We start from the raw sequence: 72089 nt of genomic DNA on the forward strand, positions 1-72089 counted from the left end.
ACAACCCAACTATGCTCACACAAGACTTTTCTATAATATATCTCAAACAAACTGGGTTCCACTGATCCCCAAGCCTTGGCTCACACGACATAAGCTGAACCCAGTTATATCAACCCTGACTAGAGGAAAATCCTAAAACCTATCAATTCACAATATGCTCCAAGAACCTCACCTCAAAAACTCTGGTAGCCATTATGTTCTTGATCACTAGTGCTGGCATTGCACACAAGGCCTTGAAAGGCCATACTTCCAACAAGTCTCTCTGGTAGGAAGAAATAATGTATTTGTTTGGGAATTAAACGTCTCAAAGAGAGCTACCATGTGTTTAAAGTTCATATGAGATGATGTCATAGTCAGAACTCCTACCAAAGAAGTAGTGGAGAGGAAAGCCATAAGTTTTGGCCATTGCCTCGTAGAGGAGAACCTATCCTTGAACTAGGGAGTGATGCAAGGCCTTCGCGGGGTGTCCCCAGCCCTTGACCTTTGTCTTATGTGATAACGGAGACTATCTGGAAAGGGCCTCACTCTGGAGAAGGGAGGAGGGACCACTCTTTGACGTTTTCTTCAGAAGATTCATTACTTTTCTTTGGGGCCATAAAAAATCAGTAAAGAGTAAATAGGAAGCAGAAGGAATAAAACCCTAGAAGTAAGATAAATTTGAAAATTTGAGACAATAAGAAAGGAAAGAATGCAATAGAGAAAATTTTTGCCAAAACCCTTCTTTATCTGTGCATGATAATTCTCGAATGAACAAGGACACTTAAAATGATCAGAATTGAGAAAATTATGTAGAAAGGAGTTATCACTTGAAAGACGTGTTGTGTTGTCTATACCAAAGATGTAAATAACACGTCTTGTGTCCCCTACGCCAAAATTCAGAAACAACACATCTCGTGTCGTTTGTACCAACAGGCCTAGCAAATTGGGTTTCAGCACCCAGAAGATCCTAGAGGTTGCAGTACAACACAGATGTGCACTATTTTTTCTTGATAAGACTGGTTTTCAAATAATTTGTCACAATTTTTCAAATAATTTCTCACAAGCTTCAATTTCAATCCACCAAAACCCTAGAATTTTCTAAAGTGTTTTAAAAAATGACTTCTCTACTAGAAAAGAAATTTCAAAACTATCATAAAATGTTCTTGGGTAGCATGAGCCTAAACTTCTCACCACTTTCAATCAAAAATCATTTTAGAAGATAGTTTAGAAATGTTTAGCCCCGTAGTGTAAAAGGTCAGTTGTATCTCCAAAGCGTCTAGCATCGTATGACATAAAAAGTTGGTGTATCTTCAAAATGTTTAGCCCCATCTGACATAAAAGGCCCGGTGTACTCCAAAATGTCTGTATGACATAAAAGATCAGGCGTATTTTCAAAAAATATCTAGCCCCATATGATGTAAAAGGTTGGGTATTTCTAGAGAATGTCTATCCTCGTTCAACATAAAATAGTCGGCGGTTTTCAAAAACATTCGCCAACCGAAGATGTTAAATTGTCAAGTTGATTACGTCTATCACTACATGATGTTAAATTGCTTAGAGGGCTCCATGTTGGCATGAGCTACAATTGCTGATGAAACTCTCTTTTTAAACATATCTTCCTTTTTTCAAAATTTTCACCTACATGTCTTGTGCTTGCAAAAAATTAATTTCCTTTTTTAAAATTGTACAACCAAGCTCATAGTTCTATTTAAAAAATATATCTTTATTTTCAAAATTTCTAAAATGTTTCCTAAAACGAAGGAGTTGGATGCCCATAAATGATGCTGTCATGTTATTGCCTCTTTATTCTCTTCAAAATCAACTAAAATCTTTTATAGGTAAAATTTCTCAGTAGGAAAAGCCTCCTTAAACCCTAAAAAGCCTTGAAAGAAAGTCAAGAAAATGTGGCCAACATCATAAATTTGAAATGCAAGTTAAGAACACCTAAAGTTAAGTGGCATTGCCAGAAAATCCAGGTCAAAGTGTGGACTAGTGCAAAATAATTTCCCAAACCGACTTAGGCCAAAAAACCATAGGATGAAATCCTAGGTGGGTGAGCAGGAAAGCCCAATGCCTAGGCAGGAAAGCTGGTGTGCCCTTTGACTACATGATATTAGGAAGAAATAAAAAAAAAAGGAAAAAGAAGTGTCAGTAGCATCTACTTCTTTGTAGTTCACTTGTCCTCGAAGAGCAGGGAGCGCCAAAGAGGGGCAACTATAGACACCCATATTAGAATTTGGCAAATTTTTTTTCCTTTGCTTGACCTTAGGACCATACTATCCCAAGACACCCATATTAGAATTTGGCAAATTTTCTTTCCTTTGCTTGACCTTAGGACCATACTATCCCAAGACACCTTAGAAAACAAACACCATGGTCCATAGTCCCCAGTTCATGGTCCCTTATCCTATAAAATCATCATTTGAATTTGAATAATCAAAATTTGGGATAATGGTAGTGTTTAACATTGAAAATGAGAAAAGAATTATCAACAAATGAGTGGAGTATCACCAAAATAGAAATCTCAAGATTTTGGTCGTCTTTAACCCAGACGACACAAGACCCTGTCGTCAGGGTAGATTTCACCAAAACAACATGTCTCGTGTCATCTAAACCACCTGGTGCCAAAACTTGACATCAAGGTGACATAGAGCTTGGATAACGTGATTCATGTCATATAGCCTAGATGACCCAGACGACTTGTCTCGTGTCATCTAATACTTTGACAGATAGAATTTCGAAATTTGAGTTGAACAGATTGGATAAGGATTCCAACCACATTGCAACCACTCAGAGGGTCTATAAAAGGACCAGAGTCCGACCACTTGGGGGATTACACACTTAGGTTACATATTTAGGTTACACTCTAAATGAGTGTGATAAGACCATAAGCCTCTAAGACAAAGAAACCATATATGCCCTTTAGCAAACCCCATACCTGAACCTCTAAACCTTATAACTAGGAAGAGCCTGAACCCTAAACTTAGAAATCTAGGTTTTCAATAATCCCTTGAGAACCCGATTTCAACCAATGATCAACATTGGTCAATTTTAAAGAGGAGGAAGAGGATAGGCAGCGTAAAGAACAACCGTGGTCCTGATACGAGCGAAGCTTCAAGTTTCATGAATCTTGGGCCAACTGGGCTGGGCAGGTGAGTCTTTCCTTTTCTTTTGATTTAGTTATTCTTAGTTAGATTTTGGTTTTAGTAGCATTTATTTGGCATTTTAGTGCGAAGATGATGCTGGATCTGCTGACAATCTAAGGAAAGGCTTGCTTGCCTAAGTGGATAAGCCCTAGGTTGCAATTTGATAGATCTCCACAACATTTAAAATTAAATGGTTTGTAGTGTCAAATGGGGGGATCTTCACTTGAAAAACACTCAAATTTGCATTATAAATAGTTTTATAATCGTGTTAATGTTTTTAAAGAAATTTCATACGAGTTGAGTGGGTATCACAACATAATGCCACCACAAAATCATGCATTTCATTATTCTAAGCAAAAATTTATTTAACATTAATAAAAACACTTGCCACCAATCTTTTGACAACTGTCCAAACGTAGTTGGTGATCTCGCTTTTGATAATAAACGATATTTCATGGATGCGTTGAACTTTAATGAAGAAAAGAATCAATAGGTGAAGTTGGAGTTCGACCATTGTTTTTATTTTGTTAAATTTTTCAATTTTTTATTTTAATTTGTTTACAATATTTTATTGTATTATAAAATAAATTTTCTTAAAATAATATAATATATAATTCAATTAAAAAATTATTGCATTGTAATTTCAAATTGTGTAAAGTTATTATCTATTTTTATATAATTAAGTTAAATATATTTATAACTTATAAATATATTTAAATTATTGTATAAAGTTATTGTCTATTTTTTATATAATTAAGTGAAATATATTTAAATTAGTAAATAAATTTTATGTTCATGTCAATTTCACACAAATTGAGTGGGTCGCACAACATAGTACCACAACAAAAAAGACGTATTACACTACTCTAAGCAGTATTTTACTTAGTAGAAATACAAAAAGTTTGAAGGAAAGGGTTTAGGCAAAGGGACAAAATCGGTATTGATACTTTCTCAAAATTGGTTTGATTCCAGGAAATTACCATACCTAATTAGTGATTCTTTATTCAAATTTGAGGATTTAAAACATTACGTGACTTGCTGCCAATCTTTGCAATGCATTCAAATGGAATTGGTGATCATGTTTTCGATAATAAATGAGATTTCGTGGATGAGCTTAAACTTTGATGAAGAAAAATATGGATTCCAATGAGAATCAATATGTGTAGTTCGAGGTTTATATTTTTTACTAAATTTTTCATATCTTAATTAATTTAATTCATTCTTAAAGTTTTCATTTTACTGTAAACTACAATTCCTTTAAAAAGTAAAATTTATATTTTAATTTAAAATTATTTTATTGTAATCGTAATTGTAAGTGTATAAAGGTATTAATTTATCTATTTTTTTATTTTGAAATGTATCTAAATTGCTTCTTATCAATTATAAATTATAACTTATTAAAATATAAATAGCTTATAAATATATATTTATAACTAATAATTTATCAAATATTTAAATATTTTTTGTAATTTATAAATTATAACGTATTACTAGAACAAACTCTAAAACTTGATGAAGGAATCAATTTGACTTAAAAAAAAAAAAATTAATTGCAAATAAATCTACAATGTAGTCTTGTAAGACCACAATAAAAAAAACTTCACTTTTTTCCATTTTTATACAATTAAAGCTTAAAACTCCCAAGAGTGTAATGCACATGCGAATTTAAACTCTATAATGGAACAATTCTACATTCATGTAAACTTCCTTAAAATAAATTTAACACACGTTGTGTGGGTAGCACAAACATTACCACTACACAAATGGCACATTACATAACTCTGCCTTGGCTATCCCCAAGCCGGTCATGTCAGTTCCAAGATCGGAAAAATGAGGAGGGTCGTGTTATGTAGGGCAGTCAGCATAAAACTTTGTCAAAAATCTTTCTCATGAATCTTGAGCCTATGAGCAAAATGGTAGAATTGAATTCATGTAGTCGGTTTCAAATAGTTAGGATAAGGTTTAGATGATGATGATGATGAACTGCTGTAAGATTAATTAAAGCAAAAATGCAATATAGCCTAATAAGACCACAATAAAGAACTTTCATTTTCCAACTTCTAGACAATCCATAACATGCCCCTTTAAACTCTCTAAGAAACAATATATCTAATTTAAATAAATTCTACCTTCCAGTTAATTTCTTTAAAGTAAATTTCGCACAAGTTGAGTGTGTAGCACTGTATAATGCCGTGAAAAATGACACATTTCAGTATTCTAAGGAGTAATTTACTTAAGATTAATAGAAACACAAAAGTATGAAGGTGAGCATTTAGGGAGGCGGACATAATCGCTACCCACTGTTTCTAACTACTAACAACCCAGTTAGATCGGAACCGGCCAGTGGCCGGTTCCGGTTTTGGTGATCGACCAATACTTTAAAAAATAATAATAATAGATGTATATAAATTCCCAAAAATGAGGAATTTGGTTTGAAATGTATTTTTTAATATTCTTTAGATCATAATACAAATTGAAAATTGTTTGGTTATTACTACTCACTTTAATTCAATAATCGATTTTGTTAAAATCTATTTTTTTTTAATTAATTTTCAACTTCATTTGAATGTGTTTTGTTTTAATCATTATTTATATGCTTTCATATTCTAGTAGAATATCTTTTTAATTTTTTCAACACTTTTTTTGACCACCCGAGACTTGCCCGATTGGAACGGTTGAATCGGCTGGTTTACCGGTTCGGTCAGTTAAAATGCTTCCGAGCCCAAATCCGGTTAACCATTCCGATTCGATTTTGCGAACACTGTTGGTTTCGATACTTTTTTAGAACTGGTTTGATTTCGGCAAATTACAAATCTTTTACAATAGTTTACTTAATATTAATATAAAAGCCTACATTTCAATAAATATCAGTTGCAAGTAAATTAGCCACACACTATTATGGTGACTAATTCATTGATGTAAGATTGTCACTATAATAATTCAAAGGTTCTTAGACTAATTCCATGCATTGAAATGGATTTTTAATAATACGTCCGGTCCACAAAACTCTATTAATTTACTCTTAAGAAGAACATTGAGCATGGTTAACTATAGAAATAGAGTGACATTGCAATTTGAAAAATGGATATCGATATAGAAAGAGAAGTTACAGAGAAAAAAAACATGGTTAGAGATAAATGACTTAAATAAATGATATGATCAAGATATTATCCAGGAAAAAAAGGCACGGTCAGGGAGTTACCAAATATAGATTAAATTCAAATCACATGTGGAGCACGAACACTCTGCTAGTCGTGAATAAAAGTTTAATACTGGTGTTTAGGGATGTTATAGGCAACAAGGGCAACACATGCTCCCATTTCTCTATGCAGTAGGTCAATTTAGAGACTAAGCATTAGTTTCAAAATTATTTCAATTTTGAAAAGGTTGCTGATTTAGGCTTGAGGCATTTGGTTAAAAGTAATGATGGTTAATTCAGTTTCTATGTCAAGGGAAACATGACACTTTTGGGCTTAAAGCATAGAACCTGTCACCCATAACAAATGAAAAGTTATAAGAGGCAAAAAGCATGTGACATTCCCCTCTAATTAGGGGTCATCCACCAAAACAACGCCATGCCTACACCAAAATATTTCGTGGTCTCCGTGGGAGCATAGTATTGATTTACTCCATTTGATAAAACCTAATCTCTCGTTATTAAAGCACTTAATCTCTTAGATCCAGAGACTAACCCAAAAAGAGAGAGAAAAAACTTGTAAATGGGACTTTGTTTGTGCCAACACTGAGCAGAAATCTTCCAATTTTTTGGAGCATGACGCCATGTTGAAAACTCAATATCTAAACTTTTTTATTTTATTTATTTATTTATTTATGAAAATAATGATACAATGATTCTTATATGTCGCAAATATTCTCCCAAATAGGTAAGTTTGCCTAGGGGAATTATTTACTTAATACAACGTGTGCTCTCTTTCTGAAATACTTATCATTTACACACAATAGCATGAATGCTTACCATTCTTTTTTCAAAAAATTTGAATGATTATTTGGGAAATTGAGGCTATTTAGTGTGCTTTTATAATACGAACAACGCGCGACCATATATATAGGAAAGAGAAAACGCTCACCAGAACCTCCATCTCTTTACTTTTTCATACCAGGCATATCGCCACTTTCCGATGTCATTCTACTTTATGAGAGGTGCGTGCTGTTCTTCTTTTATCAAAGCATGGCTTTGAGCTCTCATTTTTTTTCAGTAAAAGGAAAATATTCCATATATGGCATCAGTCATGGAAAAAAAACATCCAACATTCATTTTCTATGCAAAAAATAAATTGTCTTTTTTAAGGCAAAAATAAATTGTCTCATAATATACAATCCCCTCTTTACTCGACGCGTTATTGCCTACTATTTATGGTCACTCTTAGTTGTTCGATTCAATGAACTGACGATGTTGGTTGACTATAATACCTAATTAGTATACTCATACAATATAGTACCCATTGTGTTTTAAAAAAAGACATATTGCCTATTGAAAAGGGACCCTACAAGCCTATAGTGAATATGGTGCAAGTATAGAAAATAGCAATGGGCACTTATAACTCATATTTTATTGGGTGCAGTTTGTATAGAGCTGAGGCTCTAAACAGTTAAAGTAAAGCACACCTTCAAATAGTGTCAAGAAATATGGTTTCAATACTAGAAATCTTTGTGATAGCCTTAAATATATTTTGATCTTTAATTATAAAATTTAAAGCTTCAAAAAGTGTCTAGATCAAGCAGATATCTGAAAACTTGAAAATCTTGAAAATTGACGATCCAAAAATGCATCCCAAGATGCACTATTTTCAAAACTTGAAATCTAATTTTCTTTTTTGTTCTCATGTCCATGCATCTTGATGTCGAGATGATCAATTTGAGGATATTTGAGCATTAAAACAACCTCTTCTAGTGAAATTTTTGAGGTGGACAAACAATTCATTTCCATTATCTCAAGTTCGAATGGTGCCTATCAGGTCTGGTTAATCCTAATATGATATTTTCCCATAAAACCTATGGTGCATGCTGTATGTATGGTACACCGCCCATAAACAATGGCATCTAACGGCCTCATTGGAGATGAATATCGTTTGGTCATGGTCCTCCATTTTGCCCCTGTTGAACGTAGGGTTGGCTTATCTCTTGGGTCTCATCACGCAGAATGGACAATGGAGATCTCCCACTGGGCACTATATACAAGCGATGCATAAAGATGTGTAATCCAATCTGAATGGACGGCTGAGATGGCTTCAATCACAATGTCACACCTAAACACTAGTTTGTTTTCTTTTTAATTTTTTTTAGGAATGATATTGGCACCAAATTAGGGTCGTCAAATCCTCTCTTAAGCTTGCACCAAAGAAAAAAAAAAAAGTCATGATAAAATAAAATGACCAAAATACCTTTGAATGTTTTATAGATATTTTGGTCATTTTATTTTATTTTAAATATTTTTTAGATTTCTCTAATTGAGATGATGACATACACCAAATTTCATATTCATATGGTTTATAGAAAATTTTAAAATTAAAATGCTCTGAGACGTCATATCTCGATCAAATGGTTCGTGGCTCACTCATAACATTATAATTGTAGCTATCACAACCATCCATTTGGATTGGACGGCTAGTATATTAGAGACGTAAGTAAAATATATACGAGTGGTGATGTATAGCAAGCTTTACCACGTCATATTCACAAAATGTGTATGGCACACTGAGCTTAGATTAGGCGAGATGGGTTGATGGGTGGGTCCTTCCACCCAAACTCACTTTGTCCCTTCCTCACGCATCTCTATCTTTAATGGAAACTGAGATTAATGCAATTCACCATTGATGCAATCCACATGTATCGAAATTAGAGGCTCCTTCTCCATTTATCTGTGCAAAATGAGGAGAAGTATCATTATCCAATCAACAAACAATGAGCAACACTGTTTTTTTTTTTTTGGGAAGAAGATATGAATACACACACCTTCGAATATATAACATCCATATATAATTTTTTTAATAGCTATTATGCTTAATTATCCTGTATTTTTCCATTAAAGAATTATATATATCTTGTCCAGAAATTAAGCAAAGTTAGCCATGAATATACAGCGACTTAAAAACTGTCCATCCAACTTGTAAGCCCCTGAGGTCAATCGGGATAGGAAGGCGAATGATTTTACTTCGATGAACTAAGAATCACCCAATTTATCTATGTTTTTTATTTTATTTTTTAAACTTCTTTGTTACCTGACCACCCCAAATTAGGCCATCTAGAACAAAATTGGCAATTCTACTTGAGTTTATGGGGAACCAAGTCAAACCTTGTTTTTCTTATTTTTTTCTAAAACACTAGTTACACTTAAAGATTGAGTCGGATCCAATTTAAGAAAAATCAGGCAGTTCAAATTCTAATCGCTCAGTTAGACCCGGTTAGATCGGAAGTGGCCAGTAGCCGGTTTCGGTTTCTGTTGGTTTTAGGAAACCGAGCGGGTATTTTTGAAAAAATTCAAAAAACTTATATAAAATCCCAAAAAATAAGGTATTTTATTTTTAATGCATTTTTTAATGTTTTTCATCATTTTAGCAAACATTGGAAATTGTTTTGGCCATTAATACTTAGTTTTACGTTTTTTCATCGTTTTTGGAAATTTTAAAAATACCCTTGGCCACAAATCAAATATTTAAAATCTATTTTTTCATTAATTTTCAATTTCATTTGGATGTGCTTTATTTAATCATACTTTAAATACATTTTTCATATTTTGTTGCATTTTTTTGACATGTTTTTAACATTTTTTTAACCGTCTGGGACTTGCTCGATTAGTCCAGTTGAATTGGTTTCGGCCCATGTTCAGTTAACCATTCCGGTTCGATTTTTCCTACACTAGTCGGATCCTAGTTTTGTTTAGGTTACGAAGCACCTATCTTGAGCTTTGATATGTCATTGGAACCTTGAAATCCCCTCTATATGTACATTACTTCTTTTTTTTACTAAAAATTACTTGGATCTACGCATCGGGACGTGTTTACTTCCAAGAGAAGTACTTGATACTTGAGACCAGCGTTTTAAAAAACGCCGAGTCGAACCGGACTCGCCCGGTTCGACTCGAAAATAGTAAAAAGGGACCGGATTGCCCAAAAAATCGGAAATCGTCCGGTTCTAGAGAGAACCGGACGATTCTGTACAGTGAATCGCCGATTCACTGTACCGAATCGGCGAGTCCGAACAGTGAATCGGCGATTCCGTCGGGTTTTTTTTTTTTTTTTTTTTTTTTTTTTTTTTTTTTTTTTTTTTTGTAATCCATGATAGATTTTTTTGTAATACTTGATCGATTTTTTTGTAATCCATGATCGAATTGTTTTTGTTTTTTTGTAATCCATGATCGAATTTTTTGGTTTTTTGTAACCCATAATAGAATTTTTTGTAATCCATGATCGAAATGTTTGTTTTCTTTTCTTGTAATCCATGATCGATTTTTTTGTTTTTTTTTTTTTTTTTTGTAACCCATGATAGAATTTTTTGTAATCCATGATCGAATGTTTTGTAATACATGATCGAATGTTTTGTAATACATGATCGAAATGTTTGTTTTTTTTTTGTAATCCATGATCGAAATGTTTGTCTTTTTTTTTGTAATCCATGATTGAATTTTTTGTTTTTTGCTTTTTTTGTAACCCATGATAGAGTTTTTTGTAATTCATGATTGAATTTTTTGTAATCCATGATCGAACTATTTTTTTCTTTTTTTGTAATCCACGATTGAATTTTTTGTTTTTTTTTTTTGGCTTCTTTTGTTTGTTTTTTTTTGTAATCCATGATCGAATTTTATGTAATCCATGATCGAATTTTATGTAATCCATGATCGAATTTTATGTAATCCATGATTGAATTTTTTGAAAATTTGTGATTTTTTTTGTTTAATCCATGATCGAATTTTTTTTTGTAATCCATGATAGAATTTTTTTAAAATTTGTGATTTTTTTTTTAATTCATGATCGATTTTTTTGAAAATTTGTTTTTTTTTTTTTTAATCCATATTATTCAAAGAGAAAACGAGAGAGATGATGATTCTGAGGCCACCCTATCCCAGCCATATTATTCACATATCGAGTCCCAACAGCAACAGTGTAGGGATGAGCACGAAATACTGTAAATTAAATGCTGAATGGCGGTTCATGCAGGGAAAGAACATATCAATATTCGCATATTCATTCAAAAACATGAAAATTCTTAATGGAGTACCCTCATTTTTTATTGAATTCCTAAAAAACAATATTTATAATGAATTTTAATAATTTTTTCGAATTTTTTTTAAGCTTTATTCTGACCGATTCACCCGATTCCCGATCCGGATCGCCGATTCGCCGATCCGGATCGGGTTTTTGGAAACCCGATCCGGGTCACCGATCCGTTTTTTAAACCATTGCTTGAGACACAAACTCGACCCAATCACAAACTCCAATACCTGCACTCGTACCAACTAAGTTAGAAGCATAAAATAAAGGACACCGTTTTTATAGGGCCTAGGTTTTATGAAAACAAAATAAGGCTCACCTCCAATCCCTATATCGAAAGAAAATTAGGCATCGAAAATCAAGATGATGGCTCTAAAATCAATTTTCAACACCGATTAAGAATTTTGAAGTTCAAAAAATGGTACAGATCTTATGGATCCTTGAATACTTATTTTTAGAGCAAAATAGATGATCTAAATAGTATATTATAATGTACACTATTTTTAAGTCTTGAAATCCTAATTTTCTTTTTGACGGCTATATATCAAGGTTGAGATGATTGATTTGAAGGTTTTCCACGGCCGGAATTGCAATTTTCAATTGAGTTTTGGGATGAGATTTTGCTCAGTTGAATCAAAATATTTTTCTAAAATAAATGAAATACAAATGGTCCCTTGCTCTCTTCGTTCTTCATCCTTTGCCCATGAAAGTAATTGAAGATGCTCTTAGATGACGAGAATTCCACCTCTTTCTGAAAATATCAAGACAATGCTTAATTGTATGGTGACCAATAAACTCCGACATAATAATTCCATATCTGCCATTGACATTTTCATGGCACTCCCATGCCCTTCATTCTCCATCTCAGAGAGAGAGAGAGAGAGAGAGAGAGAGAGAGAGAGAGAGAGAGAGAGAGAGAGAGAGAGAGAGAGAGAGAGAGAGAGAGAGAGAGAGAGAGAGGGGATGGCACTCTCATGCCCTTCATTCTCCATCTGAGTGAGAGAGAGAGGGGGAGAGAGAGAGTGTTTAATAATTAGAGGAGTTTAAGCTTTAAATCATTTTGATTATCATATAATTTCAAATGTAATTTCAAGATTGTGAGAACTAAATCCTCTTGTGCTTTATGAAATAATGGCAAATCATTGTTCATCAATAGACATCTGTATAAAATTACTCTTATTTATTGATCATATTAGTAACACTTAATTATTAATGTCACCAAGCTTTCTTGCGAAAATGACTTTCTCAATGGCCATTTCAAAATCTTATTAGCGAAAGCATTTTCCTTACATAAACAAAGTCCAAAAACAACATTTGGACTTTCATAAACAAAATGTAATCTTAATTGTCATTTCAAATCTTCTAAAGCAAAAATTATAGATATCTTCCAATTTATATTTTTTAGATATGGGCTCTTAATACTATACTATAAACCCCAATAGTATTTTTTTTCTTTCGACCTCCGCCAAGTACAAAAGTTGCTTTTTTTTAGACCAAAATAACATTTGTTTAGGCACGTTTCCCTCTCTCTTTAAGACTATTTGGCACAAAATGTGTTGGATTGACACAACTTGTATAGAGCCAGTTCGACACTTTTTTTGTCTTGAAACATCTTGATATTCAACTTGTGCCGGTGTGGCACAACTTGTACAAAGCCAGTCTGGCCTATATTGTGCCAGATCGGCTCTATATTCAAGTTATGTCAGTTTAGACAAATTTTTGTTCCAAAGAAAAACAGTGTTGCACATGTTATACCATATGTTGCAAAGAAAAATAATGTTGGCATTAATAGTGGGTGCTGTTTGTATAGAGCCGCGGCTTTAAACAATCAAAGTAGAGTACACCTTCAAATAGTACTGAGACATATGGTTTTAATATTGAAAATCTTTGTGATAGCATTAAAATATATTTTCACCTCTAATTATAAACTTTAAAGTTTCAAAAATAGTGTGGATCGAGCAGATTTATGAAAATTTGAAAATCTTAAAAATTGACTTTTCAAAAATACATTACAAAATGCACTATTTTCAAAACTTAAAATCCATTTTTTTCTTATGTCCATGCATCTTGATGTCGAGATGATCAATTTGAGGATATTTGAGTATCAAAACAACCTCTTCTAGTGAAATTTTTGAAGTGAGCTCTAATTTGATGGTTTAGAAGCTCGACTCTATATAAATTGTTTTCTCAAATGTGTGGTATCAAAAGTTTTGAGAGAATAAATGCCTCTAAAGTACAAATTGGAGTATCTATAATTTTCTCTTTTTTTTTAAATCGCTGCCTATGAATTTCCATTTTCCAACCTATGATGCTACAACAGTCACTTCCATGTTGGAGGAGTATTTTCCATAGTTTGAGCAAATTGATGGCCATTTTTCATATTCATAGAAAACCTTGGGTCTGTTTTCGTCAATTCTTCATTTCAGAAGGCCATAAACAACTCAGATTGGACCCGAAAAAAAAGGTGCAAATGATATAGAGTTTATAATTAATTATCATAGTCAGGAATCTCAAAACAAATAATAAAAAACAGCCTAATAATAATTTAACAACAAATTGAGGTTGATAAATTTGAGATCTGAGATGCTTGGTTTATAAGTCTTATTGTTGAAGAGTATGCCATCATTTTATTGCGTCTTTTTCATTTATTGGAAAATGTATTCTCTCCGCTGAAAAAACACATATCAAATTACGCAGCTTATAAGACTTGGGATCTTGTTTCAGTTGATATCAATACACCAAACCATTATCAATTTTCTTCTTGTTTTCTCCCATTTTTTTTTGTTCGGTTTCTCTCTATCTGGTTGTTCAAATGTTGGAAAGATCATCATCATCAAATTCTTCCCCTATTCTCAGATTTTTATCTGGTAAGCTCCATACCTGAAACTATCGGTTTTTGGTTTTCAGTAACTATGGCCATTGGGGCGTGTTTCTGATTGAAGCTGCATGCTTTGATTTTGTGTCCACTTAGTTTTTGTTGGTTTTTTGTCAGCTTATGTTTATGGGTTTTGGGTTTTGGGATAGGATTTCATTGCATTTTTAAGTTTGTTTTTTGCATATAGAAGTGTGGTTTTTGGCTTGCATGTGTTGGTTTTAAAGTATTGGGTTAATTATTTCCGGTTATTTATATCTATTAATTCAAGATTGTAGCTTGTTCTGAGCTGGAATGATGTTTCTTATTCCGCTCTTTTGGTAGCTACAATAGCTATTTTTCTCTTTCATTACACTTGATTGCAGATGATCTTACATGGGATTGCGGATTGGGGTGTTTTTCCTTTCATTTTTTATTTATTCTTCTAGCATGAGAGATGCGATCTTATTTTGTCTGTCTCTTGATAACAAGTTGATTGGGATTAGTAATTCAAAAGAATGGGTTTTGTCATGCCTGTTTCCAATTTCTACCAAAGTTTCTACTTTTTTCTTTTCAATATTGATTTACAGTAGAATATCCGTTTTTCAAGTATAGAAAATATTCTCTGTTACAAACTTTCTTTGCTTTATATGGTCCTGGTGACTAATGCTCACTCTTAAGTCTGATATCAATATTGAGTTTTCTTTTGATGGCTTTGGCATCTCTTGTTTGGTCTGTCGCATTTGTTTATTTTTTGATGATGTATCTCGAACAACATATTGGTCCTAAGAATTTTCACACTGGACATGATTGTTTTTTTATTCCTTTTTCCTGATATAATAAAACTTAGGTGGTTCTTAAATAAAAAAATTTAATCGGGCAGGAACTACATAGGTTGCATTTTCTTTTACTGCAGTGTTATCTTGGAGATAAGAGGGGGGGATAATGAAGATGAGGAACAAACACAGGAAACCAACTGCTTTACGTTGCGATGCAGGGAGCCGGTGCTCGCTATCTTTCTTTGTGTGGAGCTTGGTTGGCTGCATTCTCATGATCCATTTATTCTCTCTTTTGAAGCCCAAATCATATGAGAGAGAGCCCCAAGTTCGACTTAATCACCTTCCAGTAAATAGGGAGCTCGAAGAGGTCGAAGAGGAGAATATTGTGTTCCATTCAAGAAGTAGGAGGAACCCAAGATCAAGTAAACGGAAAACAAAGAAACCATCATTGATTGATGAGTTTCTTGATGAGTCTTCTCAAATCAGGCAGTTGTTCTTCCCTGATTGGAGAAATGCTATGGACCCTATGAAGATGGCTGAAAACGATAGTATGTATTTCTATCCGGGAAGAATTTGGTTGGACACAGATGGGAATCCCATTCAGGCCCATGGAGGGGGAATATTATATGACAAGAAATCAGCGACCTTTTTTTGGTATGGGGAAAATAAAGATGGGCCAACCTTTCAGGCTCACAAAAAGGGAGCCGCACGGGTGAGTTTCAATGCTTAAATGGCAATTTATCTTTTTAGAGTTTGTAATTCTTTGATGGATATTTAGCAGACAGGGGATGGTTCATGCATTTTCTTGAAACAGGGGTTGCATGTTTGCTAATAGGAGAAGCTTCTACCATTGTTTCTCTATTTTGAGTGTAGCTAATGCATTGAATTGCTATGTGGAAATGGATCCAATGTTGTAATTGATGGTGTCATCTGATAAATCCTTTCAATGCAACCTCACTTTTGCCTCAGACATCCAAAGATACCTTTGTACTGGTCAGTCTGAGCAGTTGTTTCTCAAGCTTTTGTGGCTTCAGTAAAGTGTTTGAGATTTTATTCACTGTTTGTCAGTTACTTATGCTGCTGAAAATACATCATTTCTGCATAGAACTCGCTGTTGGACGCTTAACTTATTTGCTTGTTCCAGGGACTCCCATTTTATGCTAGGGTTACATATTTTACCTTAGACCATGTTTGAAATCACTAAGTCAACTAACCTGGTGCAGGTGTTTCCTTGCCATCTAACTTCCTCTCTTGATAATCTAGGCATGAGGTTGGGTAGGGTTTTTTTTTTCCCTTTTATTTATTAGGGTTAAATGATTAAAAATAGAATTTTTTGGTTTAGTTGATAAATTCCATTTTCTTAAAAGGTCCGTTTCTTTATCTTAGGATTATCTTTTAGTTAGGAAGGTTTTGTTTTTATCATTTTTGGGTTTAGATAGGGAAGTTTGAATGAGAAAGGACTTGCTTCCTTTTTGATAGGTAAAATAAAGACGTGTAGCTTTTGGATATGGTTAGTTTTAAGAGGTTGGTTTGAGATAAGCCTTCACATTTTAATTGGTAGGGTGTTAATTGGTAGGTTCGTTTTATTAGGAAAAGATGTATCATTGGGGGTGACGTGGTTATCCAAGGAAATAAGGGTAGTTGTGTTTATCTTTAGTTTTTAGGATATATATTTTGTTTCCTATTTTAAAGGGAGTGCTATCTTTTTGTGTTGGGTTGAAATTAGGGAAAACAATGAGTGATGTAGGTGGAAAGGATGAAGTAGGGAGTTGTAAAAAGAATCTAGAGATAGATTTATTTTGGTTAGTTATCCTTTTCAGTTTTTAGCATGGAGATTATTAAGGGTTTATCTTTTGAGAATCACGGGAGGAGGTGATTTACATGTATAAAAGGAGGCACGCACCATGGAATGGAGGAGATTGAATTTTATAAAATAAAGAAAGAGTTTCCTGTAGAGAGAGAGGCCCTTTGTGGGTATTATTTCTTCTCTTGTGTTTATGGGCTTGTGTTGGAATACTCGTATCCACGCGTTTTGTTCTTTCTTCTTGTGATTCCTTTCTGGATTTTTACTTCTCTCTCTAAACACGGTTATTTTTGCCGGGTGGTATTCGTCGGTAACTTTTATACCGCGTCAGGTGCTATCAGAGCCTAGATTCTTGTGCGATCGCGTGCTCTTGACAAGGCATCATGGTTCGTGGACGTCCTCGACAACAAGGTGTAGGGAATGAGCTGATCCAGCGAGAACGGGACCTCTGTGAGATAGAGTTTGAAAATTTGCAAAGGCAAGTAGAAGAACTGACCCAACGCTTGGCGCAAAATCTAGCACCAACACACTATGATGATGGTAGTGAGTCGGAAGCTGTTTTTAAGAACCCGTTCCATATGCACGCTCCGCTTCGGGAGCCCCATGTTCGGGATAACAGATCTTGGGATGTTGGTGTTAAAGTTGATCTACCAGAGTTTGCAGGAGGATTGCAAGCGGAAGGGTTTATTGATTGGATTGTTTCTATCGAGCGCATCTTCGAATGCAATGATGTGCCCAATGATAGGAAGGTGAAGCTCGTGGTTATTAAGCTTAGGGTTGTGCATTAGCATGGTGGGCGCAATTGAAAAAGACTCGGGAAAGACAAGGAAAATCGAAAGTCTCTGATTGGGAAAAGATGAAGAAAAAGATTAGGGAGTAGTTCTTGCCTTTTAACTATACCTAGACGATGTTTCAGTGATTTCATACCCTTCGTCAAGGGGGGCAGTCCGTTGATGATTATATTGAGGAGTTCTATCAATTAGTTGCACAGAACAATTTATCTGAGACTGAAGAGCAACAGGTTGCCCAACATATTGCGGGATTGCGCCAATCAATTCAGGACGCCCTAAGTTTATACTTTCTATGGACTTTATCGGAAGCCTATCAACGAGCTTTAACAGTAGAGAAGCAACAATCCAGGAGCAGGGCTAGTGCAGCCACGAGAGGAGATTCGGGTCTCCGAACATGCCGATTTCAAGATCGCCTGAAGAGGCACCATCTGGGGCTGCAGAGATGTCGTTGCAGCAACTATTAGTCACCGAAATACTGCTGGTCCAGGTGCTAAAGTTCAAGGCAGCAGCTCAACTCTCCACCGTTTCAAGTGTGGGGAGGCGGGTCACAAGGCTGGAGACTGTAGGAAGCCAAATAGCCATCCTAATAAAAGCAAGCAACTCATGATTGTAGATGAGAACCTAGACGATGCTGATGGGTATGATGGTGATCCAGTTTATGATGAAGAGCCAGATGAGGATGATCTTGTCTATGGAGACGTTGGAGAGTCCTTAGTTATTTGAAAAAGCCTACTAACGCCCAAGCAAGAAACCCAGGAGGATCGGTTAAGGACTATTATTTTTCACACTACCTGCACCATTGGAGGCAAGGTGTGCAAGCTTATTATTGATAGTGGGAGTTGTGAGAATGTAATCTCATAAGATGCATTCACAAAGCTCAAGCTAGGCATAGAGAAACATCCCCAGCCATGCAAGCTCACTTGGTTGAAGAAGGATAATGAGGTACGAGTAGAAAGTACATGCTATGTTTCTTTTTCTATTGGAAAGAAATATTGTGATGATGTATGGTGTGATGTGGTTGCCATGGATGTTTGTCGTCTATTATGGGGTAGACCATGGCAATATGACCATAGAGCTATACATGATGGGAGGAAGAACACATATACTATTTGGAAAGATAGTAATAAAACTGTGTTAGCTCCCATGAAAAAAGAAATTACACCTAAGCCTAAACCAGGGGAGGGTGTAAATTTACTCTCAATGGTTAACTCTATGGAGGAGGTTTAGGAGATTGGGTTAATGTTTACTGTAGTGGCTCATGAGGAGGATTTAGATTTTGTTATTCCAGAGGTGGTCGAGCCTATTGAATTATTTGATGAAGAAAAAAAAGGAAGCACTCAAAGGAGAATCCATGAGTGAGGTTAAATCAGTCATTGAACATTCTCAGCTAGAAGATGTTAGGGCTGAGGATAAACAATTCTTATGGATATACGATGACCCATTCCTCGAGGGTTTATCAGTTTTAATGCATGATCGCTACTGTTAAGCTCCATTCTGCTCCTGGTGGAGGTTCTGGACCCTAAAAGTATTCCACTTTGTGTGTGGATAGAAGTGGATAACCTGTTCTATCTGATTTCTCTGGCCTGGTCTTAGACCTATCCCCTGTCGTTTAACCTGGTAGAAAGCCATCCGCTCTCGTTGCCGGGGATCTCTTCACCCCTTTCTTGGTGCGTTGTCTCCAGGAAATCAGGCAAAGCCAAGCGGTGCCACCGTCAGAGAGACAATCGGCCAAGTCTTCCTGCCAGTCACCAGTCTTCCCAGTAGATACCACGTGGCACCCTTCCAACACAATCAGGAGATGATGGGGACAGTGGAGTTAGAGAGTCGGTGCCGATCGCATGCTTGGGGCCCACCCTCTCAGAACCTATCTCAGAAGGCGGTGGGGTTGGACACAATTGTCACTTACCATCGGGTCCCCCGGCCTCCTCGACCCATCGACCCGGTAAGGAGCTAGTAGAGGACTTAGTTCACCAACCTTCTCCTCGGCTGTCGGGCTCTTTAAAGGACCCGTCTTCCTCGGTTGGGGCTGCGGATCGGGTCTCGGTAGCTGACCCGATTCACGTGGTGAAGACCCCAATGGACGAAGGTACACATGTCGCCCTGAAGCCTGTCTCTGAGTCCACGCGGTAGATGCCTCCATCCCCATGTGTCCCAGGCTCTCATGAGGAGACAACTGCCACCTTTTCATCGCCTTCCATTGCTTTGGAAGCAGCCCTTGTCCTCTCGTATGATGATAAGCACTCTGCCCAAGATTCTCTCCCGCCTCTCCCTTTGCCACATGGCCCCCCGCCGCAACCGCCCCCTGACGGTCCACGTAACGCCGTCCTTCCCTCTATCTTTTCCCGCCATGAAAATCCACCTAGGCCTTCTAGCGAACCTACCCCCTCTTAGAGCTCACCATCCCCCTCGAGCCAGGAGCCGCAAGCTTCCATCTTGTCCACTCCTCCCTGCAGGTCCTCTCTGTGCCCTCCGGAGGATGCCTATACCAAAGGCGAGAGAGCCAGACCCACTTGCCCTCTTCCCCCTAGGTCCCCCTCTATTCTATCCCTGACTTTCCTACCCCTTCCCTTCTATTCCCACTGTGACCCTTCTCTGTTTGCTTCTTCTTTGCCAATGGAAGTGGATCCTTCACTTCTTCCTTTCGGCATCATCACAGTACACTCCCTCATTCCTTCTCCCCTTGACCCTTCTCACCTCTCTGAGCTTCTTGGCCCCTTTCTTCCTCAACCCTCTCTCAGGATAACGACGGTACTCTTCCCATATGAGCTCTCTCCTTCTTCGCCTTTCAACCTTGGTCCCCAACCTTTCCCATATCACTATTTATCATTGTACACACCTCCTCCATCTCTGCCTTGTAACCCTTGCCCATATCCCGTTTCCAATTGGGCTCCTGCCCCTGACACCTTCTGGACCCCTACACAGCCTGAAGCCTCCCCCAGGAACTCTCTTGGTTCACCACCTACTTCTGCTCATCCCCAGGTTAACCCAATTTCTGAGTTTCCCGCTGCACCGTTGCCTGTTCTTAGCCTAGGTGAACCGATGTCCTTGCCGTCTGTCCTGCATCCCCCTGTTTCCCCTGGCCAGTCCTCCTACTCCACTGAATCTTCTGTGACGGTTCCTGACTCACTTTCCCTTGCACCCTCTTCTTCTCATTCGGCAGAAGGCGATCCAGAGAGAACTGGTGGGAAAGATAACACTCGAGAAGCTGACAGGATCAAGGAGATCTACAAGGTAATGAACACCATGGACCCGAAGGCTCGGCACATCGGTTCTTGCAGGCGAACGCCCAAAGCAGGCTCATGGTGAATCTCAAAGGACATCGCGAACTGCTTAACCTCTTTTCATCTATTAATTATGACAAAATCGCAACTGATGTCAAGCCTTCTCCCACCACTACCCAAACCTCCCCCACTCTTAGGCGGTCGCCCAGGACTGCCTCCACCCCTGCTTCTCCCCATAACTTATGAAAATACTCTCTTGGAATATTAGAGGGTTGGGACAAAAGTCCAAAAGGGACTCAGTGAGAGACTTTTCTGTAAAACTCTCCCCGTCGATCCTTGCCTTGACAGAGACAAAACAACCGGACGCCTCTCTGCAATCCATCCGTAGCGTGTGGGGCAGAAGGCCATGTCAATGGGAATCATTACCGGCGACAGGGGCTTCTGGCGGTATTTGAGTTATTTGGAACCCAACTGAGTTTAATCTCTTCTCGTCTCACATAGGTGAATTCTTGGTCACAGTCCTTCCTTCCAGGACAACAGATGGTGCGCTGCTTAAATTCTCCGCCATTTACGGCCCAAACTCAGATTCCGTTTGCCCCCATCTTTGGTCAGAATTGGATACTGTAGCAGCCGTACCACATCCTGCATGGTGCCTGGGCGGGGATTTCAATAACACCCGATGGTCTCATGAGAGAACTTCCACACCAATTTTTCCCAAGGAATGTTGGATTTCTCTGACTTCATCTCTCAACATGAACTTGTAGACATTCCAATTCAAGGGAATGCCTTTACCTGGTCCAACCACTCTGCTCAGCCCTCCCTGGCTAAACTAGATCGATTCCTTCTGTCCTTGGATTGGGAAGTTGCTTTTCTTGATTCACATGCTCTTACCCTGCCTAAACCTACCTCGGATCATTGCCCCATTCTTCTTGATACACAAGCGATTTGTAGGGGGCCAAAACCCTTTCAATTGGAATTGGCTTGGTTGGAAGAGCAGTCCCTTGTGACTTTCATCCCCAATTGGTGGAATTATTTCTCTTCCCAAGTCTCGGGTAGAGAGGGATAAAAGCTACAAACCAAAATCCAGCTGCTCAAAAAGTCCTTGAAAACTTGGAGCCATTCTCGGCCAGGGAATTATTCTCAGGTAAAAATTTCTTGGCTCCACTGTATTCAAGACCCCTGATAAAATTTCTTGGCTCCACTGATAAAATTGAGGAAGTTAGACCCCTGTTAGACTCTGAAGTACAGCTTTGAACCCAATCCAAGCTGGAATACCTTTCTACACTCAAGAAAGAAGAGCTTTTTTGGTACCAGAGATCTCGGGTCAAATGGTTAAAAGCAGGGGACCAGGACACTGCCTTCATCGTATAGCCAATTGTAGAAGGAGAGAGAATCTGATATCCATAATAAAGGTGGATAACAGTTTTCTTACCCAGCCAGATGAAATCGAAACTTCCATCCTAAATTACTTCAAGTCCTTCTATGCTGCCTCTGTGGGACTCAGGCCAAGGATGACTACTTTGGATTTCCTTACTGTTCTTGATCATTGGTCCAACGAGTTGGAAAGACCTTTTACAGTTGAGGAAATCTCAATCGCTATTGACCAATTAGCTAAAGACAGCTTGAGGGCCGGATGGTTTTCTCGTGGCCCCCTTTAAATCATTTCTGGGTACTTTCCTACTTGATATCAAGAGCTTCTTTGAGGAATTCTATCATAGGGGGATCCTCAACAAAGCTATCAAGGCCACCTTCTTAGCCCTGATCCCCAAGAAAGAAGGTGCTGAAGAGCTCAAGGACTTTCGTCCTATTAGCTTACTCAACTCTACATACAAAATTCTGGCCAAGGTATTGGCTTCAAGACTTAAGCAGGTCCTTCCTTTCATCATCTCGCAGTCCCAATCAGCCTTCATCCAAGAAAGGCTGATCCTGGATGGTGCGTTGGTTGCTCATGAGTGTATCCACTCTAGGCACCTATCCAAGAAACCAGGCTTGATTTTCAAAATCGATTGGGAGAAAGCATGTGACCATGTGGACTGGTCATTACTGGATGAGACGATGGCTAGAATGAATTTTGGTCCTCGATGGAGAAAATGGATAAAATGTTGTATTTTCACCCCCCATTTTTCGGTCCTTATAAATGGAAGTCCTGAAGGATTCTTTGCGGCTTCGAGGGAGCTCCATCAAGGGGACCCGCTATTTCCCTTTCTTTTTACAATAGTTGTCGAGGTTTTCAGCAGGTCTATCTCTGGTCTCTACCAGGAAGGACTACTTTCGGCTTTCCTCTGTAGCTCACAAGGTCCTTCGGTATCACACTTGCAATACGCAGATGATACCCTAGTCTTTCTAGATGTGGCTTCTCTGCAAATCGAGAACCTTAGAATCTTCCTCAAATGCTTTGAGAATGCTCCTGGCTTCAAAGTAAATATAGAAAAATCAAAGATGATGGGAGTGGGCCTCTCACTTCAAGAAATCAGATCCTTGATTCCTTCCTGGGATTGTAAAGTAGAGGACCTCCCTACCACTTATTTGGGAATCCCTTTAGGTTTAGGGAAACCAAAAAAGAGACATTGGGCCCAAGTGATTGGTAGAGTGGATAGGCGTCTAGCTGGATGGAAAGGAAGATTTCTTTCCCTGGCTGGTCTTTCTACTTTGGTTAAGGCTACACTGGTAAACTCCCTTATTTACTTAATGTCCATTTTCCATATGCCAGCATCGGTGGCTAATAGATTGGATCAACTGATGAGGAACTTTTTTTCTATGTTTGTATTTAATTCCACCGTTTTTCATACTAGAAAAAATCCAAAAACTTTTCCAAATATCATTTTTCAATCTTGTTTATGAAAATACCTTTATTCGGGCTTCTAGAAAAAATCAATTAAGAGAAAAGAATTAAAATTTTTTTTTAAAGGGAAGTTAAGTACCTTAGGTTTGGATTCTTATTGAACTAGGGCACCCCACATGGCTTACATTGTAATTCTTGAGCCATGTTTTCAAACTGACCCAACAGCGACCACACAGTGTCACAAGCATGGGTCTGTGATTGGTCCAGATAGATGGCAGAATTATAGTGTTAGTGAATTTTTTGTGCCCCATCAAGGACAAGTTTTCTCTTTCAGACATATGCATCAAAACACAACAGTCCGGGAATTCCCTTTGGGCACATGTGCATGTAGGAGGTGGCTTCCTACGAGTGCGGCTGTCATATGCACATGCCGTGGGACAACAATATCGAGGACTTGGCCCTTGTTCCATAGGCCTCCAGCCCAACACAGGAGTGTGTCATCCTCCCCGCTAATCGCCATTAGGCATCGTTTTTACAGCCAATTCTAGGAAGATATCGAATGAGATCCTCTTTGATTTATGCTTTCAACTAAACTATTAAGAATTTTGATAGAAAATAGTCGGTTTGTTGAATTATATTGTATGAGAAGATGAATATGCAGAAACATATCTTCTCCTCACACACATCATTGATAGGTGAAATTGCACAAAAACCAAACAGAAAACTAGCAAAACACAGAAAATAGGTAGAGCAAACAATAAATTCAAAATTAAACTAAAATTAAGGGAAAGAAAGAGTATGTACTTGGAAACCCTGAACCTAGAATTGTGACCCCTATCAAACTACAATTCATTTACTCGTTTTGCTTTCTGTTTTTCTTGAAGAATTTATTGAGCTTGTACTTAGGAAATGCTCTTCCTAGGGTTTTTTATTTGCTTTGGGCATATTCATCGGCTTTTGAAATTAGGGTTTAATGATTTTCTTTAGCTGCAGAGAATTAGGGTTTTTGGACGTTGGGTTTTCTAGGGTCTATAGGGCCAAAGGTTAGGAATGACCTAGGGTTCTAGGGCTTTCTCTAACCTAAAAGTCTCTCTCTAGCCCATAGTTGTTGGAGGCAGGAGAGGGATTGCTTCGGGATTCGCTAAATCGCCCTAGAGTGGAAGCTCCCCGGGATTAGGATCGACATCCTTACAATGAACAATACAAGGAGCGCGATCCTTAGGTTTATGGGAGTGAGATCCGATGTCAATGTGTTTGATGTTTTGACTAGCAGGAATTTAAGCTCCACTATACAAAAAAATGAGGTTGTAAGTAGAACTAGTACAAGTTCCCTTGGTTAAGGAATAGAGGTTTAAGTATGTCATATACCGGGGTTCCTCCTGTTCTAATATTTAGATTCTTAAAGCATAGGAATCAATGTCCTCAGCTGATTGGCCCCGAGGTCCGCAAGTGCCATTAACCAGGGATCCTTAACAATGGATTTATTTATTTATTTGCGCGAATAACAACAAATTAATTATGTCGCTCTATAAGTCGGGTCTTTCTTATGACCTCTACATCTTCAGGCCATGACACAAGTTTGCCATGCACTATTCCCTTTGAGTCCCCGGCAACCTAGAATCCTACCACTCAAAAGTCATCTTCTTCGCATGTAGTCTCCTTTGCTTCCATTGTTTCTCAAAGACTGGCTCTCTGAAGGGGCAAGAGGACAAGATGAGCTACTCTCTCTCTCTCTCTGATTGATGTAAAAGAAGCTTTTTAAACCTTGAAATCAAAGCATATATTCTCATCTCACAACTGTAATCTGATTTAAGACTCTAAAACAATAGGACATCATAAATATAAGATTTTAAATGATAAAATATATATTCTCACAACTAAGAGCGATGCCTTACACAATAGGACTTACTAAAACAATGGGTCACTCTAGATTATGCCTAGTTCAACTTAAGAATCTAAAATAATGGAACTTCTTACTATGCAAAAATGGGACTGGATTTTAGCATCATGGAACTTATGGTTCCTAAATAATGGGAACCTCAGACAATTGCAATCTCCAACCTTTATCATCCGTTAATGAAAGTAGAACCCATAAATATGGAACCCAAGATTTAAGTGTACGAAAACCTTGGACCATGGTTGCTGAGAGTGGGAATCTATTTCGAAATGGAATTGGATTCCACTGATGAGTGGAACATGGTCCCCTATTTTTGGGAGCGAAATCCCAAAATTGAAAAAAGGGGTCCCTACAACATTCCTTGCAGGAACCGTGGGATCGATGTTCCGAAGTGGGATCGTCACCCCACCCACAAGGTTCCCTTAATTATGCTCTAGCCTAAGTGATGAGGTTGTAAGTTTTGAGCTGAAAGGAACTGAAGGGGGATTTATATAGGCTTCAATTGGCTTCCAATTCAGTTGGGACTTGGAGTCCTAGTTTTATCTTTAAAATTCTAAATTTGATAGGATTAGGATTCTAAGACTTCTGAATGGGTCATATTCGTGATCAAAAGATTCAAAACGCATTTTGAAAGTTCCAGAAAACGTAACAGAAGTCCCAAGCCTTATCACCCGGTCTCTAGAAATTTTCGGAGTCCGAAACTGAAGTGATGTGATATGCGTCAGTAGCACCCAGGAGGGCAGCAATGCATGTTGCCTCGTTGATCCATATCATAGTTGTTGGAAACTCTTGGGAACTGAAATCGTTTCAAAAACTGAAATCGCGGAATCACGACTACTTAGAAGATTCTTGTTTTAGGAATCGTTGTCCGTACAATAGGAATCACTGAGAATGAGATTCCTAGTTTTTGGGAATCATGTTTCAACCGAAATAGATACAAGTTTCATCCACCTATGGAATTGAGATTTCGGCCACCTTCGAATCGAGATTCCCATCCCCCTGGAATCGACGCTCGAGGAGTGAAGAGTCATTAATATGGAGAATCAAGTTTCCGACATCTATGGAATCGAGTTTTTGACATATGTGGGACATGGATATGTTGCTGTTTAGAATCATGATTTAACACATTTTGAATCAAGTTTATGAGGGATATGGATCAAAGATCTAAGCCAGTTTGAGATTACAATAGTATGGAATGTATTTGACGACCCCTACCAGGAATCGAGATTTCATTTTTATGGAGAAGGAAGCCCCAAGCACATTTTGAGCCTTATCAACTTTAGAACCTATAATGGATGTTTCTTATTAGAAGGTTTCCCAATAAATTCCTTCCAAAATACATGCTTTATAAATTATAATGTAGCATGAGTTCCACAAAAAAATAAAACAGTACTTTTGTGGTTATTATTAACAAGAAACTATTCAAGTCTTATTCAATGAATTATAAAGCTATGCGGTGAATTTATAGATTGCAGTTAAAGGAAAAAGGAGTAAATTTTTCAAGCTTTAGGAAAAGTAACAAAAAGGGCGATTTTTTGTTTGAATACAGAGCTAGCATATGCTCTGGATATGTCCTTGGTGTACTTCTATGTATTCAATAACTATAATGACTATATTACTATTGGAACTGTCTATAAAGTATAAACATTGCATAAACAAGTCCTACTACTATTAGAAACTGTCTACAAACATTGCATAAACAAGTCCTACTACTATTGGAAACTGTCTATAAACATTGCATAAACAAGTCCTCCTACAATTGGGTTTCCAAGTAACTAAAATCATAATCCATAGATTATTGAGATGAGGTTACACAAACAAAAAATCACAGTTTGTGATTTTTTGAACAACAATACATAATTTCATGGAATCAAGATTCCACACTAGTTTGGCTGGAGATGTCGTGGAGGTTGAAACAAGATTCCATATTCAATAAATCACAGTTCCCTACTCCTATGAACTGATATTCTGTACATTGTAGAATCTTGATTCAAACCCCTAGCGAAACGAGATTCATTACATGTAGAATCGTGTATCAATTGACGTGGAATCAAGATTTAATCTTTGCTGGAATCAAGATTCGATGTATTTGGGAATGTTTGCCACAATTAATGGGTTCAGTTTCTAAAGATGTGTTGAATTGAGATTCCAAAGATAAGAAATCGAGTTTCCTTAGTTCCGAGAAATGGTTTCCGTGGAGATTCCTTAACAGAAATGCGGAATCGGGTTTCGGAACCAGAATCACAGGATCGGTGGAGAGATTCTGGTAACTATGATCCATATCTAGCCCAAATTTGGTTGGGTTGACTACAAACCTTTTTCTTGACCCTTTGGTGGTGTTGACTACAGATCGCTACAATTTCGACTTATTTCGGGCTCCCGATCTTGGGTTTTCTAATGTTTCTGAGCAGTTCTAGATAGATTAAGACAAATTCAGATAAGGTTTGGTAGTTTGGGTAGATTTGGTTGTTGTCCTAGCGATCTTGGGCTACATGTTATGGTGCAATAAGGTTTTACTGGCTAGTATGGCCCCAAGGGTTTAGGGTTATAGTTTTCTGGAAATTTAGGGTTTTAGGATTTAAGGAAATTAGCCAATTGACGTTGCTCAGAGCTCGATGAGGGCTAACCTTACAAACCCTCCTCCATTGTGCCTTATGCCTAGCGCTAAAGGGTTTTGGTGACTCATGACACCAATCCATGCCCTAGACTTCCTAGACCCGGTGTGCCACACATGTCTCCATTTGAACACATGTGAGCAAGTACTTGCCTCATTTTGGATAGGCCTATCCTAATCCTAGCCCTTATTGGACCATGCTATTGGGGCTCATAAAAATCCATTAGTAGGTTTGATTACAATCGTGTCAAGGCCAAAAATATCCCACAATAAATATATCCTCAGATTCCTATATAATCTAATTTTCTTGATCCATTATCCTTACATGATACTTAGATAGTGAGTATCTTTACACATTATCTTCATCATGTTTTGGTACTTCATGGTCCAAATTGTTCTCATCTGGCTCTGGTATTTTGTACTCCAAATATTTTGGTTGGGTTGTGTTTTATTCAATATTATGCTTTCATTAAAGTTTTCATTTCGCTTTCTATTTCCTGCTTTGGATCTTTCTAATACCAGTTGTAGTTACTTATAAGTCTTATCCTCACAAATGAGGGACTAATTCCCTTGTCTCCTTTCACTTCATGAGCTCTTATTGACTACTTCTTGCATTTTACAATCCTATCCTTGGTTTATTCTTGTATGCAAGTAGTTGCATACAATGAACAAAAAGTCGGCTGCCCGGTCGCCTAGGCAGACTTTTTGGAAAAACGCCTAGGTGTGGTCTAGGAGGACACTATTAGACAGAATAAGCTAGGCGCCCATCTAGGTGGTGTAAAAGGCGGGCACCTAGGTGCCGCCTCGACTTGGTGGAAAATCTTTTTTGGAGAGGGCAAAAAATATAATTTTAACCCCTTAAAAGGGGGGATAAGGGTTTGGAGGCCATTCTTGCCCCCAAAAACAATTTTAGTGAACTTTAGAGTGAGAAACAACTTGAAAAAGCTAGATTCGAATATTTTTTGAGAGATTATTTTTTTTTAAAAATCCTTGAATGTTCACAATATTAAAGGATATTAATCCGAAATCCTTTTTAGGCTTATAAGGGTTGTAAAAGAGGAGATTTGGGATCCCAAACATTTCGGTTTGACCCAAAATCGAGTGCACTTCAAGAAGGTTGGCATATTTCAATAGTTTTCATTAGGTTTTGTATTTGTTTCCCCTTAATATGTAATGATGTTATTATTTGCTATTTGTATTTTTTTTAATACTTTGTAATATATATTTGATATGTTATTGTATTATATACAAAACTAGTTAAATAAAAAAGCAAACAATTCTATATACAATAAAATGGGAGGAGGTGTGGAGGATCCAATTTTTTTTTTTTAAAAACCAGCCGCCTTTGGGTCTGGGCGCCTGCCTTAGCGCCTAGGCGGCCTAGACCCTTCACCACCTCGGCGGCCTCCTCCGCCTTCTTGAACATTGGTTGCGTATAGGGAAGGCTGCCGCCTCCGCCTTTTTGAACATTGGTTGCATATAGGGTAGGCCCGTCTGAGTAAAGGGGAGAGAGAATATTTGGATACCTCCATCTTGATAGTTATAAAGTTAATTTTATAAGACTTTTACAAAAAAAAAGTTAATTTTATCGAACTGCAAGAGGGAATCTGGGGAGGTTCTCTTGATTAGGAAGTGAAAATGGATTATTTTAAAAGCTTATTTAACACGGACTTTATCAAACCAAGTCTTAAAATAGTCAGGATCCTAAGCAGAAGTTGGAGTGGCCTCTCAACATCGAATGAGATTTTCCACATGTAATGAAATATTAGAAAGACACCTGCTTTTATCCTTGGAGACTCGAAGGAATTTTTGGATTCTAGATTTGGTGACCAATCTTTGTATTGTAGACTTCGTTAATACAGATAGAAAACCTAACAGGCTAGCGGACACAGGGTAAACATGGACATGGATTATATGGGGTGCTGGGATTTAATAATGCCCTAGGCCACCCATTATTGTAAGCTTTCGTTTCTTCCAGTAGTTAATTTATTGCTTATACAAAAAAGAAGGCCATTGTCCTTGCCTTCTATTTCCTTTTGATGGGTCTTGTACTTACGCGATTATTCCAAAGAAGCAAGTATGGAGCAATTGCTGGACCAGAGCTACATAAATATTATGCTATTGTTGCTTCGCTTGCTTGTGAACCTCGTGTTTTTTGTGGTTAATTCCATATTATTAATGGACAGATAGTGAGGTTGTTTATTTGATTCCAAAAGGTGAGCTTCATTCAACATCTCTTTCCATCGCTTAACATTGATTGCTGGAGTCCTTGCTGGCTTTGTTAGTTGCAATTCATCCTATCAATCAGGGATCCTTCATTTTTCTCTGGCATAAGTTAATGGGTCTCATTTCATGATATTTCCCAAGCTAGCCTCCATCAACAATCTAGAAATCATATGAATTCTCATTATTATCCTGATGCATTCATTGTCATTCTCAACATTTTGGCCTATATGATGGATAATTTCATTTTTAGGCCTATTCCAAATTTTGGGAATCAAGTTGTGTTTCACCCCTTAAATCTTCTTGTTGGAATCTCATTTCTCAATGTTTCTGGAAGGATCCTTGATGCAATTGGTAACCAAGGCATATCAGAGTCCTTTACAGCCCTGCACACTGAATAGTTTGGAGGACGCATGGCTTCATTTTGCATCTTGATTGTGAATGCATACTTATCCTCCACCCCCAAGATTAACCTGTAGTGCTATATCTATCACCGTCATCATTATCATTCAAACAGGAGCGCATTATCAAGAAATAAGGTAGAGGTTCCTGTCTTGTGGGCCAATGATTGTAATGCTGGATACCATTTTGTACTCTCACTTGGGTTATGGATGAATATCTCTGATAAGTTTTTACTATTCAACTATAATAGATATGGGAGTACCCAAGGGGGCATCTGCTTAGATGCGTCCGCATAATGCATTATGGGGCCACATTTGATAGCCTTTTTTTATGCTAATTTCAACACCCTTACAGCTTAAGATCATTTATTCAACTGATGATGGTGATTTTACTCCCAGAATATTGTTGGTGGACCTAGGGGTGTCAAGGAGCAAGCCAACCCGAGCTTGGGTATTTTCAAGCTTTACTTGCATGGGTATAGGACCAGCTTGAGCTTGAATCAATCCTGAACCAGCCGGTTTGAGCTTCGAATGACTAAGGGAAGGTAAGCTTGAGCATTTGGCTAGACATGTTTGCATATGCAAGCCCATAATTGAGCAGTTAATCCATAATCAAGCCCATAAACAAGCTGAGGTGATACATGATAAACTATCTATTCTATATACTATGATATCATAAGTTGAATTTCCTATTTGAGGTGAGTTTAATATAATATGTATTATATACCGTATATTTTCTATTATTGTATTTGTAATATTTAAACCAGCTAAAGTTGAGCTTGTTTCAGATTGAGCATGCCGTTGCCATCCTTAATCCTTAGTACAAGGTGAGCCGCAATTGGCCATTATATGGGCATGGTAAGCAATAAGATATTATCCAAGCCTAGTTTGTATAGAGCCGAGGTTCTAAACAATCAAAGTAAAGCACACCTTCAAATAGTGTCGAGAAATGTGGTTTCAATACTGGAAATATCTGTGGTAGCCTTAAAATATATATTCATCTTTAATTATAAAATTTAAAGCTTCAAAATAGTGTAGATCGAGCAGATCTATGAAAACTTAAAAATCTTGAAAATTGACGGTCCAAAAATGCATTACAAGAAGCACTATTTCCAAAACTTTAAGTCCATTTTTTTCTCATGTCCATGCATCTTGATGTGGAGATGATCAATTTGAGGATATTTGGGCATCAAAACAACCTCTTCTACTAAAATTCTTGAGGTGGGCTCTAATTTGATTGTTTAGAGCCTAGGCTCTAGAAAACGTTTTCCCTCCTCTTGATTGTTTAGAGCCTAGGCACTATCTTTGGATGTTTTGAGCAATGCTATCATAAAATAGGGATATGATATTGTGGTTTGGTCCTTTTTAATTGATTTTGGAGTTCATATTTCACCCTGCCATTCACATACAAATAAGATTGGAAACTAAGGTTAGAAAACTTGCCTGATTCAATAGAGCTCAGCACCTTGCCGAAACCCAAACCCCTAAACACTCCCCCTCGTGTGTGTGTGTGTATGGTATTGAAATGCTATAGTGCTCAGGCAAGTTACAATAGCAACAAGTTCTTGGCGGATTTTATGAGTTTGTCAGAACTCACCGAGTTCTATAAAATTTCAGCAATACAAAGGGGCTGAAAATACCCCCGCATTTCTCCTTATCGAAGCACCTAAATGAGCTCAAACTTCAATGGCATGCTTAATTTTGCATGATCTATCTATTGAATAAATCAAAGTTGAGATTTTTTTTCATATTTTATTGATTTGAGAGATTATAAATTTTGACCTAGGCTTTGGCCAAATTCGATAAGTTGTGATTTTTTTGCAATAGTTGGTCGATATTTGATGGACATCATTACATAAGCATAGGGGTGGCAATGGGCGGGGTGGTCCGGCCTCCCAGTAGTAAAAGACTAGGGCCTGGGCCTGGGCTAAGGTAAAAGTGGCCCAGCCCAACCCCCCTTTTTTTTAATCTTTTTTTCTTTGGTTTTCTTTGATTTTACCAGGCTCGGCTCTCGGGGGAATAGGGACGGGCTAGGGCCAAGGCTGGACTGGCCTATTGCCAGCTCTACATAAGCATATTTTTGGGTTTTTCCTTGAATCACTGGCTTGTTTCACGCAAAAAAACCATTAAAAATCTTGGATTTGTGAGATTTATATTTCGGATTACTATTCATCCAAAAACTTCAACAACTCCATTCAACTAGATCTGAACTCCAAACCAAAAGCTGGGTTGGGGATTTTAATTTAGCATCTTTTAGGAGACACTAACAAAGATTGGATGCATCTTTTAGGATTCTCCAACAAAGATTGGGTCAATTTTCATATTTTTAAATTTAAATTTGTAATAATTGATTTCTTTTCATTGATACCCACTTGATTTAGTAAGATTTCATTTATTTTTTGTATTTTTATATCAAACAATGAGTAAGATTTGATTTTCCTTTTCTTTTTCCCCAATTCTCATGTACACAGAGAGAGGCTTTTTCCATATAACCAACGATAGTATTTTACATCTCCATCTTAATAAATGCATAAAAACTATGTATTATAGTTGTTTCATATTTTTTCATATTGTATATAGTTTTTTTAGGCCTGGCAATAGACCCGACCTGACCCGACCCACCTGGGATCCATTGGGTAGACTTGATCCGAGTTCAGCCGTTCAGGTATGGGTCCAAAACTTGGACCACGCAGGTTGGGTCCGGGTCCAAGTGGACCCGACCCATATTTATTATATATAAGTTATTATATGAAATGTATGATTATAATTAAATGATGATTAATTAATTATTAATCTATTAGAAGCTTATTAAATGTTTTAGAAAGGAATTAACCGAATTAACTATAACTTATCTATAATTAAGTCCTACCCTTTTCCCATCATTAATGATGGAAATTCTGTTGTTGTTTAATAGAGTCAACAGATGGAAGTCCTGTCATTTTTTACCTAGAAGCTTTCCAGCCACTGCTGTCTCTAATGACCCTGCTCATAAGCATGCGGCTGCAAGGGATTCCCAATGCCCTTTCATACCACAATCGCCTCACCCAATTATTCTTGTGTTAGTCATTTAAGTGGAGACCCAATTGTTGCACTCCAATCCCTTCCTAACCTATCCTGCCTCCGGCTGGAATAAGCATACACAAGCCAAATAATGGGAGGTTGCAGTAGAGGATTGTTTCCCTCACTCAAAGTGCTCCTATTCTCTAGGTTAGAAAATTGGGAGGATTAGGGAGATATATAGGTGGGATCCTTTCCCTGCCTTTCTACTTTATTCATTGAAGGTTGACGAAAATTGAAGATGGTTCCTCAAGGGTTTAAACTCCTCCTCATGTTCTGTCACTTGGTTGCTATTTATTTGTGCTAGTCAGAGGAGAGGACCATTTCAAAATACAACACATCCCCCACACCCCCACACCCCCCCCCCCCCGGTGTCAATATCTCCATGAATTGGGTTTTTAGCTGGAAAAGAAGCAATCAACCAAATGAGGATGACCACAATTTCAAATCCCACACATCCTTCGTGTTCAGCTCAGTGCGAGAAGAGTTATAAGGTAAGAAATGAATAGCATTCCTTTTTTGTTTTGTTTTTAGATTATGCAATGCAGAGACCATGTATGGAAAGATGTAACTGGCCAGCTGTGTCCATCCTCAATTGCAGATGGTGCAGATGGCTCTTTTATTGCCATTGAATTTATTTGTTAGTCGTCTATCTCTTATATTTTATTAGATATTTCATAATTTTTACCTAAAAATTATTGGGCGGGGTTTTTAACCTTTATTACCATTGAATTGACATTTTTTTATATAATTTCATTCAATTTTTTTTGTGGTTTGAAATTATCAGGCCGTGTTTTGGGTCGGGTCAAGGAAACCTGATAAGTTTTTAAGTCAAGTACGGGTTGGGTCCTGGGTCCTAAGCGATGTTCCAAGTACGGGTATAGGTCTGGGGCCCTCTGGACCTATTGTGTTCAGGTCCATCTAGTGCTATTTCAGATCTTGGTCCAGGTCTGGCCAGACCTAGACACGGAGTCGACCCAACCCATTGCCACCCCTAGTTTCATTATATTTTTTAAGATTTGTGACATATTTTCATATTGTTTTATTATTTCCAATTTTCTACTATTTTCACAAATTTCGTGATTTTTCCCTCTCTTTTTAGTCAACTCAGGACATACTGAGGTGACTTGTTCTAGAAAGATCCCGAGTTCCACTTTGATTATGAGTTTCTAGCCTTGATCAATGCAAACTATGACACTTGTGATCTTCTATTTTATGATAGGGTGAAGCATCAATAGGTTGGCTTCATATCATTAGATGTCATTGAGGAATTGCCACCTACTGTATCACCTATTTTTAGAGCAGTTAGGGAATTTATTTTTGAAGTTGTTGACCAGAGGTAGACCTTAGGGAACAGTTTACACTTCTCTTTTGATGTTCAAACTTGAGGTCGGTATTTCGAGTCATCATCATCATCATTATGTGAACCTCATACCGACTATTTGGTGTTGGCTTATATGGATCCTCTTTTGCCATTCTGCTCTATCAAGGGCCATACCTTCAGTCAGATCGTAAATCACCATGTCTCCTCACTACTTCCATTTATGCCCTTTTGGGCATTTCCGTTGCCCTTTTAGACCTTCACTTTAACGAAATCGTCCCTCCTAACCAGTGTTGTATTAAGTCTATACTCCACATGGCCAGCTCACCTAAGTCAACTTTTCCTTATCTTATCGCTTATTGGCGCTATCCATAAGTTCCCTCTTATGTTTTTATTTCAGATGCTATTCTTTCTTGTCTTGCCACTCATCCATCTCAACATCCTCATCTTAGGTACACTTTATCCTATGGATATGTTGTTTCTTGACCGCCTGGCGTTCCGCACCATAAAGTATGGCTGATCTTACAGCCTTCCTATAACACTTCCCATGTAGTTTCATTGGTATACGGTGATCACATAAAACCATTGTTTTAAAAAGTGGACCGCCCAGCGCCTAGGCGGTCTAGAAGGCTTGGGCACATCGCCTAGGCCTAGGTGGCCAAATTAGGCAGGCTGTCCCTGAGCACCCGCCTAGGTCCCAGGGAACCCGCCTAGGCGGGGCGCTCAATGCCCCACCCTAGGCAACCGCCCAGGGCTCATGCTCCTGCCCAGGGGTAGACATGCCCCTCGTTGAGTGCATTTTTTGGTCCTTTTTTTTTAATATAAAAGGGACAAAATCATGGGTTTTATGTTCATTTGAAACCTAAACCCCATTAGAGCCTATTTTAAAGAAAAAAAAACTCAAAAAAAGTAGTTTTTGGTGATTTCCATAGGATCAAAGGGTTTCTCAAAGTTACGAGAAATTGATCTAAGCATCACCCATTGATATTAGATTTAGTTTTTGATGTTTTATAAATCTATTATAGAGTTTTTTAGAAGATTTTGGGTCTTTAGAAACATCTTATGGAGTATGGAGGAGTGTGTGCTATATAGACGTGTGTATTGTACATTTGATGTGCCCTAAGTCCCTAACTTTTATGTGTTATACAATTATACTTATATTGCTAGATTATAGAGACATTTTTCTTTATTATAGAGACATTTTTCTTTCTACTGGGCCACCTAGGTTATGGGCTCCTGCCTAAGCGCTGGGCGGCCTGGACCCCACGGCCTCCTAGGCACCGCCTAGTGTTTTTCGAAACATTGCATAAAACTTTGGATGCTCATCTCCACTTCTGCCACCCAACTGTAATTTTATGCATGACATTTTCCTCAATCTCTCCATTTTCCTGGATTATCGATCCAAGATATCGAAAATGATCTCTTTTAGGTATCTCTTGGCCATCAATCTTAACTACTTCATCGTTTATACTTCTATTATTATTAAACTTGCATTTCATAAATTCTATTTTAGTCTAATTAATTTTAAAACTTTGTGTTGATCGCCTCTAATCTCATCAATCAAAATTGTCATCTGGGAACATGCGCTATGGTACCTCTTCTGTGGATGCTTAGTTAACTCGTCCATAACCAAAACAAATAGATATGGGCTCAACGTTGACCCTTGATGTAGGCCTACTGTCATTGAGAAACTCACTTCTCTCTTCACTAGTCATCCTAACGTTGGTTAGCTGTCCCTCGTGCATGTCTCTTACCACGTCAATGTATCCTTTAGAACTCCTTTCTTTTCTAATACACACCAAATTAACTTTATAGGTATCCTATCATATGCTTTCTCTAATCAATAAAGGCCATGTGGAGGTCTTTGCCCTTCTCCTAGACTTCGCAATCAGTTGCCTAAGTAAGAAAACACCCTCAGTTGTTGATCTCCCTGGCATAAAGCTGAACTGATTTTCTGATATATTCATTTCATATCTTAGTCATTCCTCAATCACTCTCTCCCACAACTTCATAGTGTGGCTCGTAATTTTGACCCCTCAATAGTTCATACAGTTCTGTATGTCTCCTTCGTTCTTGTAAATAGGTACCACAATATTTTTCTCCCTTTGTCTGACGTTTTCTTTGTTCTCAACATCTTGTTGAACATTTTGGTCAATCAGAATATTTTCCAATCTCTCCCATATAGTTCCAGATTTGTATTGGGTACCATCTGGTCTTAAAGCCTTTCCTATCTTCATCCTTCTCAAAGCTTCTTTCACTTCAGATATCCTAATCCAACGAATGTATCTATGACCTCATACCTCATTAATGTCGAAGGTTTCTCCTAATGCTGTACTCCCAAAGTGTTCGTTATTTAATAAGTTTTTAAAATAAATTCACCACCTTTTGTTGACCTCATCATCCTTAACCCACACCCTCTGATCCTCACTCTTAATATATTTAATATGATCTAGATCCTAATACTCTCTCTCATTTTTGCATAATTTGAAGACATCTTTTTTACCTTCTTTTGTCTCCAGTTTATTGTATAGATCATTATATACTTTTAGTTTAGCCTTACTATTATCTGTCTTTTTCTTAGCTTTTTATATTCTTTAAAGTTTTGATCATTTCTATTACATTGTCAAGCTTTATAATGTGATCATTTTCGTTAATTGACCTTTGAACCTCATCATTCCACCACCAAATTTCCTTCTTGTAATTTTGTTTCCCTCTAGATTCTGTGACAACTACTTTTGCGACTTTCTTAATACAATCAACCTCATCTCATACTATATAACATTAACTTTATGCTCAGATATCTATTTTCCTTCTTTAACTAATTTATTCCTAAATAAGTCTATTTTCTCCTTTTTTAAATTCCACCACCTGGACACTTATTTATTTCTCTCCTCTTCTATATATGTATGCAGACATCCATCACTATGAGCCTACATTTTTCATGGTCAAACTCTCTCTTGGATAACCTTATAGTGATGGTCGATCTACCTTCTTAACTTGAAAGAAGTCTATCTGGCTTTTATATGATCCACTTTTATAAGTTATTAAATGTTCATCTTGTTTTTTAAAGTAGGTGCTTGCTATTGCTAGGTTGTAAGCCATAACAAAATCCTGAATAGCATCATCCATTTTACTTCTTTACTTAAAACCATGTCATGCATGTACACTATCATATCCTGTACTATCTTTTCCTAGTGCTCTCTTAAAAAAGTCTCCTCTCTCCATTTGGTATTCTTTGGACTCTTTCATCTATGTCCTCCCAGAGTTGTCTCTTAATTCTATCATCTAGTCCTACTTGTGGTGTATAAGCATTATTATATTAACTATCTCCTCCCATAACACCGGTTTGATTAGTAGGAGCCTATCACCTACTCTCTCGACATCAACTACTTTATCCTTTAAATCTTTGTTTGCCTACGCCATTTCTATTATTAGCTTTGCATATATATCAAAGTTTATATCCATTGATTTCCTTAGCTTTTGCCCCTTTCCACTTAGTTTCCTGTAGGCATCCTATGTTAATTCTTCTTCATCTCATTGTATCCACCCACTCAATACTCGTACCTGTTAGAGTTTCTATATTCTATGTGGTTAGATGAATCCTATTCTCTTGGACTAGCTTCTTTAAGCGTGCTCGTCCAAAATAGCACGGCAGGGCTTGCCTACTTATCACCGCAACTGGGCGTTTTTGCGACACGTCGCTTCAAGGGAATGCCCTAGCTAACCCTTGCATATTTCTTACTGCACTCGGGTTCCAATACAGCACGTCATTTAAGCATATAACATAGGTTCAGGATTCATGAGAAGATGTGGTAAAGTTTTACGTTGGTACTTGACACAACCCTTCTCCTTGATACGGGCTTGCGACCAGCTGTCAGGACCCCTACTGACCGTGTGCATGTCGGTCAAGGATGAGGCTCGCAAACGTCCCTTGATGCATTGCCCAACCAACCTGAGGCCTCACCAGGCCCTCCTGCTTGCCTTAGGCATGGCTCAGTAAACCTCACGCACCAGCCTGGTGCACAGTCAAGCCTCATCCGTGCATAGCGTGCAGTTATGCCACTTGGATGCCTGGTATAGGAACTCTTGGATTTGAAGTGATTTAGGCCTACACCTCTTATCAAGGGGATGGTGAAGCCTTGGGTCCATTGGCGGCTAGCAGTAGACAAGGCCTGTGCGCAGCAGCATGGTATATAGGTGCATGAGCTTGTGCACCACAACATGGCACAAGCTAACTGTGGGCTGACCGTGGGTTTTATAGGCACCTGTGGACTGGGCCGGCGCTAGGTTCAAAATTCAAATGAACCAAGAGGTGGCTACGTGGATGTAACGGCCAAGACGTGGGTGTAACAGTTGGGATGTGGGCCATGGAATTGAAGGCAGCAGTTATGGTGTAGAGCCAAGATGTGGGTGTAACTGTTGGGACGTGGGCCATGGAATTGAAGGCGGCAGTGATGGTGTAGAGGCGTGTTGACGCATTAAGAGGCTTCACCTCAGGACGTGGCTTGAGGGTGGTGGCCTCATGCATAACCGCTCAGGACGTTGGCAGCCTGGCTGCCCAAGACTAGGCCTTTGGCTGTGGCTAGCCACCACGTGTACAAATTGAAATGTGCAAAACAGTTGTAAAGAGGGGCTATATAAACTCCTCGCCCAGCTCCTCGAGGGGGTATCTGTGGCAGCATACATTGTAAGTGTACAACTTAATACAACAGGCAGCATATATTGTAAGCGTACAACTTAATACAACAGGCCACGGCCCTTGAACTCATTTAGCCTTGTGTTGGTGTGGGTGTGAGTGTGCAAAGTCCCGTTACTTGGTGTGTGGTGATGCTGAACTTAACCCTTAGCAGCGTGGCTACGTGTCAAGGCTGCACGGTGCTAATTAAAAGAATTGTCCTCATGACAGTTGGTATTAGAGCCTAGGTTCCACAACTAGCTCGAAGCAATGGCCCCAACTGTGAGCGATCGTGTTAGTCTTGTCGAGGAGCGACTAAACGACTTTGTTGGTTGATTGGCTATGTTGGAGGAGAGAGCCTAGACCCTAAGCACCAAACATGATGAATTGATGGCTGCACAGGAGGAGCACGCTGGCCACTTGGGAACCCGGTTGGGGGACCTTGAGGCTGACGTTGCTTCCTGGATTGATGTCTTCAAGGAAAACCTTAAGACACTGAATGACGAGCTTAGCCTAGTCAAGAGGGCTTTAAGCAACTCTTCAGGCGTGCTTGAGCAGACCAGTGTAAAGGTACCTGAGCTTAAGCCTTTTGGCAGGGCTAGAGTTGTGAAGGAGCTGGAAACCTTCTTGTCGGATATGGAGCAATACATAACTGTTGCCTGTGCCCGTGAGGAGGATCGGCAACAGTGACTCGATGTACCTCATCTGAGATGGCAAACTCTGGTCGAGGATTCGCATAATCGATGGGTCGGGGCTTCCTATGGTTGGATGTGAGGACCTCTAGAGGAGCTCAAGGAGTAGTTCCTACCAGGGAACGTAACCTAGATGGCTAAAGAAGCCCTCTGTAAGCTCAAGCACACTGCCACAGTGCGTGAGTATGTCAAGCAATTCTCGAGCTTGATGCTTAACATTAAAAACATGTTTGATGAAGACAAGCTCTTGAACTTCATGGCTGGGCTGCAGCCTTAGGACCAGGCCGACTTGAGGAGGCAGGAAGTAAAGGATCTCCCTGCAGCTGTGACTGCTTCAGAGTCCGTGGTGGACTGTAAATTCAATGCCTCGTCGGAGGGTTGCCGACAAGGTAAAGGAAAAAGAAAAGGAAAAGAGGGGTAATGGAAACCCTAAGCAGCAAAGGGGCAGACAGGCAGGTGGGCGACCCAAGGGGAAGTCTTCTAGCAAAACAGGTGCTAAGAGGGACTTCTCTGGGTGCTTCATCTGCAAAGGTCCACATCGGGCCATGAACTGCCCTCAAAAGCAGTCTTGAGCATGGTGAAGATAATGGAAGAAGATGAGGAGACGGTCGTGAGAGCACAACCTTCTCTTCAGCTTCACATGATCCAAAAGGTGGCACAAAAATCTCTTGTGAGCGGTGGCCTGATCCTTGTCAAGGTCACCCTAAACGGAAAAGACGTGAGGGCTATAAGTGGACTCTGGGTCCACTCATAACTTTGTGCCTGCCTGCATGACAGCACAGCTAGGCCTCAAGTTGTCCATGAATGACAGTAAGATGAAAACAGTAAATGCTGCGCCACGGGTAATTGTGGGGACAGCTCGGGATGTCCCACTAAAGGTGGGGGCATGGAATGGGCGGATCACCCTTGTTGTGGTACCCCTGGATGACTTTGAGGTCATCTTTGGGTTGGAGTTCCTGGCCACAGCTAAGGCAGTTGTGGTGCCACACCTTGGTGTGGTGACCCTCTATAAAATTGTACCCGTGCATGGTTCCAGTTGAGCGCAAGGGCAAAGGGAAGGCGCTGTCTGCCCTTCAAGTCAAAACAAGGCTACAGCATGGCCAGACTACTTATCTGGCCACCCTTGTGCTCAATGAGGCTAAAGAATATGCATCAGTGTCCCTTGTTGTTGAGGAACTTTTGAAAGGTTTTGTTGATGTGATGCCCCTAGAGCTCCTGAAGTCCCTTCCTTTACGTAGAGTTGTGGATCATAGGATCGAGCTCAAGGTAGGAGCTCGACCCCTATCTTGTGCCCCATATTGCATGGCCCCAACGGAGCTAGCTGAGCTTCGCAAGTTGCTGAATGAGCTGCTGGATGCTAACATGATCCAGCCATCCAAATCGTTATTCGGTGCCCCCCAATCCTCTTCCAAAAGAAGCATGATGGGTCGTTGCGGATGTGCGTCGATTATCGTGCTTTCAACAAGCTGACCATCAAGAATCAATACCCACTACCCCTGATCGGCGATTTGTTTGACCGCTTGGCCAAGGCTAGGGTCTTCTACAAAGTTGACCTTCATTCAGGCTACTGGCAAGTGCGCATGGCGGAAGGGGATGAAGAGACGACGGTGCGTGTAACCCATTATGCATCCTTTGAATTTGTTGTAATGCCGTTTGGGCTAACCAATGCCCCGGCAACATTTTGTCATTTAATGAATGATGTATTGAGTGAGTACATTGACATGTTTGTCATGGTATATTTAGACGACATTGTCGTGTACAGCCAGACCTTGGATGACCATGTTAAGCATCTAAGGATGGTGCTGGAAAGGTTGAGGGCAAACCAATTGTATGTAAAACTCGAAAAATGTATCTTTTCACAGGAGGAGATCATTTTCCTCGGGCATAAGGTGGGTAGGGGGCAAATTCAGATGGATGATCAAAAGGGGTGGGCCATCTTAGACTGGCCGCAGCCTAAGGATATCCACGAGCTACGCTTCATCGAAGGGTTTTCGAAAAAGGTCATATCCCTGACTAACGTTCTTATGAAGGGTGTCAAGTGGGAATGAACAACGGACTGTGAGTAGTCCTTTCAAAAGTTGAAAAGGGCAATAACCAGCAATCAAATATTGCGCCTTCCCGACTTTGACTAGCCCTTTGAAGTGCAGACCGATGCATCAAACTATGCAATTGGTGGGGTGCTGCAAGATGGCCACCTGGTGGCCTTCGAGAGTTAGAAGTTAAATGAAGCTGAGTAGCGGTACTCAGTCCATGAGAAGGAAATGATTGTGGTGGTGCACTGCCTCAAGGTGTGGCGGCACTACCTGTTGGGAAGTAAGTTCATGGTGTGCATAGATAATGTGGCCACAAGCTACTTTACCACTCAAAGGAAACTGACCCCTAAGCTGGCTCGGTGGCAAGAATTCCTGGTGAAGTTCAACTTCACCCTAAAGTGTAAACCAGGGAAGGTCAATGTAGTGGCCGATGCACTCAGTTGGAAGACAGAGCATCTGGTGGTGGTTGCAGACATTACTTGAGTAGAGGGGGACCTCTTGGGTCGCATTCGTGAGGAGGTCGAGAGGGAGCCAGTGATCCAAAAGTTGGTGCAACAAGTGCAGGAGGGACGCACCGGAGGTGTCCTTTATTCCAAAGGCAGGCACATCTATGTGCCTATTGCCTCAGGAAGGAGTTGCTGAGGGAATGCCATGATGCACAAGCAGCTGGCCACCCAGGCCAAGAGAGAACCTTGGCCCTATTGACCCATGGCTTTTATTGGCCCAACATGGACAAGAGGTCGAGCATTATGTGAAGACTTGCCTGGTATGACAGCAAGATAAGACTGACCAACAGAGGCCAGCTGGTCTACTCGAGCCTCTCCCCATCCCTGAAGGTCCATGAGCAAGCCTGTCCACGGACTTCATAAGTGGCTTGCCCAAGGTGCAGGGGATGAGTCAAATCATGGTTGTGGTGGATCGTTTTTCAAACTATGCCACCTTCATCGCGGCCCCTGAACTATGCAGTGCAGAGACCGCAACACAGTTGTTCTTCACCCATGTGGTGAAATGGTGGTGTTTCCGAGGACATCGTAAGCGACCACAATGCTCACTTCACATTAAGTTTTTGGCAACAGTTGTTCGAGTTAATGGGGACTAAGCTAAACTTTTCCACTAGCAACCACCCTCAGACAGATGGTCAAACTGAGAGGGTGAATGTAATCTTGGAAGAGTACCTTCGCCGCTATGTGACGGCCAACCAGAACAACTCAGTCAGCCTACTTGACGTGGCTCAATTTTGTTGTAACCTGCATCAGAACTCTTCTATAGGGAAGAATGCTTTCGAGTTAGCCACAGGCCGACAGTCCCTGTCACCCCTTGATGTGGCCCTGCGGCAAGGCCAGTCCCGATGCCCTGCAACACTGAGATTGGCTAAGGCAAGGGTCGAGCAGTTGGAAGAAGCTCGTGAGTGCCTTGATCGGGCAGTCAAGCACATGAATAAGTACACATATGCAAGACAGCGGCCCCTTAAGTTCCAGGTTGAGGACTGGGTGATGCTAAAACTCACTTCTTAGATCTGAAAGAAGATTAGTGTTTAGGTGGCACATCGTGGCTTGATCCAGCGGTACAGTGGACAATTCGAAGTGACCTATCGGATAGGGAAGCTGGCCTACAGACTAGCACTTCCTGACCGGATTAAGGTTCATCCGGTGTTCCACATAGGCTTCCTGAAGCCATACCACAAGGATGAAGACCCAAGTAGGGTCCAAGCTGTTTGAGCTCCACCAAATGTGAGGACTTAGTTCGAACATAAGGTGGAGGCCATAATGGCCCGATGAGTGTTGGGCCATATTGGCTCACAAACGTCCCTTGATGCACTGCCCAACCTGCCTGAGGCCTCACCTGGCCCTCCAGCCTGCCATAGGCATGGCTCAGCAAGCCTCATGAACCAGCCTGGTGCACAATCAAGCCTCATCCGTGCATAGCCTGCCGTTGTGCCACTTGGACGCCTGGTACAAGCACTCTTAGATTTGAAGTGGTTTAGACCTACACCTCTTATTGAGGGGATGGTGGAAGCCTTGGGTCAACTGGTGGCTAGCAGTGGGCAAGGCCTATGTGCATCAACATGGTGCACAGGTGCATGAGCCTGTGCACCACAGCATGACAAAAACTAACTGTGGGCTGACCGTGGGTTTTATAGGCACCTGTGGGCTGGGTAGACGCTAGGTTCAAAATTCAAATGAACCAAGAGGTGGGTACGTGGGTGTAACGGCCAAGACATGGGCATAACAGCCGGGACATGGGCCACGAAATTGAAGGCGGCAGTTACGGTGCAGAGGTGTGCTGGTGCATTAAGAGGCCTCACCTCAGGATGTGGCCTGTGGGTTGTAGCCTCATGCATAACCGCTCAGGACGTGGGCAGCCTGGCTGCCTGCCAGCTGCTCGTGACCAGGCCTTGGGCTGTGGCTAGCCATCACGTGTGCAAATTTGAAATGTGCAAAAGAGTTGTAAGAAGGGGCTATATAAGCCCTTCGCCCTGACCCTTGAGGGGGCATCCGTGGCAGTATACATTGTTAGTGTACAACTTAATAAAATGGGCCACGGCCGTTGAATTCATTTAGCCTTGTGTTGGTGCGGGTGTGTGTGTGCAAAGTTCCATTACTCGATGTGTCGTGAGGCTGAACTTAAACCCCTTAGCAGTTTCGCTAAGCGTTAAGGTTGCACGGTGCTAAGTAAAAGAATTGGCCCCGTGTCACCAGCCATGGCGGAGGTGAGATCAGTATTTAGAGTATTGATACTTTTTATAGATTTGTTGAATCCGCTCCATTTTTTTTATCCCTATTATTATACATTTGGCATTTTTGTATGGTTGTCTAAAGGTTTAACAAACCATTTTGAATTAAAAAATTTCAGTTTGACTAAAATTTGACGTAGAGGACATGCTTGCTACATTTGATGAAGATAATGCTTGTAAGGATATGCTGAAGTTAATAGATACGTAAAGTTTCCTTGAGGTAGTCCATGCATACAAACTCACAAATTAAGGCCATTAAAGGTTCCGGTTGTGCATCCCCCTAGTAGTGGTTGCTGGTCAATGATATGAACCAGAATTGATCTTCTTCTTCAAGATGAGTCTCTTCAAATCATCAGATCCTAGCACTTTCTATAGGCTTGGAAGAGCATGTCAGTGAAAAATGGAGGCCTAGACATGTAAGACATTGTAAATTGCAGTGATTGAAAGCATTGCCATGCTGTATATGTACAAGCTATGTTCGCAATTCCCTTAACTAGAGCTTGATCAATTGAAAACTTGCTTAACGCAAAGGTTATTTTCCATGGGAAGTGCCGAACAAGATATGCTGTTTGTTATTGAGGTTGGAAGTGCCCATCATTGTGTTTGGATATTGCTATAAGCACCGCCTATTTTAGAACAGTATATGTCATACCAATAGACTTTTTTTCTAGCCAACCCCAAATAGTTGGGAAAAGGTTTGGAGGATGATGATGATGACCAATCAACTTAATTCTTGAATAACTTGAGCATGGCAATGTGACACATAAGATGCCTCTAGAAAAATAGAAGAAGTTCCAAGCAGTCCCCTTGTGTCGTTCCTTGTGTCGTTCCTTTGAAGATGTTGAGAATGAGAAAATCAAGTTGACCTGCAATTTCCAGTCAATACATGTCTTCTTCCAAAATCACAGCAATCGACCTATGGTGCTGGAATCAACTTCGATGAGAAGATGACTCCTAAGCCATAGTTAGAAAAGTTTATTTAAACCCCTGGGGACCACACTAGCTCAATGAATTAGAGACCACTACAAGCCATAGTAATTCAGACCCATAATCCAGCCACAATATCCCAAGAATTACCCGTATTTCAATAGAATTTCAGGCTTAGGAAATCTAAACTTTGAAAAGGCAGGTTTTACGGTAAAAAAGAAAGGAGATATTAAGGAAACCATCAAACAGAGTGATTTTGATCAGAAATAGCAAGTGAACATCCTCAAAATCATAATCCTAAGAAAACTTGCATCATTCAGAGCAAGTTAGCTGAAAATGTTGCACAGGATATGCGGCTGCCAGCTGTTGCCTCCAGATTGGCTCACGTCACTGCCTTCTATTTTTTGGACTCATTTTGCTGATAAATACTCTTAAGTTTGACCCCTAAAGGGTTGGCTTGTGAAAGCAATTTAAAACCCTAGACGGACCAAACCCTAACCCTAATCCTTAGTTGATCTCTTTAATGAATTGTTAGATTGAGCGAGACAAATTAACGGACATTTCTCTTGAATCACCCACTCATGGCATGGCATCTGCTTAAAGGTAATAAAGAGATTTGCTTGCAACCATTTATGTACAAGGTTACTGACCTATATTCACCTAAATGCATGTTAAAAATACATCTAACAACAAACTGAACATATATCTTGTTTTCCTTCATAGCTACTATATCTGGGAACTTGGACAAGAGAACTTTTGTGAAAGATGCTCTGAGTCTTATGAATATTGATATGGCTCATGATACACTGATATTAGCATATTAATATAACTCATGGTTAAGAAGGCATTTGGTTTCGAATGGGGTTTAATGGCAGTGAGTCAGTGGAATGATGACATGGATATCATTAACCAATAGTGATTAAATGGACTTGCTCACTTGTCTCTGTAGAAGATTGCTTTGAAAGTGAGTCATTCATAATTGGGTCTCCAGGCTAGAAATACCAAAATGCCCTTAAAAGTTCAAGGAAAAAATGTGTAGAGAGAACACTAGGAGTCTCTCAGCCTCGTTAACCCAGAGACTTGTGATGGGCATACTATCGCCCTTTCTTTTCTGTCGAAAGGTGTGCAGAAATAATTATCAAGTTAAGGCATGCTTATTGGTTCTACATAATGGTTTTCTTTAAACAGGGGAGACTGATTGGTTTTGGTTTTGTTATATTTTGTATACAAGTGAACTGTTTTGATTACTTTTTCATAACATCCATTGGTTTACTTGGCAGTTTTTTCTAGTGTATAAAGTAGATGTTGAAGAACTTTGGGTCAAACCTCATCCTTTGGCTTGTTCTTTCTATATAATTAACTAGTTAACAGTCCATTCTTCACTCATATACATGTCAAGAATACTAGACACTAGTAAGATATAAAAGTGTATATATCCGGTTATTTTCATTCCCAGAACAGTAATTCTGATTGAGACAAGTTCAAAATTCTTTTGGATAGACTGAGATTATTTTTCTTTTTTTAACACATCACAGTTGCTTTCAAGATTTTTTGAACCATTGTCACTGTTTATCAATAAAAAATAGCTCCAGTTTCATTTCTGAATCATAATAGCATGTAGATTATAGATCAATCATCATACTCCCTTACTGATGTATAAGCATACTCTCTCTCTCTCTCTCTCTCTCTCTCTCTCGCCTGCATGTGCTAAAATTTGAGTGATGTTCACATCCAGGTCGACATAATCGGGGTTAGCTGCTATTCCTCCAAGGATCTGTGGACATGGAAAAATATAGGGGTTGTTCTGCGAGGAGAGAAGTACAATCTCACCCACGACCTCCATGAAAGTAACGTGCTGGAGAGGCCCAAAGTCATATACAATGACCTCACCAACCAATATGTCATGTGGATGCACATTGACGATGTAAACTACACGAAGGCCTCAGTTGGTGTAGCCATAAGCTCCTCCCCAATAGGGCCCTTCAAATATCTTCACAGTAAGAGACCCCATGGCTTTGATAGTCGAGACATGACAATATTCAAGGATGATAATAACAAAGCGTACATCATCTACTCATCAGAAGACAACAGTGAATTACACATTGGTCCTTTAACCGATGACTATTTAGATGTGACCAGAGAGATGAGAACGGTACTAGTTGGTCAAAAGAGAGAGGCACCAGCTCTATTTAAGCATATGGGTACATATTATATGATAACATCAGGGTGCACGGGTTGGGCTCCAAATGAGGCCATGGCCCATGCAGCTGAGTCGATCATGGGGCCATGGGAAACATTAGGGAACCCATGCATAGGGGGAAATGGGATTTTTCGAGCAACCACCTTCTTCTCTCAAAGCACATTTGTAGTTCAATTGCCTGGTTTGCCTGAATATTTTCTTTTTATGGCCGATAGATGGAACCCCGCTGATTTGAGGGATTCGAGGTATGTTTGGCTCCCATTGACCGTTGGGGGAGCAGCTGATGAGCCATTAGAGTATAGTTTTGGATTCCCTTTGTGGTCGAGGGTGTCCATATATTGGCACAGGAGGTGGAGGCTTCCTCAAGGTTGGCAGATACCTAGGCCTAACTACAGATTAGGGTGATTTGTAACATGATTTTTGTGTATTATATATGGATTTTAGGTGGGGGTGATCTCATGTTTTGTTCATTGTTTATGTTGATTATGTAATATTGGGTTTATCGATCCCTTTCTCTCTCTCTCTCTCTCTCTCTCTCTCACACACATTCTCTCTCTCTCTCTCTCTCATTGTTGTATCAGTAGCCATTCCCTTCCTCATGTGTTGTTGTAAAGTCGATATAGGCTTTCCTCGCCCAACCTCATTCCTCTCTCTGATGTGGGTTTCTTGAGTTATATTTGGTGGCATTTCCCCCTCTGCTACGAAAATTTGATATGTGAGTCGTTATGCAACGTCTATGACACCCACCACTTCCCTCAAAATTAGACTGGCATTTCCCCCTGTACTAAGAAGTTTTTATAGGTGAGTCATTAGCATCGTCTGTGACACCCACCCCTCAGCTCCTCAACATTGGGGTTTGCCTCTACTTGTGGTTAACTTAAAACATGTGAAAGTGTGGACATGCTTTTTCTGGTTATTTGCCCTATGATGTCTGTATCACTTATTGATCAAATGGTTGTTACCAAGTGTTGTCTATGGATCTGGCTGACCATCTCAACATATCACCTCTGTACCCATGATTGATTGATGGATAACTGAAGTTTCGTGCACATGTAGCGATACCATATCCCACTTTCTATGTAGGGCTGGCAATGTGCCCAGCAGCCCAGCCTGGCCCTGATTAACTAGGGCCTTAGCCACAAAATGTGGCTTGAGGGCTAGGCCAGGGCCAGCTCGGCCCTACCTTTTTGTCTTTAATTTTTTCATTTTTCTTTTATTTGTTCTATTAGACCTGGCCTGACCAAGCCCAGGGCCGGCCTGGGTTAGGGAGCCCTATAGGGAAGGGACCAGGGCAGGGCTAGGGCGAGGGCTGGCCCGATGCATTTGCAGCCTTATGTGAAATGATCTTACGAGTTGGATTTAGAGAGAGGTGGTCGATAGATACATTCAGAGTTGTGAAATGATCTTACGAGTAGGATTTAGAGAGAGGTGGTTGATAGATACATTCAGAGTTGTGAAATGATCTTGCCGGGATTTACAGGGTGGTGGTTGAATCATTCAGATTTGTGGATTCTTTTGATTTTTGGTGGCATAAAATCAAAATGTTTGGATGGTTTCTGTTGACCCTAAAATCTGCTCAAGACTGAAACGAGCATGTTGACACCCCAACCAGACGGGCACTTAATAAGAATTTCATTCATGAATGGAATTATGATTCAAATGGATAATGGGAAGCAGTTGGGCACTTAATAAGAACGCTTGTATGAATGGAATTATGGTGTGACGATAAAAGGCTTGGGTAGCCAGCTCAAGAGCGCGGGTTCATGTCTTGAGAGCGACCATTTTGTGCATAAAAAGCCAAAAGGTAGAACTATTTATCTCAACCCTCTCGGGATCTTCTATAGGCGAGACCAGCATCGGGTCATACCCCTTTTATGTGCAAGGGGCCAATGGCGACGCATGGTGGCAGATTCAATGACCTGAATACTATAATGCTTAACGGCAACATAAATGAGAATGTGTTCTAGAGCAGCCAGCATAAATGAGAAGGGCCGCACTCAAATGATTTGAATAGCGTAAAACACCAGCAATCCGGATCATAACCTTCAAAGTTGGATTGAGAAACAGAGGATCTAGCCTTGTTCAACCAAAATTTTGAGAACCGGCCGGTTCCCTCTAGGAACTGACCAAAACCACCTCATCTTTTATTTTTTTATTTTGTTCAATCTTTCTTGCTCTCTATTTTTTAAAATGTTTTATTGGTCGACTCACTCGGCCTGATTACCGAACTTAACCGCTGATTGGATGAACCAAACCGGTTTTCTTGATGGGCGATCCAACCCATCGATCTAATTTTTTAAACCTTGAGTTTGAATATTCAACACTTGGATTTACTGTAAACTGGGCAAATGTACAACTCCCAAGTCCCTAAGAGCAACGCAATATTAATGGAGTTCTGCACAAAGTGGATTTGCCTTTCCCATTGGGCTTAGTGAATATGCCTATTGGTGTTTGGAGTGATCTTAAGTCGAATATGAGAATAAATGCGTAAAACAACTCAAGATAACTTCAAACAATACTCTTACTAGGGATATCCATGTACAAAGCTTTAATTATTTCTGGGTCAAAAAGTTCTAAGGCACCCATGGACATCTTGTTAATTATATTTGTTGTCATATATAAGGGAAGAGTGAAAAACCGTGTTTAATTGGTTACAGATGAATTCACCAAGAGTACAAGATAGTCGGATCTTTTTTTTCTTTTTGGATAATTCAGTCCGGATAACGAGCCCCCTATCGGTTTTTTGAAATTGTTAGTGGTTTTTGAATGATTTAGGTGTGAATGGAAGCCTAGATCATAGCTAGGGCACAAGTGCTGCTACCACCACAATTCCAACCCATTCTTTTAAAAATGGTAAGTCAGGGGGGATTTGGGCCCTTACCTTTTAAAAAAAATAGAGTCAGAGACCTCATCACGGAGCTACGCAATACTACTGCCAAGCTCTAGGCCATTCTAAGCCAGAACCTATTTGCTGAGAGGAAACTACCACTTTCTATTATGCTCTTTACTGCCCTTTTCCTCTAGTCTTGCCTCCATATCCTTTTCAATGCTTGTGGACGATCTAATTATAAGCATTGAGCATCTCTAGTTAGCAGTTGATAATCGTGTCCAATAGTTACGATGAAATGGGTAATTCGTAGAGCAACACATAACTTTTCATGATCACCAAATTCTGGAGTGGAATCTAAAGTGTTCCTCCCGTCTCGAACATATGCAACGCCATACTTTATTCTAAGGGTGTGGTTTCTATAAGGTTGCAACCTTAAACAACGCACCTTCAAATTTTATCGTGACATGTAATTTTGGTGTAAAAATTTCTTAGGATTATTTCAAAATCTATTTTCATATCTAATTATAAAATTTTAAACTCTAAAAATAGTTAAAATCAAGTAGATCTATTAACATATGAAAATCTTGAAAACGGATGGTCTAGATCATGTGTTGCAAGATGCACTATTTTTTAGAACTCCAAATCTTTTTTTTTTTTTAATATTCATACATCGCGATGTCAAGATGATCAGTTAGAGGGTTGAAAAACATTAAATCTAACCTTTTCCGATGGATTTTTGATGTGCATATGTGATTCTACATTTTAAGGTTGCAACCTTATATAAACTTTTTTCTTATTTTAATACGATATTTTGTAATGCTTCCCTCTTGAAGGAAAGGGCTTATATTTCTGATTTGCCCCTCCGGAAATTATAGAATTATTTTATTCGGAATGTGTTTACATTGTTCCAGTCCTCATGGTATTAGACACAACGGTATTTTTATGCACTTATCGTGTTTTGACCTAAAAAACAAAGTAGATTCCTTAAAAGTGTATTATATTATACAGTAATGATCCTATGAGACCCTCCCACACCTATGTGTGTAGGACTTCAAAGGATCACCATTAAATTTGGCACAGATCTCTAAAAAAGTCAAGTCCCACATCCATGTGATAACTTTTTTAGAGATCTATACCAAATTTAATAGTGATCTTATGGGGTCCTACACACATGGGTGTGAAAGGGTCTCATAGGATAATTACTCTATATTATAACGGAAGTTTGGGCTACGTAAAAAATATACCCAAAGAGTTACCACCCCCCCTCCCGTCCCGCCAAGGGTATATTGATGTAAATGTTCAGGTGTATTTTCGGTTAAGAAATATTTAAACTGTGAAGATCCTTCCCTACGAAGATGTTCTGGGCATGATGTAAAATTGTAATGATACTCATTGTTACATGACGTAAACGGCATAGATGGCTCCATGGTTGCTTGAGTTAAAACTGTTGGCCTGGCTATTTTTCAAAAATCTCCCTTTTTCTAAAATTTCATAATTTGCGGCGTCTTATAATTTCAGAAAATGTACTTTCTTTATTAAAATAGTACTCTCATTCCTTGTTATGTTTTCAAAATCTCTCTATTCTCAAAATTTCTAAAATATTTTATTTAAAAAAGTTCTAAATTTTTTATAAAACAGTTGTAACTGTGATTATCTTTTCAAAGAGTTTTGAAGAATGAGTTAAAGAGTTAAAGAATCTTCAGAGAATCTTCCTAGCAAAAATCCCACCCAATATAAACCGCTAAACAAAGAGGGAAATGGAGCTTACGAACTATAGCCAAGTTCAAATTTTGAGAAGAAACGAAATTTGAAAGCCTAAGATCAAGTGGCATAATGAGAAAATCCAGTTTGGAGTCTGATGATGACCAACATGAAAAAAAAATTTAAGAAGATCTCAAGTCTAAAAACCCTAGGATGAAATTGTCCTTGATGACTAAGTGGGTTAATGCAGCATCTCGATGAAGCTCCAAAAATGGACAAGTGTGCCCTCTAACCATTTGGTATTAGGATCACCCGCAAAGTTGAAAATTGGCAATAGATGTTTACTTTTTTGTGGTCCACCTGTTCCTTAAAACACATGTTACGTCAAAGAGGGGCAACTATAGACATCCAATTGAAAATATGTTAATTTTCTAAATTTCTAAACCCAAATCCCCAAAAACATTTAGGAAAATCCTTAAAATGACCTAATAAACCCCTGAGGACCATACCAGCGTAGAAAACCCCAGTGTACTACCATCCATAGTCCTCATAAGCTAAATCATTATCCCAACTTTCCAAAATATCCTAAAAAATACCAAATAGAAATCCTAAAAGCCATTAGATTTCCCAGAATCCAGATAGGATTGGAAAACCAAGAATTTAGGTTAAATTGGATATGTTTTGGGTTTGAAAGCGAGATAGAAATCAACCAAATTAGACAAATCAAGCAAAAAATAGAGATTCCAGGCAAAAAAAGGGGCCCAACAATGCAGATCGCGCCACAGGTTTCAGAAGCCTTGGCAATGACGATTGCGTTGTTGACCGTTTGATCAAATAACTTTCAATTGGATCGAGAGATCATTATCCCTAAAGAGATTGGAAACCTCATAGAAAGAAAACCCTAACTAGAGCCTTAGAAACCGTCATCCTCTATAGCCTTCAAACCCTAGAAACCATGGGAACATCTAAACCCTAATACTAAGTCTAGGAACTAAAACCCTAGAAAACATTATATTTCTTAAACCAATTCACAAACCAATTTCAACAACCAAAATTCATCTTATCATTCCAGAAAAGAGAAGGTAGAGGAGCAAACCAACCCTTGGCCTAATATGGCCCAACTCCAGGTTTCAAGTGTCCCGAGCCAACTGGCTTAGTCCAGTAAAGTTTTATTTTATTTTCTTTAATTTATTTCTTTTTATTATTTTAGAAATAATTGTTTTGACTCGAAAGATTAGTAGGCGTTGCCAACAATCTGAAGGAGAATTGATCGTTCGCTGTTAATTCATCTCCATATTACGATTCAACCGTCACACGAATCTCTATCAATTTATAAATTTATCCAATTTAGAGCATAAAATCAGAGGGGATTTTATTAAAAATATTCTCAAATTTTAGATATAAACAGGTCTGCCATCTTCTAGTATATTTTAGGAACCAAGGGAAGAGAAGGCCTTTGAGCAGCATGTGATGTATGAGACACACATGAGTACATACAACAGATCTCGAGGCTCGAGGCTCACTTTCTTTTTGTGTGAGTGGTGTCACCCTATGTATCTTTTTTTTTTTTTTTTTTGACAAGGTTACATAAGAATGAAACTTACGACATTACATTATAAAAACTCAACCTCTACTGTCTTGACCCAAGCCCGATTTCTAGTCACCAACTAGGTCCCTTGTTGGTGACCAAGACACCACAACAATGTGGTGAGCTTCTCAACAACTTTACTTGTCAGAGTCGCAATGCTGACAACCACCCTCTCAGCGACACTCACATCGCTCACAAGCGACACTCACATCCATCGAACTCCTTTTGTCAAGCTCGCATGCTCATTACCTACACTGGTAATGACTTCATTTGTCGAAGTTACTAGTCGGAATCACTCACCACTTTGCTGTGGAATTTCAAAAATGGCAATTTATTTGAGAAGCTATCCTTTTGGTGTACAATGATAATGAGTTTAGAGAATCTAGTTACCTGATGAGTTGTAACTGATGAGACTCTTTGTGACATGTAATTCAAGATTGAAGATTCACAACTCCTCAACCTACAATTACCATGACTATAGAATAAGGTTGTTTCTTGCCCAAAATGAAATGAACCTTTCTTACTATATAAACCATTTATGGTCTCACTTTGAGAAGCAGTAATTTGCCTACTTTTTCTCCCCAATAAAAGGTTATTGTGGTGCTCTAGATCTTGTTTTAGCATTTATACAAGATAATTTTTTGATCTATCATTTCTATGTAAGGCTGCCACTGGTCTGGGCCGGGCTAGGGTTCCGGACTGTTTTTGGGCTTCTAGCAGTGGCCGATCACAAAAGAAAACACTGTTCACGGGGCCCGGGCTTGGGCCGACGCGAAAACTTTGCCACAGGGCCTACTAGCCCCTAAGCCCAGAATTTTCCCAAATAAGAGCCCAGCCCGGCCCAATTGTAAGCCTTTTTTTTTTTTTGTAGTAATCTTCACTCTTCAAAAATTTCTTGTTTATAGTAAGCCAATAAAATAAACATAAATATATGCTAAAATATTTTCTAGAAAATTGAACTCCATTCTCTCTCTTGAAAACCAATCCCTCTTTTTCTCTCTACAAACTCATTATCTCCATCTCTCTAAAAACCGAATTTCTCTTTCTCTCTCTAATAACTCATTCTTTCTATCTAGAAACCCAATCTCTTTTTTTCTCTCTCTAAATACCTAAGAAAAATTTCTAAAAATTATTTTAGCATATGCCTTTTTTTTCTTCTTTTGACTTACCAAGAAAAATTTGAAGAGTGAGATAAAAAAAGAAAAAAAAGCTTCGTCATAGGCCCATGCCCAACCCAATAGTTTCTTTCCAGGCGGGCTTTTCGGGTGTAGTTTTCAGGCCGGATCAAAGTATCTTTGGGATTTTCCAGGCTTCAGACCGAGCCCAGTATGGTGGCAGCCCTATTTCTATGTATCTCGAGGATAAATTTGCCTGAAAAACTTATGTGCACATTAATTTATATCAACCTATTGTCTTAAAAAAAGCAATTGTTAGAAATAATACAAATTTTAATGGGAAAAGTTTATATAGAGCCTAGGCTCCTACCTCAAAAATTTCACTAGAAGGGGTTGTTTTGATGCTCGAATGTCCTCAAATTGATCATCTCGACATCAAGATGCATGGACTTGAGAAAAAAATAGATTTCAAGTTTTGAAAATAGTGCATCTTGTAATGCAATTTTGGACCATCAATTTTTAAGTTATTCAAATTTTTATAGATCTGGTCGATCTACGTTATTTTTGAAGCTTTATATTTTATAATTAAAAATGAAAATATATTTTAAGGCTAATAAAAAATTTCCAATATTGAAACCACATTTCTCAATAATATTTGAAGGTGGGCTCTAATTTGATTGTTTAGAGCCTCGGCTGTATATAAACCGCACCCAACTTTAATTTCCTATGCTTTCTTCTTAGAAAAAGTGGTTGTTGGTGCTTGAGAACAAAAAAAAAAAAAAAAAAAAATCTCGAGTTCTTCAACTTGTTTCATAAATATCCCATTTCCCCATCCAACTCCAACAAAGAAGGATCTCCATGATAGTTGCGTCCACAGTTCACCCATGTGGGCTTCTTAGAGAGAGAAGTGATGGCATTCACCCGTGTGGGCTTGTTAGAGAGAGATGTTAGCAGTTCACCCATTTGTTCTAGAGAGAGAGATGGATAGTTTATCTAATCATAAAATTCCAAAAAAATAAATTTGGAACATGGAAACATTTTGGGATTGTTTTTTTATTCATAGGAAGTATCAATTTAGAAAAAGTAAGCCAAAGGCACCTGAATCATTTCTAAAACCGCTTACATTTTCAACGAGGACTAAGTAACACTTGAAGGAAGTTGATGTAAGAGAAATTTGAGAGAGATATGCAGGAAAATGCGAGAGAGAGAGAGAGAGAGAGAGAGAAATTTGCAGGAAAATGAGAGAGAGAGAGTAAGAAAGAGAGAGAGAGAGAGATTTGCAGGAAAATGAGAGAGAGTATTTTCAACATGCGGGCCTACCTATAACTGGACCACTGAAAGTGGAAGTACTTTTTCTCTTTGTTTTTCCTGGTCTTTTTTCTCTTTCTTCTTTCTTAACATTGAGTATGGGGTGGGTGAGGGAGACCCCTGCCCTCCCATAAAAAGTAGATATTTTCATTGAACTGGAAGCTTGAAAGTAACATGCACATTTCAATCGCAGAGAAGGATTAGGAAGAATCCCATAAAAGCAGCGTGGAAACAGGAAGAACCACTGTTGAAGAGTTTCAAATTAATTTAGTTGATATTAACAACATCAAACCCCATCTATAAATGATGAATCCTCAATCAATTAGGGAAGCAATTCATCACAATTACGACATACTACTATTTTATTTTCGGTCCCTTTTGTAGCTTAGATGGTTTGGTCTTGAGTTGGTTGACCTATGTGGTTTGTCTGAGTTTCTCGTAATCTAAGGCATAGGCCTGTTAAAAGGACTCAAGGGATTAATAATACAGAAATTTTCATATAGAATCCTTATTTTATGGTATACTCTCTTCTCGTTTTTCTTTCAAGCGGCATAAAGAAATCTTTAATGATTTTACCGTACCCTTCATCTCTTATCTCATTCTTTTATTGACTTTTGACTATAAAAATTAGCCTCAACAAATCTTTTTATACCATTTTATCCAAAAAGCTTTTTTAACATTCTCTTTCCCTTTCTACTCATTAAAAAAGTTTTTGGGTTGAAATGATATAAAAAGATTTATTAAGACTAATTTTTATGATCAAAAGTTAATAAAAGATGAAGATAAAAGATGAGGGGGTATGATAAAATTTTTAGGGATTTTCTTATGCCACTTGAAAGAAAAACGAAAAGAAGGCCTACCATAAATTAATACGAAAAATTAAGATTCTATACGAAATTTTCCCTTGATAACATTCGGTTTGTTGGCTCCTATATTGAATTATTATTTGTTGTTAAGATAATGTAAAGTACAGAGGAAAAATGTGAAGACAAACATAGTAAACATATTGTCTAAGGGTGGCAAGGCCTAGGCTTGGGCCAAGGCTGTGGCCGGCTCTGGCCCAACCCTTGTCTATATATGACCGGGCCAGGTCAGACCAAAAAATAAATGAAGAAAAAAAAAGAAAAAGAATAAGAAGAAAAGAGGGTCGGGCCGGATCGAACCTACCCCAGCCCTCGCACTACACCTTGTGATCCAAACCGCTACTTTTTAAGGGGTGGAGGCAGGGCAGGGCGCACTGGGCGGGGCCGCCTAACAGTTGCCAGCCCTAATTACTGTCAAGAGGTGTACCTGTGTATTAACTCAAATAGTATGCTTAATCCTGTGATAGCATACACTTATATAGATAATTATGAAGCATATTCATAATCATAATGTCATGTAGGCATTGCATGGAATTTGCTGAAACAATTCATGCGCATGCATGCACTTACATAATTAAGAAGAAAAAACGTTCACATGCATGTGGCATTGGTGGTATTACTGCTGAGCCCCATGGTGAGGGGTCTCATACTACATTTTCACCAAAGCGTAAGGGCCCAAATCTTCATTGGTTTTACCACTTTGTAATATACAAATCTAATTTTTTTCTATTTCTTTGATAAGTTATTAGTGGGAATGAAAGGTAACCCGTTATATTGAGGCATCCACTCCCTTCACCATTAGTGCCCAGCCTCCATTCCCCAATTTTTTTTTTTTTTTTCTATTTCTATTAATGAAAAACGGGTAGAGGGATTTCTCTCTCATTGATTTATCCAAAAAAATATATATAAAAAAAAGAAAAGATAAAAAGGAAAAATCATTATCCCTCCTCATCATGTTTTGGAATCCCAAGTTTGATGTGCCTTCTTTTGTTGTATTTCATCTTGACAAATTTTCTTATGCAATCTAATTATTTTCTATTTCTATTAATGAAAAGCAGGAAGAGGGTTTTTTCCCTCACTGATTTACTCCAAAAAAATATGTAAAAAAAAATAAAAGATAAAAACGAAAAATCACTATCCCTCAACATCATGTTTTGGAATCCCAAGTTTGTTGTGCCTTCTTTTGTTGTATTTCATCTTGACAATTTTTCCTCCTCTTTTTTCTTTCTTTTTTTTTTAAAGTTTTTTTTCTACATTCGTACCATGGAATTTTCCTCCTTTTTTTTCTTTCTTTTTTTTTTAAAAGTGTTTTTTCTACATTCATACCATGTTGCAAAAACCAAAAAAAAACAAAAAATGTTGAAATAAAACACAAGAAAAAAAGGGCACATCGTAGTTGGGATTTTAAAAGGAGATGTGGAGGGAAAATGATGTTTCTTGTTTCTATCAAGGGGGAATATATCCCCCCACCAAAAAAGGTATAATGAGACGTGTGCTAAAGAGGTGAAAGGTGATAAACTTGGTAAGAGTGAGGTTAAACTAAAGTCATCGAAAGATGTTTAAAATTCATACATATACATACATATAAGAAGAGAGATAGATAATCAAAACTTGGAGAATACCAAATGTCATTGACTAGGTACAAGGTCCTAAATAAAAATACATGATCTCATTATATATATATATATATATATATATATATATATATATATGGGAAAAAGATAATGTTAGCCCACGGTTTGATAGACGATCATGACTTCATTTCGTGTTTGAATTTTATTTATTTTTATAAATCCAAATCACTTGAAATTTGGAAATTCTATTCTTCAAAAATATAATAATCTAATAAAAATATAAAAAAATTATTTCTCAAAATATAAATTGATCAAAATACTTCAAAAATATTTCGGAGGTATTTTGGTTAATTTAAATTTTACGAATTATTTTTTTATATTTTTATTAGGTGCGCCTTGATGAGAAAAATGCATGTCTAAAATTTCAAGTGATTTTGATATATAAAAAAAATATAAAAATTCAAATACAAAAATGAGATTGTAACCGTTAGATCATCCTAGATTGAATCTGAGCCATTGACTGACACTGTAGCAGTCAGCCAGTGGGCTGACAGAATCCACTCCATATATATATATATATATTTGATGGTGTATATTCTGAAAGTCTTCAACATTTTTGGACATGTAGATACATTTAAATTGGAATACAAAATTTTCAAGTAGAGGCATTTTTGGTCATTTAGAAGAATAGAATGGATATTTCTATAAAAAATAGTGACATTCTATTAATAGTTAAAAAATATTGATGACTTTTTTAAAGGTATATACCACCAAAGTGGTGTAGCTTAAAAAAAAAAACCATTAGATATATATATATATATAAATAAATAAGAGAGCAACAAAAAAGTTGAAGAGTACCAAATTCCGCAACATAGTAGACAACTCATTCCTTAAAAATCAACATAAACAAGAGAAAAAAATAAAAAGCAATGAAACAAGCCTCACTCTTTTAGCTTTAAGTAAAGAAGCCAAATTTGAAGTGGGCCTCAAAAGAACCAATTCCTCCTTTCCACATTCATATTCAAAAGAAAGCTTCAAAAGCAGCTCCGCACTAACACGCCGTGGCCCACCCCACCATCCCTCACTCTATGAAAGCAGCTCACCCCAGCTCCCAATTTCTCGCGAAACATTCCCCATTTACACCACGAAATTTCGGCCCAATCTCTGACCAACTCATGCACGGCCAATCCTTTCGCTACCCTAATACCTTTTTCGCCATTTTTGGGGCTGAAATTTCGGCTACGGCTTCCAGGCCGAGGCCCAAACCATGGGCTCCTCCTTCCACTCCAAATAAACCCCACTGCCTGCTTCATCATCGGCTCTGCCCAGGCCCATGCTCCACCCCTCTCTGTACCTCCTCAACAGAGCTCTCATATCGTCCAAAACGTCGTCGCTGAAGCCCACTGGACCGAAACCACAGGCTCGCATGCGCCTAGCCCACCAACCTGACCGCTCGCGCCGTTCTCTTGACTCGTCAGCCGGGCAAGCCACCAAGTCGACTGCCGCTCGAGCCATGGCGCGCTCCAACATGAGCCGCTCCTCACTGGCTTTAGGGAAACTCTCGTCCAAAGACTCCAGGTAAGCCCTAAAGAAACGGACACACTCTCCGAGCCAAGCCGCGAAGCCTTGTCCCCGGTCGGAGTCAAGGTCAACTTCCTCTTCCACCAAGGTCAAAACCCTAGGATCAAGCCGACGAAGAGCCGACACGGCAGTGTCGCGGCTTGTCGGTCCCACCTTGTGTAACGAGAAAATGCAATTTATGGCGAGGACCTCACCCTCTTGCAGCTTTAGATTTTCATGGTTGAGGGCCTCAATTTCCGCCACGTGGAGGGAGGAGAAGTTAAAGGGCACTCCCATTAGACGGGCGAACTTCTCCATCCTAGCGCCGATCTCTCTCGACACGCGGTGACCGGCCGGGCCGACACTGCTGAGTACATGGGTGATTCTCACATGTGGAGTGTCATCTGAGCGTGTCGCCAGGGCCTCCAGGAGTGTCGGCCACTGTGTGCAATAGGTCCCACTTATATCCACGATGTGGATCCTGTTCTCGCCATTCATTGCCTCGATCAACGCGCCATTTGCCGCCACGTGACCGAACGTGGTCCATGGGCTCACCTCCTGAAATCTCAGCATCATGCGACGTGTGGATTCGAAGGTGTACATCTTCTCGGCGGCGGCCACGAGATTCCGGTGAGTTTTTCGGCCAGAGTCTGTTACTTTGCAAAATAGCGCCTGCAAAAAAGCGGCCGCGAGTTTTTGGTCCGTGTCGCCGTAGGGTGACGATAGCTCGTTAAGGACCCAGAGCAAGTGCTGTGTCCGAGTCGAGTCCTGAGTCTCTATAGCCATGGCGCACTCGACAAGCACTTTTAGGGCCCATTTTGGCGAGCTGAACTGGCTCGGGTCAAAGTTAGGATTAGGGTTAGGGTTAGAGGAGGAGGAGAAGTCTTCTTCATCCATGAAAGGGTTGTGGCTTTGGTTGTTGATGTTGCATGGCTGGTGGTTTGAAGAGAGAGATGGAGTTGAAGAGAGAGAGGGGATTGAAGAGAGAGAAGTGGTTGAGGAGTTGAACGAGTGGTGGTGATGGTGATCTTGTTGGGGTTGGTGGAAAGTGACAAGGCGAAAGAGAGTATCCATTTAAGAGCAAAGACACCATGGATTTAGGGGGTTAAACAGAGAGAGAGTGGAGGTTTCTTTGGGTCTTATGGAAACTATGAGGTCTAGAGAGAGAGAGAGTGTGTGTGTGCGTGTGTGGAATGCAAGTTGATTGAGGTGATGCATGAGAGTATCCACCCCTCAACTCAAGCTCACACAAAAGAGAGAGGGAGGAATGATCATGAAGAAAGAGAGCATGAGACTAATGAATGATCATCAAGAAATAGAAACTGCTGCTTGATCATCAAATATATGGAGGTAGAGAGAGAAAGAAAGAGAGAGTCCTCCATTGAGTGAGAGAGAGAAAGAAAGAGAGAGAGGGGAATGATTACGAAGAAAGAGAGGAGGAGACCGATGAACTATCATCAAGAAATAGAGACTGGTGATTGATCATCAAATCCATGGAGGTAGAGAGAAAGAGATTCTTGAGAGAGAGTGAGGGGATGGAGGAAGAGACTAATGAATGTTCCTCAGGGAGAGAGAATATGGATTGAGCATCAAAACTTATATCGGGAGAGAGAGAGAGAGAGAGAGAGATCGAATGGATCTCTTTCTAAATTGATTTTCAAGGGACAGAGTGAAATACCCAAACTGCCTCTAATTTGGGATAACTAATATTTCCTAACTTCTCAATTTTTTAACTTTAAATAAAGTTTTATCGAGGAAATTATTCCCAATTGTCCTATAATTCAATCCAAACTAATCTAAAAAAATACAAAAATAGGACACTACAATTAAGTTGTGATAGCAGTCCGAGAATGAGGCTAAGGCCATGGTAGTAGTACCACGCGATCTTCGATTAAAGATCTTGACTTCCATTCTCACTAACAAATTAAAAAATTGACTATTTCAAGACAGGCAGGAACTTGTCGTCATCCCCACCGACTTAAGGCCCCCCTTAAAAAAATAAAAAAAAAATAAAAAAAAATTCTGATATACTAGAGCAAGAAATCAAGAGCTTGAAAAACATATGGATTGTTTTGGAAAGCATGAAATAAGAAAAGGGTATTACAAGGATTCTTCCTTTATTTTCTCTCGCTCTCTCTCTCTATCTCTAGATTGCGCAGGGTGGGCTCCTTGCTTTGTTTTGGTATCTCCTACCTTTTGCGCTTTTTAGCCTTAGTGGGGAGGCAGCAGTACATGGTGTTTTTTCCTTTTAAGATTGGTATTGAAAGTTTGAGACCTGACATGGGTTATGAAAAGATGTGAATATAGATTCTCATGGAGAGGGCATTTTCGGAATAAATTAATTAATATAAGGGTTTCTTTGCCATCTTTTTGTTGGGGAACGAGGGAGTGGGGGCAGGCGTGCGAGTTAGGGTTTTTGAATAGGGCTTGGGACGTCAGAAAAGCTGAACGCGTGCAACACCCTCATCACAACCACCACCTCCCTTTGCCCCCTCTCTCTCTCTCTCTCTCTCTCTCTCTCTCTCTCTCTCTCTCTCTCTTGATCATATTTTAATCCATATGCCATGATTTCATTTCTCACATGTTCTTATGAGACAACCAAAGTTTAAAATCACCTAACCCTAGGGACATTTCTTCCTCTTGGGTCTGTATACCCTTGTCCTCACCTCCTTTTCTCTCTTTTAGGTTTCTTTTTTCTCTCTCATCTTATTCTTGGGTAGAATTGTATATGCTTCTTTTTATTGGGTAGAATTGTATGTGCAAATTATTTGATTCTTCTCTTATGTAATTTTTAGAAATTATGTTTATTATTTTAATAGTGGTTTACTTATAAATTCTAAAATTTTAGGTAAAATACAAAATGTTTCGTTTATAAAAAGAAATTATAAAGATCGGTCAACCCACATTTTTTTATTTTTTCCAAAATTTGCCCCAAGTCAGCTCAAATTTTAAATTTTTTAGGCTTTTTAGTATTTTTTATTAATAGGGTAGTATCTCAATCTTTAAGGCATTTCCCTACTAATGAAAAATTTTAAAAAATAAAAATTCAAAATTTAGGTTGACCGAGGGGAAATTTTTAAAAAAAATTAAAAAAAGTGAGTTGACCGACCTTCTTTATAATTTCTACCTATAAGTGAAACGTTTTGTATTGTCTATACGTACATCACTCTTATTTTAATATGCAAATTATTTGTTTCTACTCTTATACAATTTTAAGAAATTATGTCTTGTTGTTTTGGTTTTATATCATTTTATGTTTCTATTTTACCTTCATTCATGGTTGATAACATTTTTAGAAGAAAAATAATCGGTTTATATATATATATATATATATATATACCATACATTAATTCTTTTATGCTAAAATTGAACATAGAGTTGAATTTTTTAATGTAGAGTTGATAGTTTAGACTAATTGTCCCGGAATGTCACAGGTATCCATTACACAAGCTCCTTTTGACACACATTGATGCGACCATCTCACCCTGTTGATGACCTTGGTATAAAATAGTCTTTTCTTTTAAGAATCAAATATATATGATGCTCTCGTAGGAACATCATCTATGTTTAATCCTTCAGGTAAAATCTAACCTGTGAGTAATTTTAGGGTACTAAATTTTACGGATGTAACATCTTCAACCTATAGATTGTTTCCTCAAAAAAATAAAATTTCAAAATTGTACTCTCTATGCCCTTGAAAAATAAAAAAAAATTAAAAATAAAAAAATCTCAAGATTCAACAGATCGTCAAATTGTATGAGAGTGAGATCTAGGTGTAACTTCAAATTCAAATTTTTTTTCTTTTAAAAATAATCATCTAGCGACTTTTAGGTGGCTCACAAAATTTCATATCTTCTACCAAAGAGATTAGGTGTACTGTATTGCTCCCATGGGAGTACAGTATATACACTCATTTAAGAAATGGGTCATCCTTAAAAATGAATTATCTTGCTCAGATAAGGGGCAAATTGGATACTTAGAAAATATGAGAGCTATCTTAATTATTTATCCTTCTTGTAGGGTCAGGAATAATATTATTTTAGAATAAATTGAAGATTAGAGACCCTCTTGTCTTGAATAGGAGGGGCTTTAAGAATAATATTAATATAATAAGAATTAGAATAACATAAGAAGAAGGTGGTATCATTCCTTTAGTTTTATTCTTTTGAGATAGTAGCACTAGGGGACATGCAATTTAATTTAGGCGCCCAAGGCTTGTTATTCTCCTTTGCCGAACTCAATCATTGGAGCTTTGGCTTCTCTTTGTACCATGAAAAATTTAATGATATTTCTTGTAAAAAAAAATTTTTTTTGTAAAATTTCAGTATGTTTCGTTTCATTTAACAGCCGGCCGAAACTCTGTCGGCCCCTCTGAATATCCCCTCTCTCTCTCTCTCTTGCGTGGTCACTACTACTTCTTTATACCTAACTATTTAATAATTTTTGTTCGAACCAGGGTCCTCCACTTGTGCATAAAAATTAGAGGGCCGGTGTAGACTTTGGAAGATATTAAATGAATTTTAAGCAAAGTTATCAAATTAACCGGCGATCATGGTGACATCAAAGGCAGTTAACAAGTCCATGGATGGAGCCACAATGCTTTTAAACTGTGTGATGTTTTGTGGGGAGTTTGGACAAAGATGGCAACTTCTTAGGGTTTTTAAATCCTTCTATTGTTGGTTGATGCATCCACCCCACATACAATATTGAATTTAACCATTTCTCTCTCCCTCCCTTTCTCTCTCTCTCCATCTCTCTCTGTCCTCCCCCGCTTCTCTCTCTCTCTCTCTCTCTGATGTAACCTGAAAACACTACAAAACCATAAGCTGCCTATTGATAATGAGGCTCAAATGGTGAATTTGACCCATTTCTGAATATCTAATTTTCAAAGGAAAAGAACGGAAGTGAAGATCCATGAAGATTGCTATAAACTGCTTGTTGGGAGAACTTACCTCTAATGAACTTGTGGGTTCAATAGTGTTGGTACCTGTCCACTTTGGTAGTTTTATATAAAGGATTAAAGGCTGAATTGTGCCTTCTAATTGTTTATGAACATCGTCTTTAGGGAATGTATAGGGAAGTTAGCATAAAACTTTGTCAAATCTTATCATGAATTTTGAATCTATGAACAGAATGGCATAACAGGATTCATGTAGCCAACTTCAAATAGTTAGGATAAGACTTAGATGTGATATATATATATATATATATATCTCAAAATTTTAACAATATTTAAATCTTATCTATGTTTTATAGGTTGCAAGATCCGTATTCAATTTGTGGGCATGTTTTACTACATTCTCAAATTGCCCCCTTTTTAGATTTTTCAAGATCCAAAAATATGTTTTCCCTCTCTAAAACCCAAACACTCATGTCTCATTCTATGAACTCTTTTATTCTGTCTCCCTCCCCGTGTGCTTCCCCTCTCTCTCTTGAGAGTGCCTCAACTTTGTACTCCCTACCTCCCCCAATACCCCATCTCCTCCCACTATCTATTCCCCACTTCCTCTCTCCCTGTCTAGAAATCCACAGAGCAAAAAAATTCTCTTATACTAATAAGAAAAACACCATGCAAGTATAGAGAATACAAGGAATTACAAGTTCTTTCTCACAAGACCCTCAAACACAATTTCTCTCTCTAGACAGCTCACCCAAAGGACTATAGAAAACTCACTTTCTCTTATATATCCTAATTTTCTTTCTCTACAAAACATGTTTTATCTATATTACAGTATTAAACCAGAGTTAAGGGGGTGAATACATGTCATGAAAATAAAAAAAGGCCTAATTCTATAGAGATTGTTGGATACAATCCCATCTTTTAGGGAAGAGTGAGACAGAGTACACACCTATTGTAGAATAATCAAATTTGAGAGAGAGATTTGGATAGAGAAATAAGAATTTCCTAACTTCAATGTATAGAGAGATGGATATAGAGAGACATGGAACTTCTTAAAAGTGATGTGTGGAGAGAGAGTTGTACAGAGATAGAAAATACTCATTCACATAGAAATTAGTTAATAATATTCTATTAGAGCACCAAGATGGATAGCGAGAGAGAGAGAGAGAAAGATGCACATGAAGATACTAGGGGTTAAATATATTAATGAAATATCATTTCTTAAAAATATAGTGAGTGACACAGATATATATAGAGATATTTATACTTAAATCTTTAAATATCGCCCTTTTTTTTGAATTTCTCACTTTCTTTATCGCTTTCTTAAAATCTCTAACCCTCTTTCTTTTTAGTTCTATCTCTTTCCTAAAATCTCTAAACCTCACTCTTTTTTTCTTTACGAATGTGTCTTATTATTTAGAAGAGTTATCTTACTATTATCCTTTCCCAAAGTTTTAGGAAATTTCTTTGAGGTGCCCCTTTGGAAGAGTTTACTTTCCCTTTCTCCTTTCCTCATTTTTTAGGTCTTTAGGTGCCTCCCTGTTGCGCGCATAAATTTTAAACCCAATAGGTTGATTTTTGGTAAATAAAGTTTGAGAAATAAAATATAAAACACATACGACAAGAACACAAAGATTTACGTAGGAGGGCTACATCCACAGGTATGACAAACTGAAATCCACTATACCAATGAAAGTTACATCAAAGATTTTGGAACAAAGACTTACCTCTCTAAACCTCGATAAAAACACAAATCGAGCAAACCCTTTCAAACTATTATTCATTCATTCTCTTTACTTCTAGCAATCATTACCGACAACACCAAATAGAGACCTGAGAGCAACGAGAAACTGACTTTATCTCTAACTAAAAGGGGAACAACCCAAAAATCTCTATCGGAACTGCTTCTCTACAAGAAATCAACATCTCACTATGCAAGAGTCTTCAGGAGGCACCATCAATGTTTTTCTTCATAAGAAACTCTCTTCTCTAAGAGGAAATTACATCTTATGTAAAGCAAGTTTTGCCTCGCTCTCTCTTTAAAGGAACCAACATTCCCATATGGTGACCCAAATTAGGCACACAAATTCTTTAAACTTTCATCCCATATATATAAGGTTAGAAATCCATGCTAAATATGAAACTTCCTATAGATCTTACATATATCTCAAAAGACCTAGAGATATATTCAAGAGTCCTAGTCCTTTTTTGATTTCTATTTACCTCAGGAAACTTATCAATAGCAATCTCAATCCCGCATAATATAGGAATATCTGAATCTCATATCATATGAGAATATCTCAATCCCACATAATATAGATCAATCTCAATCAATCCCACAAAAGATGGGATTTTCTTAAGTGGGTGGTTTTAGATAGCACCAAATCCAACAATCTCCACCTTGATATCAAAATCACTGCTCACCATGACAACATCCATTTGATAGCTTTATAAATTCTTAATCTTTTGCCAAATAAATTTCTCAATCATTTTTGCTAAATAGTGTTTGCCATCAAATTTTTCCATCTCGAACGTGGCATTTGAATCCTTTACTATCATACTGAAAACCCCAAACCAGACTCTAATACCAATTATTATGTGTGGAAGCCTTTAAGCCGATGAATTGATTTTTTGCATATAAAATAGAAATAAATCATAAAACACATACGACAAGAACGCAAAGATTTACGTGGTTTACCCCAAGAGGGCTACATCCACGGCATGAAAAACTAAAATCTACTATATCAATTAAAGTTACATCAAAGATTTTGGAACAAAGAATTACCTCTCTAAACCTCGATCAAAACCCAAGTCTAGCACACCCTTTTAAACCACTCTCCCTTCTTTCTTTTTACTTCTAACAATCATTACCGATAACACCAGATAGAGATGCGAGAGCAACAAAAAATTGACTTTCTCTCTAAATAAAAGGGGAACAACCCAAAACTCAATGGGAACTGCTTCTCTATAGGAAACCAATATCTCACTCTACAAGAGTCTTTAAGAGGCACCATCAATGTTTTTTTTTATAGGAAGCTTTCTTCTCTAAGAGAAAATTGCATCTTATGCACAAGAGGCTATGCCTCCTTTTTCCTCTAGATTAACCACCATTCCCATTTATCTAAGTTGGGCACACGAATTCTCTAGACCTTCATATCATATGTATAAGGTTAGGTAAGCCATACTAAAAAAGAAACTTCAAATAGATCTTTTATACATCTCAAAAGACCAAGAGATATATCCAAAAGTCCTAAATTTTTTTGGATTTCTATTTCCCTTAGAAAACTTATCAATATCAATATCAATGCCATATAATATAGGAATATCTCAATCCCACATAATACATATCAATCTCAATCAATCCATAAAATATGAGATTTCTTTATATGGGTGGTTTTGGATAGCACCTAATCCAACACCCCCTCGCTATTAATCTCTCTCTCGCGCACTAGTACTTTCTCTCTTATCTCTTCCTCTCTCTCGCTATTACTTTCTCTCGAATCTCTCAAGAAGTCGTTTTCTTTTATATTTGGATCATAGAATGTATGTTTACATCTACTGTTTTATTCTTGTTTTTCAGTAATCATGAACAACGGTCCAAAAAGATTACATGTTTTCATGTTATTAAATTTGTAAATCTATAGTTTATTTTTACATGTGGTATCAGAGCTGGGTTTCCTTGATCATGAATATCGAAGATAAAAAAAATAAAAAATCATACACAGTTTTAATAGTATGAATATGGAAGAGATACCAACGGTCTATTTTTTTGTTTTGTTTTCAAGGCTCTCTCTCTATGAGATATTTGTACAAATTTTAATTTTCACGGCTCTGTCTCACTCTAAAATTTTGTCTCTTATGGTGTTTCAGTTTACATGCACCTTTTAATTTGCACTGCTTGTTGGCTCGTCCCTAAACTTTTATGTCATTATAAAAGTGGTAGGTCTTGAACAAATGACTGCAACAAAGATTTTATGTGTGTATGGTGCATGTTGGCTTGGAAAATAAACATGTTATACCCACTATAGGGGAGTTGTTAATCATGTTTACATATAAAAATATTTAGTAGTATGCCTAGATTATTTTCGAAAACTCTTTGAGGCCCCTTGGGTAGTAAACTTCTATGCCATGACTTACTTCCTGTTTCGTTAAGATCAGGTAGCTCAACATCATTATCTTTACATAGCGTGATATCCCTTATCACCACATAAGTAAAACCTCTTTGTTTTTGTTTACAATGATGCTTATCTTGGTTTCTTCATATATATCTGATTCGATTAAAACTCCTAAACATCGATGCAATTGTATCTTTTATAGTTTTATAAGGGTGGGTGCTCCTTATTTTTAAACCAACTAATTAGGAACTATTTTTGAAACCGCCAAAGTGGTTAATTATGAGAATTTCGATGGTATTAAAATATATGATGATTCCTAATAATAATTTTTGTTTTGATTAAAAAAAATTGTGTGTATCATCAAGGAACCCACAAATTGGTGTTGAGCCGTTACACGTAAAAATCAAACCCATAGGTGGTTTTTTATCTGCAAGCCTTGGCGGAATAAGATGGTCGGTATGAGCACTATAGACTTAGACTGCGTTAAACCCCAAGAAGTAACATCTTCATTATCTATAATGTTTGTGATCAGTCAGGCCTGTAGTGGACATAAGGATTGATTGTTCACTAAGAATAGACCATTTGTATGTCATAATCTCGGCCCAAAGGAGGGGTTGTAATGATGAATCGGTTTACTAAAGGTACTCGATTTTAAAATAATGACATGTTAATTACTCAATTTTATGGATAAATACAGTTTTGTGAGCATAATTTTTTTAAAATCATGACAGCTCTAAATCCCTCTGCACTTACTGGATACTTAACCAGGATTGAAACTCTAAATGGATCCAATTTCTCTTATTGAATGCAAAATATTGAGATCACTTGAGGCATTTTAGATCTTGATTTAGCCTTGCGTGAAGATGAACCTCCTAAACCCAATAACAGGAGCATTATTGAAGAGAACAAAATATAAGAAATGAAAAAGATCTAAGGGGATGAGCCTCATGATTATGAAGGGGTCGCCAGTAAGACTATACGATGTGTTATTCCTGATGAAGATAAAGGTAACGGTTTCATAAGCAAGGTACAAGAACAATTTGTAGGTCCCACTAAAGTGTTGTCGATCATCCTCATGACGAAGTTACTGACCATAAGGTATGTATTGGATTTGATGATATCCAAACTCACCCACATAAGTAAATCTCATATTATGTAGGATTGATAATAATATTGATAAGTTTTCTAAAAGAAATAAAAATCCAAAAAGATTAGAACTCTTAGATATATTTCTTGGTTTTTGAGATATATATATATAACATCTATATGAGGTTTCCTATTTAATGTGGATTCCTAATTTAATATATATGAGATGAAAGAGTGGAGAATTTATGTGCCCTATTTGGGTCACTATATAGGAATAGTGGTCCATCTAGAGAGAGGTATGTGACCTCCTATGTGTAATATGCAAGGCTTCCTCTTAGAGTAAAGAGATCTTCCTATGGAGAGAAACCTTGTGATAGTGCCTCCTAAATATTCTTGAAGGTTGATAGGCCTTTTTATTGTAGAGAATCGGTTCCCATGGAGATTTTGGGTGGTTTCCCTTTTAGTGAGATAAAGACACGTTTGCTATCAAAATTCTCTTCCTAGATAGTGGTCTAGTTATGGTCTCTTCCTAGCCAGTGGTCTAGTTATGGAATAGAGATGAGAGATGGGCAGTAGTGCTGCTTAGGAGAGCATGTTTAAAAAGGTTTGCTCGATTTGGTTTTTGTCAAGGGCTAGAGAGGTAATCTTTTATATAACTTTCATTAGTATAGTGGATTTCAGTTTGTCGCGCCCGTGGATATAGTCCTTCTGGAGTGAGCCACAGAAATCTTCGTGTTCTTGTGATATGTGTTTTGTGCTTTATTTCTTGTACTTTATTTGTCAAAAATAACTCATTGGGTTAACAGCTTCTGCGCACAACAATATGATATTTACAACATGATATTTATAGCTCTATCAGGGACCACATTATGCAAATGATTGATATCACAAATCAACTGAAGTCTATGGATTTTGGATATCCCATAGGGTAACGATAATTATATAAGGGTAATATTATCCACAATTTAAGTGAGCCGATTATCTAATATTAAGATAAGGATTAGTGATAATAATCTTCCCCACTCTCTCTTAAATATAACTACATATGATGGGTTAGAATAAAGGAAAGAAACATAATAAAAAAGGGATATAAG

General features: G+C 38.3%; 2 protein-coding genes and 1 long non-coding RNA gene across 5 annotated transcripts in view; 2 read left to right on the forward strand and 1 right to left on the reverse strand.

Moving 5' to 3' along the window:
• Window positions 1-13484: 13484 nt before the first annotated feature.
• LOC18430894 (glycosyl hydrolase family protein 43) lies at window positions 13485-48861 on the forward strand. 2 transcript variants are annotated; one of them, XM_006841036.4, is made up of 3 exons: window positions 13485-14220; window positions 15121-15695; window positions 47891-48861. In XM_006841036.4, the coding sequence occupies exons 2-3, from the start codon at window positions 15150-15152 to the stop codon at window positions 48758-48760; spliced, it is 1416 nt and encodes a 471-aa protein (XP_006841099.1). In that variant the 5' UTR covers window positions 13485-14220; window positions 15121-15149; the 3' UTR covers window positions 48761-48861. The 2 variants fall into 2 exon arrangements, with proteins under 2 accessions (XP_006841099.1, XP_011622129.1); XM_011623827.3 differs by having other exon boundaries at window positions 13814-14220; window positions 15202-15695.
• An 11335-nt stretch (window positions 48862-60196) lies between these two features.
• Window positions 60197-63000, reverse strand: SHR (GRAS family transcription factor). The gene has a single exon (XM_006841035.4). It carries the CDS (start codon window positions 61966-61968, stop codon window positions 60574-60576), a length of 1395 nt encoding a protein of 464 aa, XP_006841098.2. The 5' UTR covers window positions 61969-63000; the 3' UTR covers window positions 60197-60573.
• A 9068-nt stretch (window positions 63001-72068) lies between these two features.
• The window catches only part of LOC148779543 (uncharacterized), a 2719-nt gene continuing 2698 nt past the window's right edge, over window positions 72069-72089 (forward strand). Inside the window, exon 1 of one of the 2 annotated variants that reach the window (XR_016045248.1) lies at window positions 72069-72089. This exon is cut by the window's right edge and continues 137 nt beyond it. This is a non-coding gene — a long non-coding RNA (uncharacterized LOC148779543). The other variant, XR_016045249.1, reaches the window with a different exon arrangement.

The sequence above is a fragment of the Amborella trichopoda genome, chromosome 12 (genome assembly GCF_054954075.1).
Source record: "Amborella trichopoda isolate Santa Cruz 75 chromosome 12, AtrichopodaSantaCruz75HAP2 v2.0, whole genome shotgun sequence".
Taxonomy (NCBI): Eukaryota; Viridiplantae; Streptophyta; class Magnoliopsida; order Amborellales; family Amborellaceae; genus Amborella; species Amborella trichopoda.

Coding starts and splice junctions, on each gene's coding strand:
- SHR (XM_006841035.4), bottom strand. CDS start 61,968: ATGGATACTCTCTTTCGCCTTGTCACTTTCCACCAACCCCAACAAGAT.
- LOC18430894 (XM_011623827.3), top strand. CDS start 14,166: ATGTTGGAAAGATCATCATCATCAAATTCTTCCCCTATTCTCAGATTT. Junction 14,221..15,201: donor TATTCTCAGATTTTTATCTG/GTAAGCTCCATA, acceptor GTTGCGATGCAG/GGAGCCGGTGCTCGCTATCT. Junction 15,696..47,890: donor ACAAAAAGGGAGCCGCACGG/GTGAGTTTCAAT, acceptor GTTCACATCCAG/GTCGACATAATCGGGGTTAG.